Genomic DNA, 72089 nt, shown 5'->3' on the forward strand with positions numbered 1-72089 from the left:
AGAAAATATTTTTTAACAGCTCTTTTCTTTAATCACCCTATGGAATTCAATGGAGAATTATATCCCTCCTTTATAGAATCTATGGCCATTTTAAACCTAATTGACTCAAACCAAATGGTCAAGCTCATAACAAGGCAAAATTCAGGTTGACTTAGTCCTCCTCCAAAGCTGGGGAGAGCTATCAAGTTAGCTTGGACTCTGTCTCATGGAACTATTCCAGCTAACCATGTCTAGATATCACATATTAATATGCTTCCACCATTTTCTAATTTGCCTTTCTTCATGTGTTAATTTTTTTAGATCACGTATCGTTTCTCTAACTTTGTTAAATTATGAAATGTAATCATCTAATACTGGAAATAACTACAAAAACATGTATTAACATTTTGATTAAAAACTATAGTCTTAAGAAGATCCTTATTTAAGATGTGCTAATGGATATAACTATTAGTAAACATCAAGGGGAAATGTTAAAACACACCATTTGGTCAACAGTCTTTCATCCTTTGGTGTTAATTTCATCAGTACTGTGTGCCTTGTTTAGACAATTGTGCATTCCTTCTCATTATAGAAACCTAGTATTGTGAGAATATGTTGAGTGGAATGTCTACAATGGCTGTGCCATCATGAACACTGAATGTAGAATCAAATTTTCTCAGTATTGTATCCTTAAATGCGCCTTCAATAACTGCTGAATGCTAAAAGTAACTGTTCTCAAATTTTCATTGGTTGTTTTTCAGTTAAATGGATGATGAATAACAGTCTTCTCTTATCTGAGAAATTATACTGACAAATTACTGATGAGTTTTAGATTTGGTATGAATCTGTTAATTACAGTGACAAAATATTGTAACTTTTTTTGAATGCTATTGCAATAAACAACAGCACTGCATGCCATATATGAAATAATCTAACACTGATTTTATCTTTCAGTCACATCAAGTACTATTCCATGATTAATCCACTAGTGGTAATCCAAAATCCCCTTTCAAAAAGTTATCACAGTCACTTCATTTTAAAAGGTCTGATCCAAATTAGACTGAAGTCAATGGAATGACTCGTTAATTTCAGTGGGAGATGGAAGAACTCAAAGCATGCAAAGCAGAAACACATTTCCCCTTCCCAGTTCCATCCTACGCAGTCTTTGTCAATAGTATTAAAAATCTGCAATTTTATCCTTCCATCAGGTAAAATGCGTAGAAGTTCTTTTTCAGAATTGAAACTGTATTTGTAGTGCACATAAAAGGTGGACAATTCTGTCATCATAGGTGGGAAAGATTTTAGCATATATTAACTATGCCCTGCCCATTATCGTACGTTTATGTAGGTGAGTCAGATACATTCCATGTGATTTACATTCTTTTTCAAAGGCGTCTCTCCTTTTCATTGGTCATTGGTTCCTCCCTGTCTGAGCAGAAAACATTGTAATTAAAGACCTGAATTCTAAAGGCTAGTTTCAGTTTGTTTACAAAAATAAATAAATAAAAAATGGATTGACTCCAGCATTACACACACACACAGCATATATTTAAACAACCAGAGAAGGAAGTAACCCCACTGATAACTATAGTATGTGGCCTGCTGAGAAGTTCTTATAGTCTGGGACTTAAGTACTGGAATGTAAACCAATCTTTCATCTTAAAATAAATGTACAGCTGTTATACCATCAATCTTTTCTAAACACACATACAAATAAAAATGGCTATTTTCAGGTTGTTTGCATCATCACACTGGAGATGTGCACACACATCTGGCAAAAGCTATGTCCAATCTCTCTACAGATTAGTGCAAACAAGACTTTTTGTTTGCAGCTCTGTGTGAATTGGAATAGCATTTTTATATACAGCTATTTTTTTGTCTGCGTCCAGTCCTCGGTGGATAAAGTGTCCACACACCATAAGTATGCCCATTGCAGATGGTGTTAATTGGTAACCTTGTTTAAAAGTTGGTATCTGAAATTAGCTGCTCTCTGAACCAGTTCCAGACCAATTAGTTTTTCTGCACCTACCTATGCAATTGAAACTTCCCTCTATCCCAACAGGAGGCATAGCATAGGAGTTCAAGATAGATAATGGAGCAGATATGGGGAGAAGGTGACACATTAGACATAGGGAGCTGAAGTTAGAGACCTAATGTATAGCTTTGTTGGGACAGGTTGTGGGGGCAATTTGATCAAGCCAGCACTGAGTGGTGTTACATGAGAAACAAACAATCTTTAGCTGAAACTTCACGCTCCAAAACTTAGTAAAGGAAATGCCATATACATTGTAACTTTAGCCCCCATTTCCCTGGACCTGTTCATGACTTTTGCCACTACAGATTACAACCCTGAGCAATCTTTTTCAATTAGGGCTGACACGTTTTATGATATATGACATTCTAGCCAGTGAAGCAAAAATCATATCACAAGCTCGCTCTTTGGCTATGCCAGGCCTCAGCTGAAAAACTAGAGTTACGTGCATTCACTTCATTGACAATGACATGCCATGAAACAAATTCCCTTTTGCAGGTTTTATCACTGTCATATTGGGCAATGTAACCTAATCTATACCAGATCCAGAAATATTTTCCCTAGTGAGTAGCCCTATTAACTTCAGGAAGGGTTGTAGAATTTGGTTTATGACTCCAATGTCTTCAGTCACAAATCCCTGTGGTGCCCCTTGGCACTGGGTTCTTTATTTTAATCTCTGATTTAGCTGAAAATTAAAATTACAGCACCCTATTGGCTATGCACTAGGTGAAGCTTGTGACTGTTTATACCAGCAAGAGAATGGAATCTCTTCTGTTTACCTACTTCTGTAGGAAGCTAACTTTTGTAACTTCCACTTCTAGTTAGCCTGCTCCCATGATGATTCTTGGGTCATGATGGGTGAAATTCACCCATATGTGGAGTGCTCCCAAAAGACCCTTTGCACTGCTTAATCTAGCTATTGATTGTTTGAGAAGGGTAATTCAGGGGAACTAGCAATGAAAGGGAGTTACACAAGGAGCTCTGTGCTGGCCTCAAGTCAGCCAGGCTGTGAGGCAGGTTTGAGGGCAGTCCAGGAAATGGGGGATAGGAAACTGAAAATCCATTGTCCCTCATAATTTGCATATGAGATGTAGAGAAGCTATTCAAGCCTATTAGCTGGAGTTATGGTAAGCATCCACTGCCGCCCTGTCTGTAGCCTGTAAGTTGAGGAGTTTCTTTGCATCCCTTTTGAACCCTTGCTTAGTGATAGTCACAAAGGCTGATCACTCTGGCTTTGTGCAGAAGTTGAGGACTTCAGTAACTGAGCAAGAGGTAAGGGGGTCTATTACAGGAGTGTGTGGGTGAGGTTCTGTGGCCTGTGATGTGCAGGAGGTCAGACTAGATAATCACAATGGTCCCTTCTGACCTTAAAGTCTGTGAGTCTATGAGAGGTGTCTGTCACCCACTGTGCACTAGACATGAATGTCTGAACTAGTACACCAGATATTGGGATACTGAATGTTGGGGGATCTTAACTAATCCCTTAAAAGTAATTAGCAAAACCCAAGTTAAGACAGTCCAACTCAGGCACTTGTACCTTGGCTTTGGAAACACCTATAGGGCTAGATCTTCAAGTGTTCTGCACCTACAATCAGGTTCAGATTTTCAAAAGAGCTCATCTGCCCTCGGCCGCTGAACTTTCTCACCTCCTGCTGACCTCAATGGTTATGAAGGAGCTAGTACCTCTTTGCACGAGGCCCTAACAGCTTATGAATCTGCCCTTTTAAAAATTGCTTCATTTTTTAGTTAGTAGCTTGAAAACTATTCCCAAACCAGTAATATTTGGTGATATTTCACATCCCCGTAAAAAAATTGAAGCATCGGGAACATGTAACTTTTTCTAATGCTTTCCTAAGCTAAAATGCCTTAAACTGGATCTGAGCCACAACAGAGTCTTAACAGCAGGGTTATAAACACCTGAAAAACAGGTTTATAAAGGACAGGCTTCCAGACACAGGCTTACAAGAATGATAACAGGCGCCATTATGTTGAACAAGTTGCTGATGCAGATAAGAGACTGGTTAAGTATTTTCTAATCTGGATACATGGAGGTATTTTAAAACCAGCTTCTGTGTTTTTTGGTTGACAGTAAGTGAAATATCATATGGATTTGCTTCTATCTGGCCATATAAAAACCCCCATGTGAACATTTTCTCCCCTGATGCCTTTCCACTTATTCGCAGCCATTATTATCTACAAATACAGCTTGCATTTCCTAAAGCTTTAGGAAGTCCTAATAATGTCTCTACTGAAGAGAGCTCAAAAGCAAAGCCAGCTCCTTCCATCCACATGATTTCATAAATTGCATTCAGTTGCCATTTGCTCAATACCTACAGTTGACTGGTTGGTCAGTATAATAATACCTCTCCACAGTGGGTCTGCCAAGAAAACCACCCCTACTAAATTTTAGTAAAAGAACGTTTAATCTTTCAGTTAGTGTGTACAGAAGCACATGATGTTGCTACTGTTTAATTGGTAGGAATCTTGAATGGTGAACAGCTTGGCAATGAAAAATCGTATTTTTGTCATTTTCCCCCATAATGATCTTTAATACATGAGGCCTGGAAGTGAAGCTAATCATCAGTCTTACAAGAGTGATAGTCATCAGTCTTGTAGCAGACACTGAAAACTGCCTCCTCTCTTTTAATTTTTCAACTAGGGTCAGGCTGTTCTGTGGCTGCATTCCTGAAATTCAGAGCTTTCTTCTGTGGTCCCTGAATAACTTAAAATATTTTCTAGCACTTCATTTGTAGAGAAACAAACTTGCATCATAATAAGCACTTATCATTCCATGGAAATAATTGTGCATCACTCCTCCTATACTGTTAAAGACCCCGATCCTTCAGTCTAATTCACACAGCTGTAACCTTCTTGCCTGCACAGAGACCCATTGAATTCAGTAAAGATCTACCCGTGCAGATCTGATAGCAGGATCAGGGCCTTAGATTTCCAATTCTGCACCAATATTGGTCCAGACATAAGGGTCATAATGAAGAGCCCTGGTGGTGTGAAATGTGTCAGCATTAATTTATCTGCTGTCACTCTTTGCCCTGTGGAACTCCTCCTCATAAGGTTTGAAGGGCAGCAGGAGAGTTAATGATGGACTGGCTCCTGTAGCAACAGCACTGTTACGGGGCAGGGCAGTTAGTGTAGGTGCACAGGACAAGCACTTTTTGTCCTCTTGGTCTACATGGATCTCAGGACTTCTGAAGGTCCTGAGCGCTGCGTCTCCCTCCCCACCTCTGGGTGGAATAAAATGATGTAAGCTTGTAGGAGACATCTATGTACGGCATGATAAAGCCTTGGATTTTTTCATTGCTCATTATAACTCTTTTGCATCACTATTTCCTATTGCAAAACCCTAGTTGCTGCGTTGAACACTTTTAATTCCACATTATGGCCATCTCAGGCTCTGCCAGCCAGCATAGTGGTTTCTTGTGTTTGTTGATTTGGTTTTCTGTGGTTGTGACTTAGACGAAAATGTTTACAGATCTCAGTTTTTGAAACCTATTATTTGAAAATTATTTCTAGTGAATGCAGTACTCCTGGAAATGGGTGCAAAGATGGGCCTGGAGATAGAAATCTTCATTTCTCACCAGACAAGATACAGCTTAGCAGCAGCAGTGTAAGTTTTCTCACACAACCTCCATCTTATAATCTAGAGCAGGGGTAGGCAACCTATGGCACGCATGCCAAAGGCGGCACGCAAGCTGATTTTCAGTGGCACTCACACTGCCCGGGTCTTGGCCACCGGTCTCGGGGGGCTCTGCATTTTAATTTAATTTTAAATGAAGCTTCTTAAATGTTTTAAAAACCTTATTTACTTTACATACAACAATAGTTTAGTTATATATTATAGGCTTATAGAAAGAGACCTTCTAAAAACGTTAAAATGTATGACTGGCACGCGAAACCTTAAATTAGAGTGACTAAATGAAGACTCAGCACACCAATTCTGAAAGGTTGCCGACCCCTGATCTAGAATGACCTCCTATGAGGTGAGACAGGGTATCCCTATGTCTATTCAGTATAGCCTTCCTACTAAGGCTGACAAGGTTTTAACTGTAGTGGTGGCTTGTTTCCTTAAGCAGACCCCCATTTATATATTGTCTGTGTTCAGCAATTGCTTAAATGGAACTGAGGTAAATCCATCATCTCCTTTTGCATTGAGCGTATTCATCATGAGTTCTGGTGATTGTTGACCAGGGCTGGATTTGAGCAGGTGACTTGTGGTACGCCCACACCTTGAATACTGCATGCAGTTCTGGTACCCCTATGACAAAAAAGAAGCTGGAGCTGGAGGAGTTCTGCACCCCTGCTGATGATATGGAAAAAGCTGAAGTACTCAATGCTTTTTTTGCCTCGGTCTTCACAGACAAGGTCAGCTCCCAGACTGCTGCACTGGGCAGCACAGAACGGGGAGGAGATGAGCAGCCCTCAGTGGTGAAAGAACAGGTTAAGGACTATTTAGAAAAGCTGGACATGCACAAGTCCATGGGGCTGGATCTAATGCATCTGAGGGTGCTGAGGCAGTTGGCTGATGTGATTGCAGAGCCATTGGCCATTATCTTTGAAAATTCGTGACTACTGGGGAAGGTCCCAGACAACTGGGAAAAGGCAAATCTAGTGCCCATATTTTAAAAAGGGAAGAAGGAGAATCCAGTGAACTACAGACCGGTCAGCCTCACCTCAGTCCCTGGAAAACTCATGGCGCAAAACCCTAGTTTTATAAGAATCCATTCTGAAGCACTTGGAGGAGAGGAAGGTGATCAGGAACAGTCAACATGGATTCACCAAGGCCAAGTCATGCCTGACCAACCTGATTGCCTTCTATGATGAGATAACTGGCCCTGTGGATATGGGGAAAGTGGCGGATGTGATATACCTTGCCTTTATATAAAGCAGGCAGCTTTTGATATGGTCTCCCACAGTATTCTTGTCAGCAAGTTAAAGAAGTATGGATTGCATGAATGGATTATAAGGTGGATAGAAAGCTGGCTAGATCGTCAGGCTCAATGGGTAGATCAATGGCTCCATATCTAGTTGGCAGCCGGTATCAAGTGGAGTGCCCCAGGGGTTGTTCCTGGGGCCGGTTTTGTTCAATATATTCATTAATGATCTGGATGATGGGATGGATTGCACCCTCAGCAAGTTCGCAGCTGATACTAAGCTGGGGGGAGAGGTAGATACGCTGGAGGATAGGGATAGGGTCCAGAGTGACCTAGACGAATTGGAGGATTGGGCCAAAAGAAATCTGATGAGGTTCAACAAGGACAATTGCAAAGTCCTGCACTTAGGATGGAAGAATCCCATGCACTGCTACAGGCTGGGAACCAACTGGCTAAGCAGCAATTCTGCAGAAAAGGAACTGGGGATTACAGTGGATAAGAAGCTGGATATGAGCCAAATTTTCCCCCTGTTGCCAAGAAGGTTAACGGCATATTGGGCTGCATTAGTAGTAGCATTGCCAGCAGATGGAGGGAAGTGATTATTCCCCTCTATTCGGCACTGGAGAGGCCACATCTGGAGTATTGCGCACAGTTTTGGGCCCCCCTCTCGGAAAGGATGTGGACAAATTGGAGAGAGTCCAGCGGAGGGCAACAAAAATTATTAGGGGGCTGCGGCACATGACTTACGAGGAGAGGTTGAGGGAACTGGGCTTATTTAGTCTGCAAAAGAGAAGACTGAGGGGGGATTTGATAGCAGCCTTCAACTACCTGAAGGGGGGTTCCAATGAGGATGGAGCTAGGCTGTTCTCAGTGGTGGCAGATGACAGAACAAGGAGCAATGGTCTCAAGTTGAAGTGGAGGAGGTCTAGGTTGGATATTAGGAAAAACTCTTTCACTAGGAGGGTGGTGAAGCACTGGAATGGGTAACCTAGGGAGGTGGTGGAATCTCCATCCTTAGAGGTTTTTAAGGCCCAGCTTGACAAAGCCCTGGCTGGGATGCTTTAGTTGATGTTGGTCCTGCTATGAGCAGGGGGTTGGAGTAGATGACCTCCTGAGGTCCCTTCCAACCCTAATCTTCTATGATTCTATGATTACTGGGGGTGGGGGCGTATCCCTACTTGCCCCCTATTGTTCATGCCCCTCCCTTCACATAACTCAAAAACCAGGGGTCACCCAATGAAATTAATAGGCAACAGCTTTAAAACAAACATAAGTACTTCTTCACACAGCACACAGTCAGCCTATGTGACTCATTGCCAGGGGCTATCGTGAAGGCCAAAAGTATAAATGGTTCAAAAAAGAATTAGATAAATTCACGGAGGATAGGTCCATCAATGGCTATTAGCCAAAATGGTCAGGAACATAAACCCATGCTCTGGGTGTCCCTAAACCTCTGACTTCCAGAAGCTGGGATTGGACCACAGGGGATTTGGACCACTTGACAATTCAGTCCTTTTGAAGCATCAACCCAGCCACTGTCAGAAGACAGGATACTGGTTAAATGGACCATTTGTCTAACACAATATGGCCATTCCTATATTCTAATGACCTAACAGTGACTGGCTACATATCCAATTACTGATACCCTAAACCCCATCTCATCCCCCAGATTTTCTAATTTCTTTTCTCTTAAAATATGTTATTTATGTTCACCAAAAACAGTATAGTCATTGACTACAGCGATCTGTTTTAAAACTTTATAGGGTCACAAACTGATTTCCAGCATATTTCATCTTTCATGATAGCAGATTAATTTTCAGTGCTTTCATATTTATTTGATTGAAGATAGAACTGCTCTTGCAGATTTCCTTTGTGGTTTTAGCATACATTCATTATCTTTTAATTGGTTGTCTTAAATGCAAGTATCAGGTGAATGTTGTAATCCCAGTTGCTGGCCGCTCCTTAAATCAAGATACTCTTTCAAAGTACATAACTGTAGGCTTTATTGAATATGTCTGCTGCATTGCATGAGTATTCTCACAGCACCAACTAAACTGCTCAGGCATCTGCAGGGGATATCCCCAGGACACGACTGCATACATCCTACCTGTCATATTATCCTCTATTCCAGACAGCCCTTATATGAAGGTCTTTGAGTTCAGCCTATATTTAAACCTGAAATTGTAGACTAGCGGTTCTAAAACTGTGGGTCGGGACCCCAAAGTGGGTTGCAACTCCATTTTAATGGGGTCAGCAGGGCTGGCATTAGACTTGCTGGGGCCCACGGCCAAAGCCCGAGCTCCACCGCCCAACAGTTTCAGCCCCAGTCAGTGGGGTTCGGGCTTCAGCTTCAGCCCTGGGCAGTGGGACTCAGGTTACAGGCCCCCTGCCCAGGGCTGAATTCCTTGGGCTTCCGCTTTGGCCCCCCCTGGGGTGGTTGGGCTTGGGCGGGCTCAGGCTTCGGTTCCCCACCTTGGGGTCATGTAGTAATTTTTGTTGTTAGAAAGGGGTCGCGGTGCAATGAAGTTTGAGAACCGATTAATCGGTATCATATTCCAGTATAGACATATTAACAGCTTAAAACATTGCTATGGAATAGGGTTATTTCTTTGTTGAAGCTATTGTTTTTTACAGCTAATTTGCAGTTTTACCCTTTTCCATTTGCACAGATTGCCTTTGAAAGGTGAAGTCTTCTTGCTATGGAAAATGATTGTACCGAACTAGATCAAAGGCTGTAAAGATCATATGTCCCTACCTGTGCTGGATAACTAGTCTTCTTCACTCTCATATGTGTCAAGTATCAGAGGGGTAACCGTGTTAGTCTGAATCTGTAAAAAGCAACAGAGGGTCTTGTGGCACCTTTGAGACTAACAGTATTGGGAACATAAGCTTTCGTGGGTAAGAACCTGAAGAAGTGAGGTTCTTACCCACGAAAGCTTATGCTCCCAATACTTCTGTTAGTCTGAAAGGTGCCACAAGACCCTCTGTTGCTTTCTACTCTCATATGTGACTCTCACTAATGTTAATGGGTAAGGCATGCACTTTGAAGGGAAAATATACACATCATACTTCACATCTTAAAGCACTCACGGTGTATTTTGGACACATCACAGATAAGTAGCATGACACAAATACACATATTTAATGAGGTATCAATATATAAATTGCTTGTCCCACCCCACTAAACAGAAGCTATTAATAATTGTATATATTTCGGATTTCAGGATAATAGTTAGACTTGAGTCCAAATCTGAATATAACCTGGCTGTCAGCCTCTCCTTTCCCATTGTACTGAAAATAGAGCTGCTTGGAAAATGGTGGTGAGTTTTTGGTTTTGGTTTTTAATGGACTTTTTTTTTAGAATGTTTGAAATTTTGAAAATGTTTTTCCAAAATATTATGTGAAATTTTTTTTAACAAACTTAATCCCCCACACCTTTAAAATACTAACTTTGCAGTCATCTTATCTGTCCTGTTGCCTCCCCCTCCTTTCCAGTTTTAAAATGGGGTGGGGGAGATGGGAGAACAAAACAAATTTGTTTACTTTTTGACAAAAAATCTTAAATTGATCATTGGTGAGAATTACACATGCATACAGAAGGAGATTAATTATCCATTACACATGGAGCCATATAGTCTTATAGCTTTAGATCTATTATTCCTACTATGAACCACTGTTTAGAAAACGGCCATCTTTGGTAAAAATATGCCTGAATAAATAATCTTAGTAAGCTGTAGCTGAAAACTAAGCCCAGCTCTGATCAGTCTTGCGGGGGGGGGGAGGGGGGGTCATACATTTCTATTCATACTCAGACTATTAATTTAACCAACCAGTAATGTGGTTCTTCCTTTTATGGGCATGTGGAATAAAACAATCAATATTGACAAGTAAACTAATAATAATTGTACCCGTCTCTTATATAGCCCTTGTCATCAGTAGATCTCGAAGCACTTTACAAAGGTGGATAGTGTTGTTTTCCCCATACTACGGATGGAGAAACTGAGGCACAGATGATGAATGCATGGAAACTGGCAAAGTTTGCTGACTGAGTCCAGAAATGTCTTTCTCATAAAACTTTCCCTAATTTGCAATGTTCTCTTGCTATTCCAAAGAGGTGAAAATCTGACGTACCTTTCCTACCGGGTGTAGTGTTCTGTCTATGTTGTCAACTGACTCAAAGAAAGTCAGATGCAAAATACCAGGCTGCATCAAAAACCAGCATTGTTTGTCTGTCATACTCATATCAATATGGCAATTTCATTGAATGTGGAATAAAAGATCAGGCTCTTGGTTTACTTGAGCACGTAAAACTGCCATTGAAATAAACGAGTGATTGGGTACAATGAATGGCCCCATATCTAAGACATCTATAATGGACATGTGCCTAGATGCCCTGCTGATAAAGTTAAAGGTGTTTAATGCTTCATTCTACATGGGAAGATATCCCCACCCCTACTATACATGGAGGTTATGTCTACACAGCAGCTCGGAGGTGGAATTCAGTTCGGGTAGCCGCACACATAGTAGCTCTGCTTGAGCTAGCATGCTAAGTAAAACAGCAGTGTGGCGGTAGCGGCTCAGGCTAGCTGCTTGAGTATAATCCCATCTGATCCTAGATATGTGTGACGTTCCCTTTTGGTGTTGTCTGGACCGGTGATCTGCTAGGCCTCTCCAATCCTTGACTCTGGGAGCCAGCCTTACCCTGCACTGCTGTCCACACACAGCCTCTGGCATGTAAGCTGCTCCCAGCTACTTGTAAGCGGAGGACACTAGCCAATATCTCCAATCCCAGACACAACCCTAGGAACCTCCATCTTGCAGTGTCCCGTTATGCCCACTGGACACTGCAAGCTTATATGAGTTTGTCAATTTAACAAAGAAATTGATATGTACCAGACTTGTTCTCCCAAGGGGAGTCTCTGACACGCTGCAAATCAAACGCACTGCTTCAGGGAGAATAAACAAACAGATTTATTTAACTATAAAGGTAGATTTAAGTGATTATAAATCAAAGCATAACCAGTCAGATTTGGTCAAATGAAATAAAAGCAAAACGCATTTTAAGTTGATCTTAACACTTTCAGTGTCCTTACAAACTCAGATGCTTCTCATCACAGGCTGGCTCTTCAGCAAGGCTCTCCCCTTTGATCAGTGGTTCAGTCGCTTGGTGGTGGTGGTGTCTGTAGATGTAGGTGGAAGAGAGAGAACATGGCAAAATGTCTCTCCCTTTTATCATGTCCTTTCTTCCCTCCTGGCTTTGCCCCTCCCTTCAGAGTCAGGTGAGTATTACCTCATCGCAGTCTCAAACTGCCCAAAGGAAGGGGTCAAGTATCAGAGGGGTAGCCGTGTTAGTCTGAATCTGTAAAAAGCAACAGAGGGTCCTGTGGCACCTTTGAGACTAACAGAAGTACTGGGAGCATAAGCTTTCGTGGGTAAGAACCTCACTTTGGTTCTTACCCACGAAAGCTTATGCTCCCAGTACTTCTGTTAGTCTCAAAGGTGCCACAGGACCCTCTGTTGCTTTTTACAAAAGGAAGGGGGTGACTCCTTCCAGGGTCTAACAGATTCTTTTGTTGCTGCCTGAGCCAGTGTTCATTGTTCCTGTGAGGCTGGGCTGGGTTTGTCCCATCCATGCCCTGACGATGTGTGAACTGCCTCTCTGTTCTTGGAGAGTTTTTGCATGGGCTTGCTTTAGTTTAAGCCATGAGGATACATTTTCAGCCTCATAACTATATACATGAAATTATAACCTACAACATTACTGTAACAATTACTATAACATCACTATAACAACCATGCTCAGTGCATCATGAGCCTTCCGAAGACACCCAACATGACAAACTTTGCATTGGATACCACACAATCATTATATAAAGATGAACATGGGGGTGTAGGGTGTCCCCCTGAGGTACAGAGCATCACAATATGTACATGGGGGGCCAGGCCAGGCTGCTGTCCATGTGACCACTCTGCTATTTTTAGCATGCTAGCTCAGTGAGAGCTAGCACATGTATGTCAATGTGAACTGGGTATTACACCTCCCAGCTGTGGTCTTGACACACCCATAGGGAACCCCCAAGTTAAACTATGAGCCCAATATTGAGAGAACCGTGTTTCTGCAGATATCTTGTTTTCTGTTGTAGCTAAACCTGCACATAGTACGTTTGTGTGTGGCTAACACAGTGGAGCTATAGCACAGTGGTTTACCCCTTAGGGGTTGGAGGCCTGGGGCCAGCCAACCCTGATTACTGAAAGAACTGCTCCAGCCTATCTGTGCTATGTTAGCAGCCTGGATGGGGCCTGATGGAGGACAGAGGATTCCCTTATAAAGGGCAGCAGGAATGGGGAAGATCAGGCTGTGTCATGCATGTACCAACCTACATGCTACACATGTGTTAAAAACTGCCTGCAAATCCATGCCATCTCTTGGACCTATCCAGGTGTTTAGTATTAGTAGAAATGAGATCCATGTTCATTACTTTATTATTTGTTCTTTCACTAAGAAGGGAAATTTGGATCACTTCTGTATTGATATAGTTTTAAAACCTCACTCACTGGGTAAACATTTGTGTTACATCTCCAGTTTAGTATGTTTTTGTAGCCTGGAGAAATAAGGCATCTCAAGCAAATGTCAGGGAAAAATAAAATGAACAGGCTGTCTTTGCTTTAAATAACACAACTCTCATTACCATTACATTCCCATTTTGCACATGTAGTGTGATAATATTTTACTAAGTGATCTCATTTTCTGCAGATCCCCTCGGTCCTTCCATACACAAGATGAACAGTGCTCAGTGAGTGAGGCTGCTGTTAACTTTCTTTCTACTGTTATCCTCCAGTGTCACCTTATACCTTACTAATTACACACAAGTCCAGTTCTGCACTAAGAAACCTTTTTCTTTTTTGTTTTTTTCTCCCCCACTGCTGTTCATGGTAATACTATCAGAGCATGTCTCAGACAATGAACTAATCCTCAATACCCTTTTGAGGTAGTGAAGCATTATCTACATCTTTCATAGCCAAACTGAGAGATTAAGTAACTTGTCCAATGTCACATAGGAAGTCTGTGTCAAAGGGAGGAAAAGACCCCAGATCTCCTGAGTCACAGTCCAGTGCCATAATCACTAGAACGTTATATTTTTTCAATGCACCCCCACCTAATTCTACACCATACACCTACAGTGAAGGTAGAAGGGCTAGTACTACCAGGGAAAGGTGTTCTGGGCTCCAGACCAGTTCCCAGTACAACATTCTCTGTCCAGCAAGCAAGCTGAGTGAGGCAGGGAGCCTGTGGAAAGGATACTATGTGATCATGTAATAAGACACTAGTGACAGAGTTAAGGTTTTTCTGGCAGCCTTAATTGTTGGTTCTGGACTGAGTGCTTCACTTAGCAAACTTAACTGTTTAATATATTTTAATGCAATTTCTTATGTTTAAAAAAAATAAAAAATGAAGAAACAAAGTAATTCTACCATGTACAACTCTTTTCTAGGCAGTTATACATATAGTACCTTGCAGTCATAGAATCATATCATAGAATCATAGAAGATTAGGGTTGGAAGAGACCTCAGGAAGTCATCTAGTCCAACACCCTGCTCAAAGCAGGACCAACCCCAACAAAATCATCCCAACCAGGGTTTGTCAAGCCAGGCCTTAAAAACCTCTAAGGATGGAGATTCCACCACCTCCCTGGGTAAGCCATTCCATTTCTTTACCACCTTCCTAGTGAAATAGTGTTTCCTAATATCCAACCTAGACCTCCTCCGATGCAACTTGAGACCATTCTGTGAGCAACAAGTCAATGAGACAGACCTTTTGCTTCACTCTTTCTGCACACTTCTTTATCACATGAAGAAAGGCAGGTTTTCTTTAGAGACCCTGTCTCCTTCCACACACATGCAAAACCTATTGTAAGGCAAAAGGGAGGATTTCTTTGGAGTTGTGCTTGCTTCCTTCCTTTTGTAATTATTGGAGAAATGCACAAAAGTGCCTATGGTGTTTCCAAAGCTATGCATGTATGCATAAAACCAACAGAACACCATCAGACCTATAAAAATCACATTACAAAATCTAATGCACTTGCACAAAGTATATGATAAAAGCCCTTTATAATTGTGACAGTCACTTTACATAGATTCCAAAAAAAACCACCTTTGACTAAGGTATGATTTTCCTGACAGACTTTTCTATCAACCACCATTTGCGTCCCAGGGACATTTGAAATAAGGTAGCAAAAAATGTTTTAGTGCAAAATGTAATTTTTTGTCACTCTTGGTTCTTGAAAAGTGTTGAATCAATTCAGGCTTAAACTTTCTAGAAAAATTCATATCTCGCCTGAGAACAAACCTGCTAAGTTTCTGATGAAAAGGCAAGCAACTGAAAAGGACCTCATAGGCATTCGTCCAACTTTAACTTCAGGTGTTACTGTGCATTGTCTGCTGCATAGGGTTACTATATTTAAACAATCAAAAAGGATGGGAGGAGCTCTGCCCTAGCCCCGCCCCATCCTGCCCTAGCCCCTCCCCTGCCCCTTCCACTCCCTCCCACTTCCCGCTCCCCTCAGAACCCCCAACCCTGACCCCCCACTCCTTGTCCCCTGACTGCCCCTCCTGGGACCCCTGCCCCTAACTGCCCCCCCAGGACTCCATCCCCTACCTAAGCCTCCCTGCTCCTTGTCCCCTGACTGCCCCCTCCTGAGACCCTCCCCCCATCCTAACTGGCCCCCTAGGACCCTATCCCCTACCTGTCCCCTGACTGCCCCAACCCTTATCCACACTCCCACCCCCAGACAGACACCAGGGACTCCCACGCCCTATCCAACCACTCCCCACCCCCTGACAGCCCCTCCCCAGAACCCCCGACCCATCTAAACCTCTCTGCTCCCTGTCCCGTGACTACCCTCTCCTGGGACCCCTGCTCCTAACTGCCCTCCAGAACCCCACCCCCTACCTAAGCCTCCCTGTTCCTTGTCCCCTAACTGCCCCCTCCTGAGACCCCCTGCACCCTAACTGCCCCCCTAGGACTCTACCCCCTACCTGTATCCTGACTGCCCAAAACCTTACACCCCCAACCCCCAGATAGCCCCCCCCGAACTCCTGACCCATCCAACCCTCCCCCTGCTCCCTATCTCTTGACTGCCCCCTCCAGAACCTCCCTGCCCCTTCTCCGACCCCTTGGCCCCCTTACCGTGCCGCTCAGAACAGAGTGCTGCGGGGCAGCGCACTGGGCAGCAGGGGAGGGGGAGCAGGAGCAGGAGCAGGGGGAGGAGCTCCAGACTGCCAGAGGCCCGATGCGAACGGCTGGCCAGCAATCTGCGAATGCAGGGAGGGGGAGAGAGAGGAGAGGAGTGATCCCAAGTTGCAGGGGAGAGGAGGGGGAAGCGGAGGAGGGGCTCTGGCTGCCAGAGCCCCCTGCGAGTGGCACGATTTCACTGGCTGCCCTGTCAGCCGCGCGCGCTCTGCATGGGTGGGGAAATCCGGACATTTACAAATTCCTCCCGGACGCTATTTTTAACTCAAAAAAGCCGGACATGTCCGGCAGAATCCGGACGAATGGTAACCCTACTGCTGCAGTCAATATAACTTGATATATGCTTAATGAATTATTGATGTATATGCACTGAGACCATAGTCTTCATCAGAGACTGAATCTCATGAGTGAAATCCCGGTCCCATTGAAGTCAATGGCAAAGATCCCACTGACATCAATGTTGGCAGGATTTTCCCTTCATGCCTTCAGAATCCCAAATCCAATCCCATCCTAGGTAAAGGAATTAGCTGTTAAGGTGGTAGGTTGTTATAGTTGCTTGGGTCACTCTCTAGTGAATGATCTAATCACTTCAGTCAAGTGTAGGGTTTTAAATGTAAATAGGCTTGTGCTACCGAATCATCCTCCTCTGAACAGGGTTCAGACTTAGGACTTTGGATCTGAGCAAGGCCTGGAACAGAGATTGGAGCAAAAGCGTCAATTGTATCTGGGAACAGCATTGGTCTGTCAGGAGTAAAGCTAGTTGGGGAATTTTTGACTTTTTTTGTCAGAAAATGTTGAAACAAACTACTGGCAAAAATGTCTCTCTTTTGATTAAACTTTCCTCAGGAAGGTTTCTTGGGTCCATGATGTAATTTAGAGAGAAATTAAAACCAGAGTAGCACAGAAGGAGACCTGGGTTCAAGTCTGACTGGAAATCAGGCAGATGTCCTAACCACCAGGGCTATCGAGTCAGTCTCTGTGTCTCTAGCCAATGATGATTTATACAAAATGGAACAATTCCAACAGGAGAAATTGAGATTGACTTTCTGAATCAGAGCAGAGACTTGAACCAGGATCTCCAACATCCCTGTTGAGTTCCCTCATCACTAAGTATTTTTCTTTTTCACAAACATTTTTGAAAAATCTGTATTCGTTCTGCATCAGGACAAAAACAAACTCTGAAACCCCAATTTTGTTGCAAAACAGAATTCTTGTTTTCCAGCCAGCCATACTTCAGAGAATATTAGCATGGTTAGCACAGAATAGTGGCTGTTGCATCAGCAGTCAAGATCTGTTGTAGAGGGGAGAAAACAGGCTTAGAGACAAACCTCAGATTTAAAAGAGTTTTTAATTAAAAAGAAAATGTGTTAACTTCTGGAAGCAATAGCCAGAAGTTAAAACTCTGTTTGCTCATTTTCTGTCTCTATTCTGTTTCCTGTTAACTCATCTCACAGCAATTGCATATTTAAAAAAAAAGATGTATTTCTGCTTTCTTGTTGCCAAAGATGCTGTTTTGCAGCAAATATCTGCTCTCTCTTCCTGATACATAGGTCTAGCTCAGTAAAATTTATTTTCAAGGTGCCATTGCCTGACTAACAAGGCACTCATGTCTCTTGTCTAGTCTTCTCCAGCAACTTCTGTATTAGTGAAAGTATTTGTTTGAATGGAAGTGGAATATTATTTCATACCTTTTTGAACTGTTACCCTTTCAGATCTCACAAGGTAACCAGGGATGGTTTGGCTCATAGCTTGGAAGACCTCCAGCAACACATAGTTCCTACAGGAAATGTTTAGCAGTTGAGTGTTGCAGAAGGTTTTGCAGAGCCCTGGGCAAAACAGAAGTCGGAGTCCCAATATGGTCCTGTTCCCTGATCCTTAGATCCATTCACATCATCTCTGCATTTCGTACCCCTCAGTGACTTACTTCTCCTTGCTTCCTCTTCTCCTGTATCTGTAATCACCCCTTCTGCTTTCTGGCCCCATAGCAGCTCCCTATAGCATTAGTTCCATGCTGCATGAGAAGCCAGTACTGCAGCAGCATAAACTGTCTGACTGGTCACTGTCAGTCCTGCCCCTTCCCAACTCCCTGAAACTGGACATCGGCCAGTCTAGGAACCTCTGGTTCTACTCATGATTATCTGAGAGCTGACAATGTGCTCAGTCTTGTGCAACACTTTAAGAACATGCAATCCTTGCCCTAGTACATGCAGACTGAGCACATAATGTATCCCTGGGCCAGATAAGATCTTATGTCAATATACCCTTTTCCTTTGCTTACAGGCCCACACCCCACCTCTTCCCTCTGAATCAGTGCCACATAAATAGCATAGCAGGGTACTCAGGACCACTGTTCTTCTGGAGGTGCTCTCTTTCCCTGACAACCAAGGCCTGATTACAAGTGGTCATTAAAGACACTAGTGTCTTTCACTCGAGTGGGATTTGTGCCTATAGTGAGGTCGTGTGGCTCCCCGCTGCCTCGGAAGGGGAAGAGCCCATCCGGAGGCCGGAGTGGGCGGAGCCAGGGAGCCCTGAGCCCGCCCCTCAGAGGGTCAGGCAGCGACCCGGAAGTATAAAGGCTCGCCCTCAGAGCTCACTCAGGCCCCAGCCGCTGGAGAGACCAGACATCTCCAGCCTAGCTCGTGACTGGGAAGACCCCGCGGCCCAAGGCAGCCGCCTGGACTGGTCGGGCCTGCCCTGCGCCCGCTATCTAGAGGAGCTGCCGGGCCTGCCCTGCGCCCGCTATCCAGAGGAGCTGCCGGGCCTGCCCTGCGCCCGCTATCCAGAGGAGCTGCCGGGCCTGCCCTGCGCCCGGTACCCGGAGGAGCTGCCGGGCCTGCCCTGCGCCCGGTACCCGGAGGAGCTGCCGGGCCTGCCCTGCGCCCGGTACCCGGAGGAGCTGCCGGGCCTGCCCTGCGCCCGGTACCCGGAGGAGCTGCCGGGCCTGCCGCCTGCCCACTACCCAGAGGAACCCATGGTACTGGACTCCCCGGAGGACAACTCCCAGATCCAGGTACTACTGAGGGGGAGTCTGGAAGTAGCTGGGGGCAGCTGACCCTAGTCTGGCTGCAGCACTGCCAGAGCCCATGTCAGTGTGTTGCAGCTAGGATCCCCACTGACTAAGCAGCGGGTCTTCTGCCGCTGCTAGGGCCCCGGGCTGGGACGCAGTGGAGTGGGAGGGCCTGTGTCCCCCCTGCCACCCAAACCATGGGTGGCAGTCTCCCCCCTCCCAGGCCTTTGGAAGCTTGGAGCCTACTATTTGTTGCTCAGTCCTGACTGAGGGCCTGAGCTCCTGACTCAGTGTTTGCTGCCCCGCCCTGAGCCAGGGCCGGGCTTACCGTGTTTCTTCCAGTTACAACAAGAGCTGCCGAGGGAGACCCCACGGCCGGACGAATTCCCCCCAAGCTCAACGGGGTGTAGTGAGCCGGTGTGGCTCCCCCCTGGCCCCGGAGAGGGTCGAGCCCCGGCAAACTCTTGTACAGTGCCCCAATTCCAAATGAAACTTTATAGCCTGCCTATCTAAAAGGCAACCTAATTGTCTGAACTGGAATTTGACAGGATTCCTCAGGTCTACTTAATTCCCCCATATGCTTTACATCGCATAAGGTATTCTCCACTTCCTGTCCTAAACTGCTGTGCGATATTGCTGTGCAGCGATGGCTGCATTTTGGTAGTGCAGGAAATGATTCCTGGGTGAAAATGTTTAGGGTGAAAGGTTCTGTATGTTATAAGTCCAAGATAATATTCTACTGGGGGGTGAAAGTGTTATCATAGTGAGAATCCCAAATTCACGCACCCTGAACTCCCGGTAGTAGGATCCAAAATCTGGATCCGAACCTCCTTCTTCTTGCTGCCCAGACCCTCTCTAATCTTTCTAAACCATCTATTGATGTGTTTAGCCAGGGCATGATATTTGTTTCAAAATAACTGAAAAGAACAAAGCTGTTTGGTTCTTTCTTTCCCCAGAGCCTGAGGAAATGTACAGTATTCCGGTACATAAAGCAGCTCTTACAGAACTTCTCAGTGTAATAAGAATTGCTGTCTTCAGTTCAGTTTGCTTTGTATCTTGATTTCATCCACTGAGTATTTTTAGGATGACCAGAGGGCCAAGTACATTTGCAAAAACATATTTTATATAGTGGTGTTGGAAGCCTGGATAAAATGGCTGTTTCCTTAGCAAAGTTATCCATAGCTGGTCGGACTTCTGCTTTAATAAAATCCCAACTTGCTTCCATTGTTGATCACCCAGCCCTCTGGGTGCTACTCAGGCAGTGAGTCTAAGCCATTACCTGGGTTGCCTCGGCCATCCCGCTATTTTTAGGGTGCTACCTTGAGCAGAGCTAGTGCATGTATGCATGGGAATGACACCTCCCATCTTCTTCGTAGACATAATCACAGAGAGGTGAAGTGACCTGCTTTAGGTCACTAAGGGTCTGCGTACACAGCAACGAGACACCCACGGCTGGACCGTGCCAGACAGCTTGGGTTTGCAGGGCTTGGGCTCCCGGGCTGTTTTATTGCTGCGTGGACTTCCGGGCTCTGGCTGGAGCCCGAGCTCTAGGACCCTGAAAGGTGGGATGGTCACAGAGCTCGGCCTCCAGCCCAAGCCCAAATGTCTGCACAGCAATTTTTACAACTCCACAGCCTGAGTCATGAAAGCCCAAGTCAGTTGACTTGGGCCAGTCCAGGTGTTTAATTGCTGTGTAGATGTACCCTAAATCAGACAAAAATAAGAACCCACACTTACTAACTATAGGCCCTATGCCCTATCAGCTATATCACATTACCTCCCAGGAGCTTTGCTGTAATAGAGACATGTTTCATACAGACTACAAGAAGGGCTTGCTGCACCCAGGAGAAAAATCCTGGCCCCATTGAAATAAATAGAAGTTTTGCCACTGATTTCAGAAGGGTCAGGACTTCTGGTTAGAAAAACACATGCCTCCACCTCTTGAGCAAAGGGAAAATCTCTGTTAACAGTCATTAGCAGTAGGGCAGTTATCTTCGGTAGTCCAACAATTGCAGAGTAACATGAGGTAACTGGTCTGCTCTACTCGGCACTGGCGAGTTGTCAGTTGGAGTATTGTTTCTATTTTGGGGCACCACACTCCAAGAAGCTGTGGACAAATTGGATAGAGTCCAGAGGAGAGCAACAAAAATCAGATTAGAAAACATGACAGATGAGGAAATCTTGAAAAAATTGGACATGTGTAGTCTAGAGCAGAGACGACTGAGAAGGGACATGATTGCAATCTTCAAATATGTAACAGGTTGTCATAGAGTACAGTGATTAACTGTTCTCCATGTCCACTGAGTATAGCACAAGTAATCTTATTTTGCAGCAAGGGAGGTGTAGTTTCGATATTAAGGACATTTGCTAACTAAGGATAGGTAAGCACTGGAACAGGTTACATGGAGCATGGGCGCCAGGTTTGTAAAATTTTTGGTGGTGCCCAGAACGGGTCCAAGCAAAGCTGTCCTGTCCATAGGATGGACCGGGGCAACCACCCTGGGCCCTGTGCTTTGGGGGGCCCGTGCTTCAGGGGGACGTGGGGGGGTTGCAGGGGGCCTGGTGCTGGCAGCAGCGAATGACTTGGCCCCAGCAGCAGTGAGTGACCCAGCCCCAGCCCGCCCTGTCCCCCCCACCCCACTGACTTGGGGGAGGGGACGGAAGCCGGAAAGAGGCAGGGCCGGGGCTTGGGGGAAGGGGTGGAATGGGCGTGGAGAGGGGGTGGAGCAGGGGTGGGAAGAGGCGGGGCAGGGCGGGGGCTTAGGGGCCGGGTCACTCACTGCTGCCAGCAGCAGGCCACCCTGGACCCCCCGTCCCCCTGAAGCGCAGGGCCCTCCAAAGCACGTGGCCTGGGGCAGTTGCCCCGGTCCGTCCTATGGACGGGACAGCTCTCAAAATATAAGCCCAAACATTGATGGAGCCAGGCCCACCTTCCTTAATATTGGTGGAGCACAGGCCCATATAACTCGCTGCCTATGACCTGGAGAGGTTGTATAATCCCTGTCTTGGGCGGCGGGGGGTTAAGAACGGGGTGGACAAACACATGTTGGTGATGGTCTAGGTATACTTAATCTTCCCTCAGTATGAGGGGATGCACTAGATGATCTGAGGTCCTTTCCAGACCTACATTTCTGATTCTCTGATCATGAAAATGTAGTCAGTGCGTCACAGTACGCTGTCAGGTTGATTGTTTATAAAATACTCTGAGTAGTTTGAATGAAAGTACTGAAGTACAAGCCTAATCCAAATATTCTCTAATAATCCTTGCTTCATCTGTTTCTCCAGTGTTCTTTTTTACATGTTTATTTCCAGGGTGCTGTGGTCCTAAAAGGGGTTCTTTCTCTCTCTCTCTCCTTTTTAGCCCTCAGGATATACTCAAACCCCTCCTTTTGGAGCACACATTTTGGCTAGGTGAATCAAACAACTCTGCTAAAGCAAAATCAGCTGACATCCCTGAAGGGAAGCTGGTATCATAAATATCACTATAAATTGGCATAGTTGTCATCTTTGGCTCCAAAAAAGTTCTAATTAATCATGTTTACTGAACTATCCCTGGGGACACCTTTAAGATTTCTCTCTGCGGAGCGACAGAGCTAAATACAGAGATTTTGACTATGAGTGTTTGTATCTCCTGTGTGTTTTTGTTTCCACATTCCAAGTTTTCCAAGTATTCAACAACTTAGTCACTGCCAGTAAAACTGGGCACTCTTAATACTGCAAAGTAAAAAGCCAATACATTGTGTTTTTAACTATGTCTCAGGGTAAATACGTTATTGCCAAAGTTTATCAGGTATTACATCTCCAGTCATTCCAGATACCATCAATTTGCCCCAGAGTTACAACAAGAAGGAACATGTATTCCTCCCCATAAGCAAATAAACCCTTAACTTATACTGTTGGCAGGATCATCAGATAAAGTATTCTACTGTGACCCACTTAAGGATAGAGGCTCAGTTGGTAAATGAACTGAGGTAGGGTGACCAGATGTCCCAATATTATCGGAACCATCCTGATATTAGGGATTTTGTCTTATATAAGAAACTATACCTCCCCACCCCCAGAAAATAGTATCCCAATTTTTTCACACTTGTTATCTGGTGACCCTAAGCTGGGGTCCCCCTAATGTGAAGGGCCAGTGTGGGTTCAGGATGAAGGGTGGGCTAAAGCAGCAGCCAAAATGAAAGGGGTAGGGGATGTGGAGCAGTGGCAGGAAAAGGTGGACATAGTGGTGGAATGGGGTAAGGGAGAGCTGGAGCAGCCCCTGAGTGGCTCGAGAGGAGGGTTTCAGTTCAGACAGTTGCAGGAGGTAAGGACTGAGACACCAGTGACAGCTGCTTCTAGAAAAAGAAGAGAGAAGCAGAGATAAGACTCAGTCTCTCAAAGGTAAGCAAAGGCTTCGGATGGGCCAGCATAGAGCCTACTCTGTATATGCTGATATCACTGCTAAATTTGCCCCCTGGACTAACTTCCTCATGAGCCTTCTCCCCTACCAATCTTGCCAGGTGGCACGGGCCGTAGGGCTGATCTATTTGCAAGAGCTCACAGCTAGGTTTTCCAAGGGATGGGGTCTATAACCCTAGTTTATTTGACACAAGAATTCTGGGTCCAGTGCTCAGCTGGTGTCAATAGGCATAGCTACCTTGACGTCAGTGGCGCTATGTGACTTCTCATCAGCTGCGAGTCTGCTCCAGAGTTTTTACATGCAGTTAGAATAGAAATGTTCCCATTCTCTTCAGGGCTTGCACTGGGCTCACTGTTGTTTTATCCCTTCAGAATCTAATTCTCTCCCATCCCTCCCCATTGCTGACTTAGCCACAGGAATTTTCTCAGTCTGCCTTTATGACGGTTCTAATTGTATTGCTTTTGATCAAAAGGCAAGAACAATTGTTTTCTGGTAAGACGGTAATGAGTAAAAGAAACCAATGACTTGAGTTTATATACAAGGCATGGCAAGCCCAGTCAGACTTGTGTCTCAGCTATTAATTGTGGGAATGTTACTGTTGCATTGGCAAGAATCTTTACTTGTTTGGTGCCTGGAACTGACATTGATTTGTAAGTTTGTATTATAGTACCTCCCTTCTTATACATGCTAGGTGCCAGCTTCCTGTGAGCTGAATGAGTCACATGTTCATAAGGCCTACAAGGACTGGACCCTAAGTTTTGTTCATGGTGATATTCAAAGGGAAGACATATAGGATGAAACTCAGCCCTATGCAGAAGGCCAGAACATTTTTTTTGTAGGCTTAAGTGGTGCGGGTGGCATACCAGGATATAGTCCAGACCAGTGTGTGTGGGGGGGTGGAGGGCAGCTGTCACCCCTGCCCTGCAACCTTGGGTGCCTTACTGGCTTTTTCTCACCTGTTGGAGCTTTCTTTGTTTCCCTTCCTGCTTGATTACTCTGTTTACTGCTTAAATGCAAATGAAGCAGAGCGCACATTCTCTGGAGGACAGACCTGTTTGCCAACCTCAGATTGGGCAGGGGTTTTGGGATTTGGAACATGTGTTAATAACATCATACAGAGAAATATTATAACTTCACATACAATGTTGCCACACATATTTTATGAGGACAATACTGACCAGCATATTATGAGTTTTCAGATGATATGATACTTTACAAGTCATGCCTTGTACACAAATTATTACAATAGTGTTTAAACACAGTGTATCACCCGTAAGATCTAGAATTAGCATGTTTCATGGGCAGCCTATAAAACTCTGGCCTCTTATGCTTAGAAGGGGACACCTGTCTGATTTAAGATTATTTTACTCTTTCTGTAGGACACTGTAGGGGCAGCCCATAAAAACAGACCTGTCTGATGAGCAGAAGCCATCCCCTTTGATCTTGTGTTACTCTGCTCTTGCTATAGGGTTGCAGGAGGAACACACACAAAAATCTAGGCCTTTGCCAGGAGGACATACCTGCCTGAACTGAAGATACCAGGAAATCTAGTAAAATCCAGATCTTTGTCTTGTCTCATCATTGCTTTGCCCTTGCCGCTCAGCGGATAGTAAAGGAAACTGCTGTGTCCCACTCCAAATCCAGGAGTCCTGAAGATCTTGCCTTAGGGCTTGTCTAAATGGTGGGGCAATGCGCCCTGCAGGGGCATGATTTCTAAAACTCAATAACATGCTGCACATCAGTTGGTCCATGTAGACCTGACTAAAGGTTCCTTAGTGCAGTTTAATGTGGTGGAGCACTATGCTAAAGTGCATTAAGGAACCTTTACTGTGCACCAGCAGCATTATACAGACCAATTCACGTGCAGTGTGTTAGCATGCTTTTAAAATCTCATCCCTGTAATGTGCATTGCTTCTCGGTGTAGACATGCCCTTAATCTACCCCTAGACACCCCTTGTCAAAAGTTAGCACAAATTTTGGGGTGCCTCAGTTCTTGGGGGACCAATTTGAAGTACTTCAAGGTATGCTACAGAGTTAGGTCGACGTATGGCAATTTATGTTAGCTTAACTATGGAAATGTCTACACTTAAATTTCACTCCTGCCCACGTAACTGCCCTGTTATGCCAACTTACTTACTTTACCTCCACGAATGGCATTGAGTCAACGTTGATGTAGTTAGGTCGATGCAGTGTCAGTGTAGACACTGCGTTGCTTACGTCAACTGTTACTGGCTTTCAGGAGCGGTCCCACAATGCTCCACGCTAACAATACAATCCATACAAGCGCTCCTGGTGAAGACGCACACCGCCAACGCAAGGAGCAAAGTGTAGACAAGCAATGTAATAATTGCAGATGCTGTATGCCAACCTAAATTAGGTCCGCTTAATTTTGTAGTGTAGACATAGCCTTAGATATGCTGAACATGCTCAGTTCCCATTGACTTCATCTGAAGATGTGGATGTTTTTATACCTCTGAAAGTCGGGCTTTCCGTGTATCAATTTTAGCACCCAAAATTAGTGGCTCATGAAAATTTTTAGCTTAAGTCAGCCCATTTCCGGTGACACTTGATTACGTTTATAAAAAAACTAGCCCATAATTCTTTTTCAAATGCAGACACAATACATTTGCTTACCATGGTGAGGATGTTGTAATAGTTTCTCTCACTTGATGCAAGCTTAAAGCTCTGTAATATTTGACAAAGTTATGGTCATTCATCAAAAGTAGAGTAGACATTGTGGAGAGTTGATGTTTGTTTCTTTATTATTAATTATTTTTATTTATTTATTGTTTTGATCTTCTGAAATGAATGTAATAACTAGTGAGTTCTGTGGCTCAATTATTCCAGGACAGTTGGACACAACTTAAAAGCTTCAAATACATATTTGGGTCTCATTACTAATGTTAGAATTCAGTCCCTAAAAGGTCAACAAAACACCAAAGTTGAAAATCTAAATGCACAAATTTGACAATTTTAAATATAACTTGTCTGTGTAGCTAAGTGTATAAAGCACTTTGGGAGTCTTAGTCTTTGTTCTCTGCAGAAAACTGACACTGATTCAGACATTTAAGGACTCTCCATTTATGTATGTTGTATCTTTGCGAAATGTTTATAGTTTCAAATAAATCTTGGATTGCCTCTGCTGGCAAAGACTTTTCTTATCATTCCAGCTTCTTCAGCTAATGCTTTATCTGTATGATTTCAAGCTGTGGTTTTCACAATCTGCTCTGCTCCAGGCAGACTGATAAAGGGAGGGAATCCATCTGTCAGGTGAGGCCTGAGCAATGGAGCAAAGCTCAGTGGATTACAATACCAGTTTTGAAGATCAGATCTGAGCTCCACAGAACAGCTCTGAGTGTAACCACTAGTAAAAAGTAGTTTACAATTTATCTCTATACTAGGTTTTTATTGCTTCCTTATTTTGCTTTTTAAATAAGGTAATGGGCTGCTATATAATCCCTGGCTTACTTCAGAATTGTTCTTGGTTCTTAAATCACTGCTGGACACTCAAGATGGCCTTATGAGCGTTTTCTATATTCAGTCGGAGCAAAAGTTAGAATAGTATACCAAAAACCTGCTGATTAATTCAGCTGGAGATCATCAAGCAGTAAAAGATTTTGACTTGTTCTGCAGCCATCAATAGTGGATACTAAGAAGAGAACATCTTAACTTGGGGGTTATCTTTGGACTGAATCTTTATCTTCTAATCAGGATTTTAGATCCCCTTCTAAAGCTCCATTGCATCCTCTCCTACTCCATTCCCATGACCTTTAGAACTCTGATATAATTCTTTGTCCTTTGGTCCTGTCCTGCTTTCCTCAGTGCATCCTTAGAGCGACTGATATCCAAAAATCCCAGAAGAGAAACTCAGATTTAGGCTTCTAAAAATGTGTGTTAAAAACAAAAATTACTTCAAGGCTACGCTTAAATGAAATAGCACTATTAGGCTATGGTTACCTAATCTGTTTAGATACCTTGTCCAGGAAGTTTTGTGTCAGACAGAACATACACCTGATGAACTATCTAGAGCTAGCTGAAAAATGGACTTTTCATGGAAACAAAAGTGGAACAAAAGAACTTTCCTGAAAATGTTTTCATGGAAACAGATTTTTTTTCAAGGTTTGAATTTTCTCACTAAAAAAAATCTGAAAGTTTACTTTCAATCAAAATGTTTTGCAAAAGCTGTTTGGAATTTGACAACAGCATTTTTAGAACTCAAAAGTAAATTTTGGTTGAAAATTGTTCAGCAGCTCTAGAGCTGACATCTTGGTTATCTATACTTGCACCCACACTCTGCCCCCTGGCTTCTTTAATTTACACTGTGAACTAGGCAAGTATCAGGCAGGGCCAAGAATCTGGTAAATGAAAGAGTGACTTAAAGCTACCTTTGTTCCCTCCACCCACTTGACTCTGCCATGGAACGGAATATCAGCCTGACAAGCAGGTTCATTGTCACTACACCATTTCATTAGAGGTCCTCACCCAATGCTTTCCTGACAGAGGGCACATGAGATACTCCTGCCCAGTTGATTTGGACTATGGGATAAAATGTTGTTGGCTTCCTGAATGAATTTTGATAAGATGGAGGATACACTTGACCTTTGTGCAGCCCAGGATATTGGCTTAACCACCAGCAAACATACAAAAAGTTCATTCATATTTCTTTTAGTTGCAGAAGCGGACATTGTCTCTTTAGAAACTTAATAAAGCCTCAGCTTCAAAGCCCAGCTTGTAAATGTTAGGGTTTTGGCTCCAAGAACCATGCTTCTTACCACAAGGCGTGGCTGTAGAATCCTTCAGGGGGTGGAGTCCTCTTCTGTCCTACTATGAACAAACGAAAAGGATAATATTAGAACTGAGACAATCATCTATTCATCCTACAGGCTTAGCTTTGTTGTGCACTTTGAATACCGTTCACCCAATGCAGGGGCCCTGTACAAAGCCGCATTTAAACCCAGGCTAAGGAGAATAAGGATTGGGCAGGCTATCTGTAATGGGATGACTCTGACATTGAAGTATGGGTAAAGTCTGTCTATGCCAGGGATTGGCAACCTTTGGCATGCGGCCCGTCAGGGAAATCTGCTGGCGGGCCAGGACAGTTTGTTTACCTGCAGCGTCCGCGGGTTCGGCCGATCGCAGCTCCCACTGGCCGCGGTTCACCGTTCCAGGCCAATGGGATCTGTGGGAAGCGGCGGCCAGCACATCCCTCAGCCCATGCCGCTTCCCACTGCCCCCATTGGCCTGGAATGGCTAACTGCGGCCAGTGGGAGCTGCGATCGGCCGAACCTGCGGACGCTGCAAGTAAACAAACCGTCCCAGCCTGCCAGCGGATTTCCCTAACAGGCTATGTGACAAAGGTGACCAATCTCTGGTCTATGCCATCCACATTATAGAGCTACTAATGTTCCTCATTAAGAGTGAAATGCACCCCAATGAGTGCACTGGTTCAAGGTGCCCCTGCACTATTTTAGCTCCACAGAAAGGATATGTGTGGGGGATGTGCTTATGCAGTGTGGGAAGGGTCTCTGTCCTTGAATAGGCTGGAACGGCAGAGCTGTGGCAGCAATTTCAGCATCTTGTCCTGGCCCTGGGCTGAAGGGGATAATTTCGCCTCCCCAACCACCCTGCACTCCACTGCCTTGAAACCAATCATTTAGCCTTTATGCAAGTGGAATGATTTTAATGCTAAGTGAAATCCTGTTGCTCATTCAATTAAGACAGAAGAATTCCGCATAGAAATTGCCATGCTTGGTCAGACCAATGGTCCACTTAGTCCAGTATCCTGTTGCGGACAGTGACCAGCACAAGATGCTTGAAGAAGGGGCAAGACATGATATAGTAAGCAACCTGCCCCCTAAGCAGGACTCCCAAATTCTTTGCATTTAGTGGGGTTTTAAGCTGGAGGGTCGCACACTGTGTTGCTTGTATAGGCTGATCTTTGCACCCAATGAGAGAGACATTTAGCTGTTGCCCACAATATGTGTAGATAATAGCAGTGGGTGCCAGGCAGTGGGACTGATTTCCCTGTAACTCTGGTTTTCTAGTTTTCCAATTTTCACCAGAATCAATAAGGTTGTGTCCTTCAGTCGTGTCTAGAACAACCTCTAAAATTTTGGTATTGATCAATGAAATGTTCCCAAGTTATCTCATTGCTTACAGATGGAAAAATGCCATCAAGTTGAATGAAGGCTTCTTTGCTTAGCCAGTATAAAAAACAAAAAGAAATGCATTCCTGCTTAAAATCACACACATGCAAAACATATTGTTATTCTGGGATACATTCAACTTCACGAGCTACCAATTTCTCATTGATGCTAAGACAAAAAACATCCCTCAAAGTACGATAAACTGATCATGATATAAACTTTTTGTCAAACAATCACATTTTCTTGGATGGGTATATAATCAGTGTGGTGTATTTATATAAACATTGCACACGGTTGCACTGGACAGTCAGCTAACAAACAATGACTCTAAAGAATAACTTTGATTCTCTTGCTCCTCTAATAGGCTTTCAAGATTGACTTTACAGATGTTGTGAAGAAAGTCTGGAGCTGTTTAAAAGACATGACAAACTGCTAAAAAGCAGATGCAGCTTTTGTTTATAAAACTTCTAGCCTTTTCCAGAAATTAAGACTTGAGTGGGTTTAGTGTGAAAATGAAAATCATTCCAATTATATAAAAAAAGACAATTTCTCTAAAATGAAACCATCACTTAAACTGGCCTTTTATTTTTAAGGGAATTACATACTGGCAGAGCACAATGGAATGTCTGGCTTTAGATGGAAATGTTATAAAAGGTGTAAAACACAGGAGTTTTCAAAAACTCCTTACTGCAGAGTTTATTTTTACTCTGTCTTGACAGACCCATACTAAAAGCAAGAAAAATGATAGTTAAACTTGGCACATACTAAGAACTCCACCTATGGCTCTTACAAAGCCAGTAAAGTCACTTTCTTAAATGAATACTCTTTTTTTTTATACCTTATTCTGTCCCACCTAATATACAGGACTTAAACAATTCTGTCAACAATTAATCAAAAATGCAAATCACTGTAGTAGCTGATTAAATATAATCAGGATGTATAAGAAACTGAATGGTAGTAAGCAGGAAAAGCTATCAGACTTGGGAGGCAAATAAGTATTATTGAAAAGATTAAGGGGAAAAAACATTATCTCTCACTAATGTAGGTTTTGATGGAGTTCCCATCATCTCACTGCAAGTAAAGCAGTCTTCTCACACCGTAGATGGATCAGTAATGGAACATCTAAAACTGGGCTCATATAACATTCAAAACTAGATTTCAGCTTGTGTTGGATAGAATAGCTAGCCAGTTAACCTTCATTTGGGGAGGGATTGCTGATCATTCTTACACAGAGACGAAAAATCCCCTGGCATTAACCAGCTGTCAACAGTTATCCACCCTGGGCTCGGTGCTTGATATGGAATTACTGATTCCAGATGCCCCAGTTTTGAGTAAAAGATTCTTACTCAATTCAGAAACCGAGAGGGGTTAGGGTAAATGATTTCCCTTTTAGTGGGGATAGGGGTGGAATTAGCTCGGTCAAAACTTTAAATCTGCCTGCCTAAAGTTAGGCACCTAGCTCCATATTCGGACTCCCAAATAACGTGCTGATCACCTGCAGCTCCTATTGATTGGGAACCTTGCCACCTTCCATACCCAACCTTATTGAAACCTGTTCAACGTGAACCTTGCAATGAATGGGAAATTCCACTCAATTTAAATATGCCTGCATCCACAGTATCAACAGAACAAAGATAATTAGTACTGACGTTCTAACAAAGACTGGTACCAGTGTCCCAGAAGGGCTTGTTAAGTCCCTGCTGCCACCCAGGCTGTTGAAGTTTCACTGCTTTTGTTATTCAAGCTAGTTAGACCAAACCTCAGGTTTGTCAGCTTGTCTCTCTCGCCAACAGAAGTTGGTCCAATAAAAGATATTACGTCACCCACCTTGTCTCTCAGGTATGTCTACACACTTCTGATTGCATCATAGCCCAATTCTACCAACACTTCTGAATGTAATTAAATACTGGTTTACATTAGCAGAGTTGCATTGATTTAAGTAGATTTTAAAACTGATCTAATTATACCAATGCAACGGTTTAAGGTAAATGCATAAGCCAGTTTAGTTGAAATCTGTTCTTTACTAATGTAAGCTAAACCGAAGAGTTAAACTGGTTTAAGGAAGTCTACATTAGGTATTTTCACTGTTTTAACCAGATAGGTTTAAAAAACTATTTAGTTAAAGCAATGCAACTCTTCTAGTAGAGACAAGTTTAATTTTACTCATGTGAGTCAACAAGTTGAAATTCACGGGACTATTCACAGCAATAAGCATAGTGCTTGGTAGTGAATATATGCAGGAATGGGCACTTGAACAAATATTGTGGGTGGAGCATGTACTTACACTCAGTTAAAGTTGGCCAAAGGATTCCATTCTAAAGAGCTTTTTTAAAAGCCATTTATAGCTTTCTCAAATCTTCATCTTTCATGCTGAAATTTACCACATATGAGATCTGTTCCTTGGTGGGGATTCTTGGGGAAGGGCGTGGGGTGAGGGAGAAAGTTTAATCAGAAATGTTTCAGCTGTTTTAGTACAAAGAAAATGTAAAATAAATTTCTTATCTTCAAGGTTTTTTTTTTTTTATTTAACTGTTTTTTGAATGGCACAAATGCTACAACAGTTTGTGGTAGAAATTTGAGAGGTTCTCTCTATATTACATGTAACTTCAGCGCCCTCATGGCCAAGATGGAGTCTGCTTTGCAGGCAGCTCTGGCCAAGAGATGGCATGCGCAGGAATGCAGCAGGAGAAATCCCTTCCACCCCAGGGGCACCTGTTCCAACCCCCCCAGAGTGAACACACACACACACACACACAGGAAACGTACAATGGATATAAGAAAGGGAAATATTTATTTACAGAGGAATGAGAGGAGAAAAACAACAAGGGGAAATATAGGGGGAGAGTTAAAAACAGGGTTACATCCAAACCAAGGCCCCACAGGCCCAGTGGTAGCACAGTCTGAATGGGTAGACACCGAGCAATGTGTCTGCACACAGAGTTCAGGAGTCCTGGGCAAAGTTCCAGTTCAGTGGAGAGTCTTGGGTGCTCCTGATCGTCTTCAGCCCCAGTGAACTTTTCCCAACAAACCCCTCCGGTGCCCTCTTCTGCTGCTCTCTGCAAAGTCACACAGAGCGACCACCTTCCCACTTAACTAGCTAGCAACCTCCCTCCTTGTCCCCAATGCAGAGGCACAAGCTCCAGTACTCACAGCCCCATGCAGCTCTGGGCAGCCATGATACTGGGTCCAGCTCCGGCCTGTCCTTCTGGGGCGATTCCTCCCTGGCATAGTGCTCCTCCTGCCTCCTGTCCTGGGATGTCCCCAATCAGCTGCCCTGTCCTTCCCAGGCTTCAGGCAGGTTCTCCGCTGCTTCCAGTGCTCCTGAGCCACCCACCTGGAGTTTCCCTCCTTTGTCTCACTGCTCCCCCTCCCCACTTAGGAAAAAGATTTAAAGGGGCCATGCTCTCTAAACCCCAAAGGAGTAACATATACATGTGCCTTTCAATCGTCTGTTGAAAACCCATTTAGATTTGACCAATTGTCAAGGGTTTAAATATCTCTGGACTCAAGCAGATAGTCCACGCTACCATGGTTTTACTGCTGTTCAAGCTGGCTAGATCTAAGCTAGCTTGGGCACATCTATGCATACTGCAATCACATCTTTGATTGCACTATAGACATACCCTAAGGCAGTGATACTCAGACCTCACTGCTTCAGGGGCCAAATTAACAATCAACATTATGCAAAAGAGCCACAGTCGTTTCATTTATTAATTATTTTTAATAATAATTATTGATATTTTAACAGTATGACAGGAGAAATATTTAGTGTGTGTGTGTATGTATGTGTATGTATATACTAGGTTAATAACATAATAAAAGCATCCTGACTGGTTAATAACTTTATTCTGGTTAAAAATTAAATCACAACCTTGTTTCAATATCAGGTGCTGCAAAGAGCCCCAGGAGACGCATTAAAGAGCCACTTGCATCTCAACAGCCGCAGTCTAAGTATCACTGCCTAAGGGTATGTCTGCACTGCAATTAAAAACCCGCAGTTTGCCTGTGCCAGCTGACTTGGGCGCTCAGGGCTGGTTAATTATGGTGTAGATGTGTGGGCTCCGGCTGGAGCTCAGGCTCTAGGACCCTGCTAGGCGGGAGGGTCCTAGAGCCTGGTTTTCAGCCTGAGCCAGAATGTCTACACCGCAATTAAACAGCTCCTTCGCCTGAGCCCCCGCCAGGCCAAATCAGCTGGCACCAGCCAGCCGCAGGTTTTTAACTGCAGTGTAGACATACCCTGTGTCTCTAAAGAACATGCCCCATAGACAAGCTAAAGGCTTTGCTGGAGGAAATGGACCACTTAAACTCACTTTCATTCAATCAAAAAGACAAATGTGTCTGGAAAGAACATGACTATTCTGGAAGTCTAATTAATCATGAGACACTTGCCAACAGATTTTTGACAAAGTGAGAATTTGCTGGCTCTTTAAGTGTTTTGACCCTAGGTTAATGAGCCATGATATTCATTAGAGCCCATCTAGCGCTTTGGGGTTTATTTTAAATGAAGCTGTACAAATATAACCTTTTTTTAAACTTAGTAAAATAAATAAAGTGATACATTTTGCCTGGCTGGAGGTAAACAGTCCTGAAATAATGTAAACTGTTGTGAAAATGTTCATTAAAATATGTGCAATCAGAAAGGAAAAAAAATCAAATAAAGCAGCTCTTCTTCTGCAGTCATCCATTTTGTATTACTGCTTCAACTCTGGGAAACAGGCATTAAACATCACTCTGCTTTCCATATAATCTCACACACTATCTCTGGTTTGATTTCTCAAACCAAATAGACGGTGTTTGTGTGTACCCAGTCTTCTAGCTCTATAAACATTTGTTCCAGGGATTACAAATCCACTTGCTCACAGACAGCAGGGAACTTTCCCTGGCAAGGGAGAATGGGGAGTATTTAGTTAACCCATCAATTTTTGCAGTCATTAAAATAATATACAACATCCTAGCCAATATAGTTTGGAAGAAAACCTTCCACGTGGGAATGGAGAATGTGATGGGGAAAGAAAATGTTTCTCTCTTCAAACAGGTGCAAGGAGACTCCAGTTTCATCAGAAGTTAACTGGAGAATGGTGCAATGGACCATCTGAACAAGATCCAGGGACAGCACCCATGTACAGGGCCGGCTCTGGCTTTTTGGCCGCCCCAAGCAAAAAAAAAAAAAAAAAACGGGGCGGCCAGAACGGCAAAGCAAAAAACAAATAAATAAACAAACCTGCGGCGTGGCCGGAGCGCGGGTGCAGGGGGACCGGCTGGGGAGGGGGAAGGGGGAGAGTAGGGGGCGGCCAGGGCTACAGCAACGCGCAGCCGCTGCGCCGCCGCCTGCCGCGAGGGCTCCGCTCCGGTCGGCGGGGAGGGAAGGAAGAGGACTGCCCTGCAGGGCACTCTGGTTCTCCGCGCCACCGCCCCCTACAGGGCAGCTGGAGCGGGAGAAAAAAAAAAAAAGCGGCCGTGCCGCCCTAGGATTGAGCGGAATGCCGCCTCCAACAATCTGCCGCCCCAAGCACCAGCTTGCTCAGCTGATGCCTGGAGCTGGCCCTGCTCATGTAGAAAACTCAGAATCCTTCCCCAGAGCTAGGGGTGACAGTCTGAGATGCTTAGTCCAAACTAAGGACCCTGGACCCTGGACTTAGCTGGTGGCTCTGTCTTCATTTTACTTACTCTTTATTATTTGTACATATTTGCATCCAGTAAATTTTTTATGCCTTGACCTGTTTGCCCTTAAACTTAACTGTCCTAGAAGACTAACATGAACTAGAAACATTAGCAGTGCTGCATCTAATTTGCAAGGTGCTGCGTCTGTATGCAATGTGCATATGTCTTTAAACATAGTGAATTTGAAATTGCCTGGGTACTGATAACAAGTGTGTTATAATTTCACTACCAAGTGTGATTGGCTATTTGAACTTGGAGCTAGCATGATCCAAGGAGCATCCCTGAGGTCTCTACCCTAGAATCTGTCCAGCTAATGGTGATGGGGTTCATAGTTTTATTTATTTCATATCTGGAGATGTAAAAGAACTGACTCTGGTCCAGACTGATATCCTTACTCACAATTAATAAGGACTCCTTGTGGAGTAAAGTATGAGTAAGAATATCATACTCTAACCCTGTGTTAGAAAAGAAGGATGTTACCTAAGGGTTATATACTTGATCCTCACAAAGAACTTTGAATGGTGAGAGTTCTGTGTGCAGACGGCAGGTAGATTATGACTCTAATCTCCCTAGGGCCATCGAAATACAAGAAAATATATTACTTATTTATATTGTGGTAGCACCACATGATAGCCTAAGACTTCACTGTGCTAGAGTCAATATATAGTCCATCCTTGTCCCAAGGAGTTTACAGGCTAAACATGAGACAGTCAATAATAGATGGATATAACAAACAGGACTGCAAAGAAACAGTGCATTTAGCACATCAGCTGGCCTAAACATTGTAGAGATTTTGCAGGTACCATTGCAAAGGAGACTTTTAAGGAGGGCAATGAGGTGGCTCTGCAGATGTTTACGACAGGCTCCTCCCATGGAGCTAGTGAACAGGGGATCACAAACAGGGGAGTTTTGAGAGGGGGAGAAGGAAATCCCCCTGCTTCGAGTACTAACTTTGAGGTGAGTGGGTTTGTTTGACTGTTTGTGTTTTGCTTCCTCTTTCAGGTTAATTCAGTTATTTCAGTTACTGGGTCAGTTGGGATTGTGTGTCTGGGGACTGTTTGAGCCTTTGTTCCCTGGATCATCCTTGATCAGCTTCAATCAGCCTTGTGATCACCCTACCCTGTGTGATTAATGAGGGGTTAGAGCTGACCTTGGAGAAAAGGCCTTAAAAGCCAGAAGCTAAGAGACAAAGGGGAGCTAGTGAACAGGGGACCGCAAATAGGGGACTGGAGTTTGAGAGGGAGTTGAGTTGTAATATAGTCGCTATGGTTAGGAAGGGACACATCGCCAGTGTGAACGCTGCTCCTGTCTCCTCCACCTGCACCCAGACAGACAACCCGACCATGGATGCCTCTACCCAGTTCCTGGTGTGGATTCGCAGAGACTGTGGCCTGCATTTCCCACTCTCAGAAAGCCAGGCTGGCGAAAGGTGCCTGCTGGTGAAATGTCTCAGGAAGCAGGTGGGATAGCTACAGGAAAGTGGCTAGGCTGAGGAGCATCCGTGCCCATGAGGAATTCCTGGAGAGGATTCACATGGAGACATCCAAGGCTGAGGAAGCTATCCAGCTACAGAGGACTGCTGTCACACCACCAAGGGAGGAGGATATGGCTCTGTCACAGGGAGGATACTGGCAGCTGGAAGTGCTCACCCCCACTACCAACCCACCCACCATGGTGATGGAAAACCAATATGCTGCTCTGGCAATGAGCAATGAGGAATTACTCCCAGAGAAGGAGGAGAAGCCATGTACCCCCAAGGCTGGGAGGATCATAGCCACCACTCCCAGGAGGAAATGTAGGGTATTGTGGTTGGTGACTCTCTTCTGAGGGGGACGGAGGCACCCATCTGCCGCCCTGACATGGCATCCCGGGAGATATGCTGCCTGCCAGGGGCTCATATCTGAAACATTACGGAGGGATTGTCGAGGATCATCCCCATGCTCCCCTACTACCCATGCTACTCATCCAAGTGGGCACTAATGATACTGCGAGATATGGCCCTCCGCAGCTCAGAAGTGACTACAGGGCTCTGGGAGTAAGGGTGAAGGAGTTCGGAGCTCAGGTGTTGTTCTCTTCGATCCTTCCAGTCAAGGGTAGGGGCCCAGGCAGAGACAGATGCATCTTGGAGGTCAATGCCTGGCTGCAAAGATGGTGTCACCAGGAGGATTCCTTGACCATGGGATGCTGTTCCAGGAAGAAGGACTGCTAAGCAGAGATGGGGTCCACCTATCAAGGAAGGGGAAGAGCATTTTTGGATACAGACTGGCTAACCTAGCAAGGAGGGCTTTAAACCAGGTTTGAAGGAGGCAAGTGACCAAAGCCCACAGGCAAGTCAAGAACATGGAGACCTGGGAGAAGGTTTGGAATGTGGTGGGAGCATGGGATGTTATAGCAGAGATAAAGGAGAGACAAGACAGAACTGGGGGAGGGGGAAATCAAATCAGTATCTTAGATATCTGTATACTAATGTGAGAAGAACTTGAAATGCTAGTAAATAAAGACAACTATGACATAGTTGGCATCACAGAGACTTGGTGGGATAATACGCATGACTAGAATATTGGTATAGAAGGGTACAGCTTGCTCAGGAAGGACACAGGGAAAAAAGGAAGGAGGTGTTGCTTTATATATTAAAAATGTACACACTTGGACTGAGATTGAGATGGAAATAGGAGAAAGATTTGTTGAAAGTCTCTGGGTAAGGATAAAAGGGGTAAAAACAAGGGTGATGTTTTTGTAGGCATTTACTACAGACCACATATCCAGAAAGAAGAGGTGGATGAGGCTTTTTTTAAACAACTAACAAAATCATCCAAAGCACAGGACTTGGTGGTGATGGGGGACAAAGAGCTGGACATGATACTCGGTGGCGAGCCCACTTCCACTGTGAAGGCCCCTGTGTATACTTCATTGGCTCCCATGCCAGTCGAGCGTGGACCAAGCCAGGAGGAGGAAACCTTGGGCGAGAATGTGGAGGGGGAGGGGGACCCAGAGGCAGAGGATGACTCAGAGGCCAGAGATGCATGCATCCAGGAGCTCTTTTCTATCTCAGAGGAGCCTAGACAGTTACAGCAGTTGGATCTTGGCAAAGTGCAAACAGGAGAGGAGGCCCCTGGTAAGTGGATTTGATTTTGGGAATTACTGAAGCGAGTTGTTGGGGGCAGGAGGGTGCAGAAAGCAGGCTTGTCTCCCACTGCATGCCTAGTCTGAGCTGTGGAACAGGCTGTTGATAGACTCCCTCACTTCACGAGAATCTCCCTCAGAGATCTCCAGGAAACTCTCCTGGAGATACTGGGCAATCCGCTGCTGCAGGTTCTTCAGCAGAGCTGCTTTGTTTCTTGCCCCATTAATGGTAACTTTTCCATGGCACTGAGCCATCACAGGTGACGGGAGGACCATTGCTGCACACAGGCTAGCTGCATAGGGACGAGGGCGGAAGCCGCAGGCTTGGAGAAGACCCTTCCTTGATTCCCTGCTCACCCTCAGCAGTGAGATATCTTCCATAATGATCATGTCTTGTTGAAAGTGTGGGGACAGGAATGATTATCAGCCCCCTTTCCCCCCCCTACAGTTCTGGCTCTCCCCCAGAGCACGTGCCCAGAGCACAGCAGGGTCCGAAAAGAGTGATTTACCCTACCTCTGCGGCTACTCACCATTTTGGGGGTCTTGTAGCTCATGTGTGCTTGCTTGGGGGTCAGCCAGTTAGTGACAGGTGTGTGAGTATTGGCTGTGTATTAAAGCACTGAAACAGTGTTATCTGTGTTGCAAACAATACTGCTTCTGTAAAATGTTGCATTTAAACTTCACAGAGATGACTTTGGGTGCCCAGTCTCCCTCTTTATCGGTGGCAGAACAGCTGCGCAGAATTAGAAAGCAGCCAAGAAGAACTAAGGAGGACTTTCTCTGTAAGGTTATGATGGACTTCGCCACCAGAAACAGGAATTGAAGGAGTGGCGGGACAGCGAGAAGAGGGTCCGAAAGGAGAATGTGGCACATCAGAAAGAAGCCATGGAGCGGCTCTTAAACGTTATGGAGCACCAAGTGGACATGCTCCAGGCGATACTAGCTCTTCAAACCAAGCAGCTCCGTGCCTGCCCTCCCCTGCATCCACTGTCACAAAACGCTTTCCCATGCGCCCCCCCAGACACCACGAAAACACTGTTATCAACCTCCTGGTTCCACTCTCTACCTGCAGCATTCCACTTCTCCCGCCTCACAGTCCAGCACTATGGACTTCCACTACCCACTGCATTCAACACCCATCCCTCTGAAGTTTGGCCCTACTGAAGTACAGCACCCGCTGCCTTGTTCTCCAAAGGAGAAGATTGGGTATGATCCCTGGACATACACAAATCTGTAGCCTTCCCGGGACCCCTCCTCCTCTTGAGACCTTCCCTTCCCCCATCCCCCTCTCTGCTGATGATTTTTTTCGTTTGACTGTCTCCTCTGGTTCTTTCAATAAAAGAATTGTGTTTGTTTGAAAGCAATCTTTATTCTATTAAGTGAAAGCAAAAAGAGCACTGCAAAGCAACATACAATTATGTTAAGGCCCCTTCTTGCATCATGTGCACCAATCACCTCCTAGCATTACAAGCACTGCAATCCTGGGCATAGCAACAAATATTAGTGGCTTTTAGCTTAAAATTGCTGCCTCAAGGCATCCCTGATCCTATGGCCACATGCTGTGCCCCTCAAATAGCCCTGGTCTCTGGCTGTTCAAACTCAGCCTCCAGTCACTGAGCCTCTGCAGTCCAGACCTGAGTGAAGCTTTCACCCTTCCCTTCACAAATATTATAGAGTGTACAGCAAGCGGCTATAAGCATAGGAATATTGTTATCAGCCACGTCCAGCTTCCCATACAGGCATCGCCAGTGGGCTTTTAAACGGCCAACTGTATACTCAACAGTCATTCTGCACTTGCTCAGCCTGTTGTTGAACCACTCCTTGCTGCTATCAAGTTGCCCCGTGTATGGCTTCAGAAGCCACGGCATTAAGGGGTAGGCGGGGTCTCCCAGGATCACAATGGGCATTTCAACTTCCTCTATGGTGAACTTCTGGTCCGGGAAGAAAGTCACTGCTTGCAGCTTGTTGAACATGCCAGTGTTATGAAAGATGTATGTGTCATGCACCTTTCCGTACCAGCCTGCATTAATGTCTGTGAAATGCCCATGGTGATCCACAGGTCCTGGAGAATCATTGAGAAAAATGCTTGCAACTAATTCACTCTGTGGCTAGATGGTCTGGTGCCAGAATTGGAATGTGCATGCCATCTATCGCCCCTCCACAGTTAGGGAAGCCCATTTGTGTAAAGCCATCCACAATGTCATGCACGTTGCCCAGAGTCATAGACTTTTGGAGCAGGTTGTGATTAATGACCCTGCACACTTCCATCAACACAACTTCAATGGTCGAATTTCCCACTCCGAACTGGTTAGCGACCGATTGGTAGCAGTCTGGAGTAGCCAGCTTCCACAGGGCAATCGCCATGAGCTTCTCCAACGACAGGGCAGCTCTCATTCCTGTGTCCTTGTGCCGCAGGGCTGGGGCGAGCTCATCACACAGTCAAATGAATGTGGCTTTCCTCATGCGAAAGTTCTGCAGCCACTGCTCATCATCCCAGACATGCATTACTATGTGATCCCACCACTCAGTGCTTGTTTCCCGAGCCCAAAAGCGACGTTCCACTGTTGTCAGCACCTCCATGAATGCCACAAGCAATCTCGTGTAGTAGCTACTATGCATTGCAAGATCAATGTCGCACTGCTCTTGCCTTTGTAGTTTAAGGAATAACTCCACTGCCACTCGTGATGTGTTGGTCAGATCAAGCATCATACTGGTCAGCAGTTTGGGATCCATTCCTGCAGCCCGAAAGAGGCAGGGCGCGCAGGGCCGGTGCTACAATTAAGGCGAACTAGGCGGTTGCCTAGGGCGCCAAGATTTGGGGGCGCCAAAAAGTGGTGCCCCCAATTTCCCCCCCGCGTCAGCTCCCCACTCCCCCAGCCCGGGGAGCCATGCGGCAGCTCCCCACCCCAGCTCACCTTTGCTCCGCCTCCTCCCCAGCACGCCGCCCCCGCTCTAATTCTCCTCCCCTCCCAGGCTTGCGGCACCAAACAGCTGATTGGTGCCGCAAGCCTGGGAGGCGGGAGAAGTGGAGCAGCAACGGTGTGCTCGTGAAGGGGGCGGAGCAGAGGTGAGCTGGGGTGGGGAGCTGCCGCAGGGCTGGTGGGGGGAAAGGGCGCAAGATGGAAGTTTAGCCTCGGACGCGAAACTTCCTTGCACCGGCCCTGAGGGCGCGCAGTACACAAACCATTGAAAGATGGCGCCAAATGCAGACGGAAGCACAGGGATTGCTGGTATGCGAAGCAATGCATCATGGGCATTGGGACAGGACCCAGGATGCTCCTCGACCTCCCCGCCTGCCTTCCCACAAGTCTCAGCAGCAAAAGAAAAAGAGGTGCTTGGTGGGACAACTGCCCAGAGTGCCCCACTCTGAATAGCACTGCAGGTGCCGCGTGTGTGAACACACTATTGCGCAGGCAGCTGTCAGTGTGAACGCACAACAGCGGTTTTCTTTCTGCGCTCTCTGAGCGGCGCTGTAACTGCTGGCGCTGTAACTTTGCCAGTGTAGACGTGCCCTTAGAGTTGTGCACTTTTAGACGGGCACAAGGATAGGTGAGGAATAAAGTTAGTGAAGCATAAACACGCCCACCTGATGCCCATCCTATGCCCAAAGCAATAGTTTAAGAGCAAACTGGATTTGGAACTGGGTTTTCAAAAAAGCTTGGCTGTAGATGGAAAATTGTAGTCAACTTTTTTCCAACAAAATGTCTTTAGAATGGAAAAAATGTTTAGATTGTTTTTATATCCAAAAACTAACATTAAAAATGTTTTGGTTCTTGAGACCCAAAGGCTGTACAATATTTCCACTTGGGGGGTGATCAGACCTGAAAAAGGCCAGAAAACGTTAACAAATGAAAATGTTGTGAGTTGTTGGGTTTTTTTCTTTCAGAAGGGATAAAGTCCATATCTGAACTCACATGATTAGAGGCATATAAATGATAGCTGAAGTCTTGGGTAGTCTTTTTTCCCACAAAGACTGAAGCTTTACATTAAAAATTCAGAAATGTGGCAGGGATTTAACAATTGAATCAAACTGTGCACTAGGTACAGATTAGTACACTTTATTAGACTGACTGTAGGAATTCTTTGTATCTTTTAACTTTTTAACAGTGTTCAGTAAAATGTTTGGACAACAACAGCTTTCAAAAGAACTTTATTTTTAAAAAGCAGATGCAAAACTTGATAACCGTAATTATAGTGCACATAGTGATATGATATTTCATGCAAAGTGCTTGTCAACACTAGAAAACCAGAGTCATATGCCCAAAAACTGACAAAGTATTCCTCTCAAAAAATGCAATTTAATGGAGGTCAGAATCACACTTATCGCTCAGTGTCTGGCACTTTCAAACATGAATCAAAGGGCTGTCCCACTAAATCAACTCTATTTATGGGTGATATAGGTGGGTTCACCCCTATAGAGTTCTGTCATGATTTTTTGCTTCTGGCACTTGTCTAAGACTTACGTCAAGATATGGCCCTGAATGTCTTGGGAAGCCATTAAGTATCCCAGCCAAATTAGTACTCCAACCCTAGGAGATACTCCTCCCTGCGTTTTGAGAGCCCTACAAGGCATTTTTGAAATTCCAGTATAATCACCACTCTGTTATACCAGAAACTGCATGAAACAGAGCTGACTGGAATGTGTCTGCTGAAGAAAGCTGTATGCACTCTGCAGCTTTGCCTAGTGGGGTTGACACACAACCTTGACCTTAGCCATACTGAAGCATTCTTCCTTACTCAACCTGTCATAGTGTCAGGATCCTCAAATCAAGTTCCAGAGGTGTGTTCCGGTCACCTATTGCATTTAGATTTCCAAAGTTCCTATCTCAGTTTTTTCTCCTTTCTTCCAGTTGTCCAACCTTAACTCAAATTCCCCTCAGTTCTTTAGGCATCTTCAGGTCTCAGCTACCTGGAACACCACTAGAGTTAGAGACCCCATTAATCCCATTGCTTTCATATGGATTTGCTTTAGCCATCGCTACAACTTCAAGGACCTCTGCAAGATACTCATGAAAGACGTAATGAAGGAAAAACAGCAGTGTCTCAGATCCCCATTGGCTAAGTGGGGATAATAGCACATCCTTATCCCCGGGGGTGCTATGAGGAGTACAGACTTTGAGGTTCTCCGATACTATTGTGTAACCCCTTTAGGGTTTACAGAGTATGGCCCTTAAATCTTTTTCCTAAGGCGAAGGGGGAGAGTAAAAAAAAAGGAGGGAAAATCCAGGGGGCAGCGTTGAAGCTCCAAGGAGAGGGAGAGGCAGCCTGCAGGCCCTGGAAAAGTGAAGCAGCAGAGAGAACCTGCCAGAGGCCTGAGACGGAGAGGGCTGATCGGTGACACCCCAGGACAGGAGGCAGGAGAAGCACTGTGCCAGGGAGGAATCGCCGAGAAGGACAGGCTGGAGCTGTACCCAGTATCACTGCTGCCCAGAGCTGCATGGGGCTGTGAGTACTGGGGCTTGTGACTCTGCACTGGGGACAAGGAGGGAGGCATATCGGATAGCGACACAAGCATCTGGTCACCAGAATCAAAAGAATAAAACCCGATATGATCAGCAAGTGAGGCAACAGAAGATTCGGGTTGGGGACTGAGTTTTGGCCCGAAATCTTGGAATACAGGGAAAACACAAAATTGCAGATCGTTGTGAGTCACACCCATACATTATAGAGAAGAAACTTGGGGATCTACGAGTGTATCGAATATGTCCTGAGGGCAGTCACGGCCCCACCAAAACTCTCCACCGGAATCATCTGTTACCTGTAGGACAAGTATTGTTTCCCCATGAGGATGTTTCCACAGATTCTGAGACTCCCGGCCCTGCAAGTCGGACACGGACCCAACGATGGAAATATACCTGTCTTCTGCAAACACCCAGCTCCTCGGCACAGGTCTTCTAATAATCCTTTCTCCATTTTTTTTTTTTAAACTGAGATGAAAGTCCCTCAGGAGTTTTTTGCTCTGTGAAGCAGCCCAGGGTGCACAATGTAGGGGTGTGTGTGTGTGTGTGTGTGTGTGTGTGTACTGCAAAGTCCCCGTACGGGCCACCAAGTGTAACTTTAGCGCCCTCGTGGCCAAGATGGAGTCTGCTCTGCAGGCAGCTCTGGCCAAGAGACGGCGTGCGCAGGAATGCAGCAGGAGAAATCCCTTCCACCCCGGGCACATTTTCCAAACCCCCCAGAGTGGACACACCCACCCACAGGAAAAGTACAGTGGATATAACAAGGGAAATATTTATTTACAGAGGGATGAAAGGAGAAAAACAACAAGGGGAAATATAGGGGAGTAATAAGACAGGGCTGCATCCAAGCCAAGGCCCCATGGGCCCAGTGGTAGCACAGTCTGGAAGGGCAGACACTGAGCTAGGGTTACCATATTTTAATTTTTAAAAAGGAGGACACTCCATGGGGACCTGGCCCCGCCCCAACTCCGCCCCTTCCCTGCCCTCAGCCCTGCCCCAACTCTGCCCCCTCCCCTGAACGCTCCGCCCCCTGCTCCTCCCCCTCCCCTGCTTCCTGCGAATCAAATGTTCGCGGGAAGCCTGAAACAGGGAGGCAGCAGGTAGGCTGGGGCTGGGTGCGGCGTGGCCCAATCTGACCCCCCTGGCCGAGTGGCTCCCTCTGGCGGCCGGCCGGCCCAGGCCAAGAAGCTCTGACCCCGGCGTCTCCCGCCCGGCTCGGCTCGGGCCCTGAGGTGCCGGCCACCGACCGAACACCCCCGGCCCTGTCCTGGCCCCGTCCGAGCACCGCGCCCCCGGCCAAGTGCCCGCGCCCTCGGCCCCCGGCGGAACACCGCGCCACACCCGGCCCCTGCCGAGCACCGCCGGCCCCAGCCTAGGCCCGCACCGCCGGCCCCAGCCCCAGCGGCCCCGGCCGAGCACCGTCGGGCCCTCCGTCCCTATTTTCCCGGACATGTCCGGCTTTTTGGGATTTCCCCCCGGACGGGGATTTGAGGCCCAAAAAGCCGGACATGTCCGCGAAAAACCGGATGTATGGTAAGCCTAACTGAGCAATGTGTCTGCACACATAGTTCAGGAGTCCTGAGCAAAGTTCCAGTCCAGTGGTGAGTCTTGGGTGCTCCTGCTTGTCTTCAGCCCCAGTGAACCTTCCCCCAACAAACCCCTCCGGTGCCCTCTTCTGCCACTCTCTGCAAAGTCACACAGAGCGACCACCTCCCCACTTAACTAGCTAGCAACCTCCCTCCTTGTCCCCAATGCAGAGGCACAAGCCCCAGTACTCACAGCCCCACGCAGCTCTGGGCAGCCGTGATACTGGGTCCAGCTCCGGCCTGTCCTTCTCAGCAATTCCTCCCTGGCACAGTGCTCCTCCTGCCTCCCATCCTGGGCTGTTCCCGATCGGCCCTGTCCGTCTCAGGCTTCAGGCAGGTTCTCTGCTGCTTCACTTTTCCAGGGCCTGCAGGCTGCCTCTCTCTCAACTTGGAGCTTCAGCGCTGCCCCCTGGAGTTTCCCTCCTTTTTTTTTACTCTCCCCCTCCCCCTTAGGAAAAAAATTTAAAGGGCCATACTCTCTAAACCCCAAAGGGGTTTTTATTGTAATGGCAGCCATTAAAAGGGACCGACGGATTGATAGATTTAGGGTTACCATATTTAGCAAATAAAAAAAGAGGACCCTCCCCGGGTCCTGGCCCCGCCCATTTCCCCAGCCCCAGCCCCAGCCGCGCCCCAACTCCGCCCCTTTCCCGCCCCAACCCAGCCCTAACTCCGCCCCCTCCTCCCTCCCGCTCCCAGACACGCGAGAAGGGCTGCCCGAGCGCTACCGGCTTCACGGTTTGCCAGGCAGCCCCCAGACCCTGCACCCCCGGCCGGCGCTTCCCCAGCGCAGCTGGAGCCCGGGAGAGGAAGCGCCCAGCCGGGGGCGCAGGGTCTGGAGGCTGCCCAGCAAACCGTGAAGCCGGTAGCGCTTGGGCTTCGGGCAGCCCCTATGCCTCCAGACCCTGTGTTCCCCCGGCCGGGCACTTCCCCTCCCGGGCTCCGGCGGCTCAGGGTCCGGAGGCATGGGGGTTGCCCGAAGCCCATAGCGCTCGGCTCTTAACAGAGCCGAAGAGTCAGGGGAGGAGCAGAGCCTCTGGCCGCGGCGGCTCTGCTCCTCCCCTGACTCTTCGGCTCTGTTTAAGAGCCGAGCTGCCCGAGCGCTACCGGCTTCGGGCAGCCCCCATGCCTCCAGACCCTGTGCCGCCGGAACCCGGGAGGGGAAGTGCCCGGCCGGCGGCTGGGGTCCGGAGGCAAGGGGGCTGCATGAAGCCCATAGCGCTCGGGCAGCTCGGCTCTTAAACAGAGCCGAAGAGTCAGGGGAGGAGCAGAGCCGCTGCGGGAGGGGAAGTGCCCGGCCGGCATTTTCCCGGACATGTTCGGCTTTTTGGCAATTCCCCCCAGACGGGGGTTTGATTGCCGAAAAGCCGGACATATCTGGGAAAAACCGGACATATGGTAACCCTAATAGATTAAAAGGGACATTGTTTGATATCTTGCTGTTGAACTGTGTAATTTGTTACTGTAAACTATACCTCTACAAATGCTTGCTTGCTATCTGAGTTGCGATCATTCAGACAACCAGGTCTCTTGTATGCCTGCAGTTTGGTGGTACAAATATATATGCAGGTTTTGCACTGTTATTTCTACCTGCAGTTTACATCACTTGGATGTCTACCTGGACTCTGGATATAATCAGGTACTTAGAGTAGGTTCCCAAATTACGTACTTTGTGGAGTCTCTCCTGATAAATCTGGCTGTAAGCCACCACTGAGCATTTCCATTAATCTGAAAGATTCTGTCCATCCCACCTACTTCTAAATGAATTTGGACCAGGATCTGCTAGTATTAACAAGCAGGCTAGCTGCAATTGCACCTGTTGTACATTCCCATTGCCTTTGCCTATGGACACAATCTTTTGTGGTGCTGAGCTCCTCTTGTTCCCGTTGACTTCACTGAAGTTTGAGGGATCTCTGCAGCATGCAGGATCTAGCCACTTCTCTGCTACAGAACACACAAGTTTATAGTTTCCTCCTGTAGGTTTCTGAATGTCCTCAAAATCCATCAGCTTTAGTGTCAGCTGGGAAGCTCAGCACCTGGCAAGAGCTAGAACGCAGAGCTGCAGAAATGCAGCTTCTATTTCAGGGCACATAATACAGAGGATGTTCTCTCTATTTTCTCTGAATATCCTCCTATTTGAACTATTCTTTTGGGTATGTGACAGTAACTGTGAAGGCAAACACTTTCTGAGAGAGAATGAAATTATATTAATTTATTTTGAACTAACCAGTGGTTAAACTTGTGCTGGTTTAATAATTGCCGTATTAAAACAGAAATGTAGTTTAAATTGAGTTGAGACAATGTTTGTGTTCCAAGGCTCTGCAAGTCAATAATTTCCAGTGCTGGAAAATATGAAGATATTTGGAACATGCTGTCTATTTTTTCCAAGAGCATTAGAAAAGTACAAACTCCATCTGAAACTAGACCCAAGCTCCCATTTAGCCTGGAAATGAAGTAAGAACCACCTATGTCTCTGACATTTATTTCAGAATAATTTTGGCTTCTCCTTAGACATGTGACTAATTGCCCTTTCATTTCTAAGTTCCTGAAAGATTGCCTGATAAAACTGTAAGAACTGTCTAAATGAGGGATGCTGTACATTAGTGACAGGGAAAATATTAATAGCCTGCAGCCATACAAGATCAAACTGTAATCCTATCAGTTTTCACCAGCTAAACTGGATTACTAATTGGAAAGGAGACTGTCAACGGAATACCTAGGTGCTGCAGGAAGTGTTATTGGTGGTTCAGTCTGTATACTGAGACAATGTTCAGTCTGTCTAAGTACCTAATGTGGCTGCATACTGTTAAGCTAGCCACATTGCAGGATGTGCTGACTTTAAGTCACAGGCTTAATAAAAAAGAAGTAAGGTTCTGGGTCTTGTCACCCGTGATTATTAAAGATCTCATGCCATTTCCCCCAAGTGTTAGGGGTGTTCGAATTTGTCAGGCCATGTTCTGGGCTAACAACATAATCCAGCAGTTTCACCTGGATATACAGTAGCATTTCTTCACTCCCTGCCATAAATTGCTTAGTGCTGCTGTGTGCAGTTAAACAGCTGTGTTCCACCCCAGAGGTAGTCCAATGATAGCTGAACTGATTCCACCTGACATATCTCGCTACCCTCACAGGCCTGATGTGAGGTTTAATATTGGTAAAGTGTTTTGAGATCCTCAGATACAACACTTACATACTAATATAATAAGTGAAGTTATATATATATATATATATATATATATATATATATATATATATATATAATCATATGATTTCATCCATTGTACATTCCCACTGCCTTTGCCTAAGGACTCAATCTTTTGTAGTGCTGAGCTCCTCTTGTTCCTATTGACTTTACTGGAGGCTGAGGGATCTCTGCAGTGTGTGTGTGTGTGTGTATATATATGTGTATATCTGTGACAGACCCAGACCAGTGGCGTACAGGAGTCTGGTAGAGGGCAAATATACTGGTCACTGGATGAGTAGTTTTCTGTTCCCTGAGTGACCAGAGAAGGGGCTGCACTAAAGTAATCAGGAACCTGCTAGAACCAGTTAAGGCAGGCAGGCTAATTAGGACAATTGGAGCCAATTAAGAAGAAGCTGCTAGACTCAATTAAGGCAGGCTAATCAGGGCACCTGGGTTTTAAAAGGAGCTCACTTCAGTTTGTGGTGCGAGTGTGAGGAGCTGGGAGCAAGAGGCGTAAGGAGCTGAGAGTGAGGGTGTGCTGCTGGAGGACTGAGGAGCAAAAGTGTTATCAGACACCAGGAGGAAGGTCCTGCGGTGAGAATAAGGAAGGTGTTTGGAAGAGGTCGTGGGGAAGTAGCCCAGGGAGTTGTAGCTGTCATGCAGCTGTTACAGGAGGCACTATAGACAGCTGCAGTCCACAGGGCCCTGGGCTGGAACCCGGAGTAGAGGGCGGGCCCAGGTTCCCCCCAAACCTCCCAATTGACCTGGACTGTGGGTTCTTCCAGAGGGGAAGGTCTCTGGGCTGTTCCCCCCCAATCCACATGGTGAATCTCTGAGGCAAGAAAATCCACCAATAAGCGCAGGACCCACCAAGGTAGAGTGTCACCACACACACACACACACAATCTGAAACATTTGATTACAAAGGGCTTTATAATTTTGATGTTGTACTGAGTTCAGTTAACACTATCTCCCAGGAAACTAACCAGCTTACCAAATAGTTCATTTTAGTTCATTAAGTTCATTTTAATAGAATTGGTGTTTACCACATCTGGGATGAAGGCGTGATTCTGTTTCAGGATGTGGTTGTATCTCCATTCTGGACAACATTAAGGCATTTGCTTAATTCCCATTGACATCAATAGGACTTAAGCATGTGCTTAAATCATATGCTTATATGCTTTCCGGAATTGGGCCCAAGTCCGGGACCGATAACCTATGAGGTAGGAGCACTCATTCTTCAATAGAGTTGAGGGTCAAGAAAGGAGCTGATTATGGCAGAGGGGTAGAAAAATGAGCACAACTCACTTTAATGTACATGTGCAGGAAACAGAACTCTAGAATGTAAAGTCCTATGTCCGTGTGCTGGAACAGACTGAGAAAAATGGTTGCTAAACCTAACTAGATGTAGAGGGAAGGTGAAGAAGCTCTGCCTAGAGGCAGAAAATGAGCAGGTGGAGTCACTCTAAGGTCAACATAGGAATAAAAATGTATTTGGTGCAGGGGTTAGGGTGGAAATTAACCGACTTGGGAGTGCTATGGAGGAGCCAACAGCTATCAACTGAGATGTCTGGCTGCTGTGAAATCATAAAGGGGTCAAGCACCATTGCTATAGACTCTGATTGCAGCTGTGCAGAAGGGAGAGTAGAAGTGGTTTGCTCTCAAAATTAGTGTTTGTGAGTGCAACAAGAAGGGCCTTAATTCTGGAGAACAGACTGGAGATGTCAAGTAGATTCAGGAAGATTCAGATTTTCTAAATGTGACTAAATTGTTATCTCCTATCAACACAGATACACCAACATACTGCAAACCCAGTGTGTACAAGCAGTGAGACTGACTCTTGAACTGCATAAGTAAGCTGTGGGCTAGATTCCCCAGAAAGAGCAAGGTCCTGGAGAATGTCACTCCTCCATCACTGAATGTGCTCTAGGGGGACCAGAAGAAATTTAATGAGGAACTTCTGAAGCGGAGAAACACTAATGGATGATGCAATAACCAGGATCACCTTTGAAACTGTGGGAAAGCTCAGTGCAGAGCAAAAGAATCTCAGATTCTAAAAGAGTCAATTGATTTCTGAATGGGGCTTGGTGAATTACAGCCGGGGAAATCCCAGACAAGAAACTTAAACCAGGAATGGGATAAACTATCAGAAAGCAACAAACTAATAGGCAGCAAATTGCAGCATTAAAATCTTACTTGATTTACTTACATCTCCGAGAGGGCTGTGTCCTGACTGCTAAGTACACTATTTTGCTCTTAAGGATCTTTGGAATTCAAAAAAGTGGTCATTTTATTGCTATGGTATCTCATACACAAGGAAACCATAGACTGTACAATAGAAAAATAATCAGTTTTCTAAAACTATAAAATAGTGCTGAATGCATTTAAGACTTTTGATTAAAAATATTTGCATAGATCATGAATTAATGTCACAAGAGTTGAATTTTACTAGACTTCCTGAAGTCATCTGGCTCTGGGAACAGTTATAGGATCGCTTCCCATATCTCAGCCATGAATAATCAATCAATACTCTGAATGCATGACGTATTACTTTTATCTAAGAGGCTTCGGCATACATTAATTTGATTTTTAAAAACAGATGATTCATATTATGTGTTTTAGTGGAAATTACCTCTGTCATTGATCAAATAAATATGGATCTAGACGCTCAGCTGTGTAAATTAGTCTAACTCCATTGGCTTTAATGGAACTACCCTTAGCTACACTAGCTGAGAATCTCTCCCACATTCCTTTTACTTTCTCCTGCCCAGCTTCATGGCTATGCTGGGTTTTCCATAGAGGGTATACACAGGGGATGACTATCACAAATTCCAGGGTTGGTACAGATTTCAGATCACCATCCACCCTTTTTATTTATTACCCACAAACGGAAACACAGAATTCCACACATTCATTTTAATAAATATCAAGGTATTAAAATCTTTCCCACAAATGACATCTGGACTAGGGCCTGATCAAACTTGTCCAGATCCATGGTTATATTTTCTGTTTCATCACAAGAGCCCTATAAGAGAATATTAAATCATAATATAATGATCCTTTTAAAAGTAAAGTTTTTTTTATATGAAACAATAAAATAAACTACATTTTACAAGCTCTTACATCTAACTACAGAATCTTTTGGGCCTAAAGTGACAACTCTGCCTTATATAAATTCGGTGGAAATATCATATATTTACATTGGTGTGGTGGAGAGCAGAATTTGGAGTAGTACACCTAATAACTTTGTTGCAGAAATACTTATTATACTGCAGATGCTTACAATGCCTGGTACTTAATGAACATTTGTAAATATAACCTAGAGCACCAATGGTCAGGATAGGCCTTACATAAATGCAAATATAAATCATACTAATTAGCTCAGGGTGATTTCTTGTGACTCTGGACCAATCCTGTTCCTGTTGAAGTCAATAGGCATTTTGCATTTGATTCATTGGGATGTGGTTTATTTCTCCTAGTGGACCAGGATAAGACCCTAATTTGTATATTATCTAGTAAGCAACTACATGAGAGTCATCTAAATGTATCTGTAGCCTCCTTCCACACAAAATATTATTGTAAGATGAACTGCATCAGCTGCAAAGGAGAAAAAGCATACTTTGATGTGGTAAATACCTGAATTGTGAAATATACAGACAGAGTAGGATGCTTCAAAATTCTTACCAAATATTTTTGTCCTTTCTAAACCATGGAAATATTCACATTTCCGGAATATCTGCTAGAAACAAAGCTACTTCAGAATATACTACCTGGCAGGCAGTGTCTTTGTGGTTAGAACAAGGACTTTAACTTGGGAAACAGAGGTTCTGCCCAGATACCAACTGTCATGCTCTGTAGTTTAACTTGGCATCAAACAGAGATTTTTGGTTCAAACGAATGCCATCACTTCCAGCTTCTCATGTGCAAAAATTCCTGAATACCAAAAGCCATTGATATGTTTTAAAAAGCTATGAAAACCTGGAAATCTATTATTCCTGTGACAGCAGGGGTAGCAATGGGACATGGAGCTTTTCATTATCGATTTGTCGGTTTGGATCCAGCTTTGGTCAGTAGGGCTGAAAGTTAACATCTAATGATGGCTTTTTGGTGACCTATAGTATATGAAAGTAGTCCCAGTTCCTCGTGCCCAGGTGTCCAAATCACAAGGCAACCCTACCCCATGGACACTTTATTGGCAGCATGAGAAGACAGACCAAGGTTTGAGTGAGTGTGTGATCACAATTTCTTCCTTGTAGAGGTAGTCTCTCCGGGTCGGAACTGAGGTATACTGGTAGGGAAGTTTGATGTGCTATGTGTTCTGCTATGCCCCTTGCATTTGGGAGGAGCTCCCCGTAATCATCCACAAACCCACCTCATTGTCCTCCTTCAAATCCAACTTTAAAACTATCCTTTGTCGTGATGCCTAAAAAAATTTGCCAACTATTAGGCTGCTGGTATGTTGAGACCACAGCCTACCATGCTGATCAGTTTTGTCTCAAAATTCCCCTGTACTCCTTTGTGTGTCTGTACCCATCTGTTGTCTTATTTTAGGGCTTGTCTACACTTAAAATTCTACAGCAGCACAGATGCACCGCTGTAGAATTTCCATGTAGACACTACCTACACTGATGAGAGAGATTCTCCTGCTGGCATAGAGGCTCCATTGCTCTGAGAGGTGGTAGCTAGGTCACCAGAAGAATTCTTCTGTCGACCTATCACTGTCTGCACAGGGGCTCGGGTCAACTTAACAATGCTCAGAGTGGTGGATTTTTGCATCCCTGTAGTTAAACCGACCTAATGTTCTAGTATAAATCAGGTCTTAGATTGTAAGCTCTCGGGACAGGGGCAGCCTGTCTTTTGTTTGAACAGCACCTAGCATAATGGGGGGGCTTGGTCCATGATTAGGGCTCCTAGGCACTAGTTTAACACAAATTATTAATAAAGAGAGGATTTCAGTCTCTTGGAATGTCAAGCTGGCACTCCTTCAAGAATGCAAAATTCAGACTTTATGGAAAAACTCAGTGTTCTGAAACAGTGAAAGACTAAACGAAAAAGTAGCTGCCCCCATCCACTGAAAAACATTAGAACAATAATTTTAAAAAACCTTGGTTTATATATTGCTTTTCATCCATTGATCTTGGTGCTTTACAAAGAGGTCTGTATTATTCTTCCCATTTTTCAGTTGGAGATACTGAGGAATGGAGGGGAAATGACTTGCCCAACATCACCCAGTAGCTGGGAATAGAACTTGGATCTCAGTCTAGTACACCAGACTGCCTCTAAAACCTCAGCCTTAAAATTATTATAACCATATTCTAATAGAACTATTTTAAATATGGCCAAACCTCTTTTTTCTTTTAAATAATGTGTTAACATACAGTTACCAGGGGCAGTTTGGGAAATACATGTCTTTGACATTGCTATGTAGAAATGTGGTGATGAACACACGAGCCCAATAAAAGCTTGGCAAACAGATTCATGCTCATTATAACTGGAGCATGGAGTAGGTTGATATCTGAGTGGTGAGCTAAGAAGTGACCCATTGCAGAGGTTACTTAAATGTTTGGAATAAAAATGGTACTGCCTTTTTACATTCCGGTGAGTGGTAGCTCAGTAACTTGAATGCTATGTTGCAAGAAGAAAACATTACCTTGATTAGTGAGGATAGTATACCTACTATAGAACTCCTGCTGTGGCTAAGACATAGGGATCCATCAATTAAAATCCATGTGTAAGCCATTTAATAGGATTATTTTTTCCTTACTACAGTTAGAATACATCATACTGTAAAGCCTTTACACAATAGGCATATTGTGATTTTATTTTTAAGAGCAAGACATGAGAACCATTTGCTGCACATCCTGACAATGAACCTCTATTGAGAAGCTTCTAAAGTCTGATATCTTACGCTAATCAATTCTAAACAACACCTACAAGGTAAAGCAAACATGGTCCAGCTAGGCCACACTCTGCTTAAGTAACTGACACAGGTCTGCATATTAAAGTATTCATCCAAAAGTGAACAACAGCATAGGTTCTGTTCCTGCAATTTGGTGTGTGTGATTGGATCCCTGCATCCATGTAGTCCCATGGGTACACAGGTATAGCTAGGAGGATCAGACTGCGGGGTTGGGGCCTTGATGTTCCAGAAGACAAACAAACCAGATGTTTGTCAATATTGATTTTTTTTCCCTCCTCGACTATATTTTAGAGAGGGTGAATTGGGGACAATGTCACAGAGGTTACATTATTTTTCTATTGGTTTCATTAGATTTGATAGTGCTGGCATGGTCGGAAAAATATTTGTGTATACTTTGAAAAAAACACATCATGTAGATGCTTTCCAAATACAGTGCTTGCCCAGAGGAGCATCCAGTAGAAATTGCTCAGAAAAACCTTCAATTAATTGTTTCAGAGTATTTTCAACTCCCAGTGAAACCAATGGGCACAGGAAGTTGTGAGCACCTCCAAGGACTGGATCCTTACCCAAATACAGTGGGAATGTACAATGGTTAAAATAACAACAGTGCTTATTATTACTAGGATACCTTCTAGATCCCAGGCCAGCAGGGGCCCTTCACTGCTGAATACTGTGATATTGGCAACAGTACATTTTAAGTGGCTTAGCTTCTCAGACAGGAAGTTTGGGGGAAAGGCTCTGCAGAAGCCTGTTCTGTAGAGGCACTTGAGAACTGCATTGCTGAATAAAGAGGATCTAACCACTCAGCTGTTGGCAGGGGAGGTGCCTCTGCCTCATTTTTATGAATCTAGCTCTTCATTTTCTTTTCTAGCCTCTTTTTAAATAGAAGCAATGCCCCAAATTGAAATGAAACATATTTCATTTGACCTAATTCACTGGACAAATTCAGGTTTGGTTCGACCCAACTTTAATCTTTTAAAATGTTTTGGAATTGCCAGCACATCAAAGAATCAGTTATGGGCCCGGCTCCGTTCCTCACTATTTATCTGGCAGTGGTGTCTGAGGCCCCAGCTTACATCCCCTTTGTGCTGGGCCCTGCACAGACACATAACAATATGTGTTCCTGTCCCCAAGAGCTTAGAATCTAAGCATAAGATGAGAGACAACAAGCAAATGCAAAAAAACAAAAAGGGGAAGGACGTGGTAGCACTACTACTAACATCACAATAGGCAGTGGTCACAGCAAATCAGCTGCCTAACCATCATTACTATTGGAGGGAGGGATAGCTTAGTGGTTTGCACATTAGCTTGCTAAACCCAGGGTTGTGAGTTCAATGCTTGAGGGGGCCACTTAGGGGTCTGGGGAAATATCAGTACTTAGTCCTGTTAGTAAAGGCAGGGGGCTGGACTTGATGACCTTTCAGGGTCCCTTCCAGTTCTAGGAGAGAGGATATCTCCATTAATTTATTTATGTTTTGTAGCATCACAGCAGATGAGAGTTCTAAGGTGAGACTTAAAGGAGGACGAGATGGCTTTCTGCAAGTTCTTCCTGTGCATAGGAGATGGCGTGGGAGAAACAGCAAAGATATTTGCTTGTAAATGTAGCAAGTAGGCAATCAAATCTGGCATAACACATTTAAAACTAGAGTGAGCAAAAACACTAACAGACCTACTATAGGACCATTCCTGTGTTGTGTAAATGGATAGAAGTGATGACTTAATAGGTCTTTACTATTCACCTTTACTTGTGCTGATCCCTTGATGACTATAAATGGCCCTACAGAGGAAGAAGCTTTCCAAATGACTCTGCTCATGTACATCACATCATGAAAATGGAGCTGAAAACGAGCTACAAAAATCAACCCTTACAGGATATTGGCACAGGCTAGCTAGGAGTTGGCACCAGAGTGGATTGCTCTGTAGCCTATAATGTTCCGTACTAGCAGCAAGAGACCAGCTGACTCTTGTACTTGGCTCCCTGCTCCACAGCCCAAAACACGGAGCGTGCTCAATCCCAAAGAGGGTGTTATATGGCCGCATAATGACTCTGCTGCTTGATCAGGCAGCCGTGTTGATGAGTTCCAAATGGAGATCTGTCCAGGCCACCTGATGTGTGAAGCAGGTCTTGGTCTCTGTGGAACTAGTAGCAGATGTGAGAGAGCCCTCATGGCAACAAACTGGTCAGTGAGCAGTTGTCCTAACAGAACATCTGGTGCTCTCAGCACTTTTATTTGTCTGACGCCTTTTTCATTCATGTTGGTATGTCTCTTCAGCTGAAGAACTGGTAATGTTATACTCCCACACCCAGTGGAGTCTTTAGAGGTAACTGCTTGCCTCTCGGCCAAATTCTGCTCTCAGTTATACCAGTACAAACCGCCCAGTGAAGCCAATGAGGTTTGCAAAGCGGTAACAGAACAGGATTTGCCCATCAGCATCTGATTTGACAGCTGCACTAGATGCTTATTAAGGGCAGGATTCTTTTTTTTTCCCCTCTCCAGAAAAGCTCAGCTTTCACACCACAAGGCCGTACAAGCCCTGGAAAAACTGACTGAATTTGGCCAAGAGTTTGGTCTCACTGCTCAGTTTGTTGTACCTATGTAGCCAGGCTGGTATTTGAGCAGCACAGATGTGGTGTGTTTCCTTTCTGCCTCGCACTTGGTTTTGTGGCAATCTCTTGCTTTGTTCGATCTGAATAGGTGGAGTAGATCTTTCTCTCTGCATTTTCACAGTGGTGAGCCCTGTTGTTCTTTACATGCATGCTCTTAATATTCTCTATCTCACAATATGTCTAGATCGCCTTCTGAGCATTTTAACCCCTCCCCTCATGACCTTTAAATATACGGATTCTGGGAGAATGCAAAGAAATAGCTAGATGTGAAATTTTAGAACTCAACAAGGGCCAGAGCCTTAGCTGGTGCATAGATTAACTCAGATTAACACCAATTTATACCAACTGAGGATCTGGCTAAGTGTCTTAGCTTCCATAAATACAATATTTATTTGGGTATCTATTATACTGCATTGTCCATTTTGGAGTGCAAAGCAAGATACATAGGTAGGGCTGCCATTTCTGTTTGGAGCCACACGTTCATGTCTCCAATTGCTGTTTGTATTCTGCATTCTTTACAGTCAATGGTTAATGACTTACCTAACCTGTCAAGATAAAAATAGGGAGGAGGGAAAATAAAACCCTCCCAGCTGGAAAAATCACTGTTCACTGTCACTGGATATATTTTAAAATGTCCCAACCAAGTCATAAAAACTTCCTTTTATTAAGTGTTCGGCTGCTACATAGTAGCATAAGACCAGAAACAGGCCAATATGTCCTATATATTTGTAATATTCCGCCATCTCTATCCTATTATTGCAGTAATACTAGAGTATTAAACTCTTTCAGTGTTTATAATATTAGTTATAACATTAAAAAAAGAAGCTAAACTGAGGCCAACCCCAGAAATGGAAGCTGCCTCCTTCCCCCTATTAATGATTCTACCCCATCCAAAATACTAGGTAATGGACTGTAGAGAATAATTCTGTCCTGGCAAAAAGAGGCACTAGACCAAATAGACCTCTTCCATCCCCAGTATCTGTGATTCGTTGAGCATAAGCTTGGTCTTACGGGTGTTCTGAAATGTAGGTGAAATTAATGTATTTCAGTTGTGCTCTAGTAAGCTTTTTAACTTTTAAACACAAAGTTTTGCCAACCTTTAATTAAAAAAAGAAATTGTGCTAGAGGAGAGGTCCATTGGTAAAGAGTCAAACCTGGAAGCGTCCATGCTCTCTTGGTACAGTGTGTGCCATTTTCTATTTCTGTCTGGATTCCTTTTACATGTGAACGCAATTCTTTTGTAAGCGTGGGGAAACATTTCTTGGTTTATTAAATACAGATTTTAGTGGCATACTCTATTAACGGCATCTCCCTTTCAGGCAAATACTGCTTGTGCTTCGGGATACATTGAGGTGTACCAGAAGCTAGCACATATTAATGCATTCATTTAGGCACTTTAAAGTATCTTCAAAGTACCAGTGCATGCATTCAGACAGTAACCAGGAAAATGGTCTTTGAGTTACAAACATCAGACAGAGCCTAACTGTAGTGATGTAGACAGTACATCTGTGCCGCTGCAATGTATCTGAGAAACTGGAGAAGTAAACAAAACACAAACAGATTTTTACAAAATTGCCTCCATTGAGCTGTATTGGAACCCTGTATTCAAGCCTGGCAAAGGGCAGCACATAGGGTGACCAGATGTCCCGATTTTATAGGGACGGTCCTGATTTTGGGGTCTCTTTCTTATATAGGCTCCTATTACCCCCCCCCATCTCCTGTGCCGATTTCTCACATTTGCTGTCTGGTCACCCTAGCAGCACATAGCTGTGTTGTTCCAGAAGGAGGGCAGGAATCAGATTGATTCTCCCTGGCTCCAGGGATGGGAAAGTACTTAGCACTAGCCCTTGAGCTGGCATCAATTTATTTCTGCCTCTGTGCTGGCTCCAATGCATCATGGGGCACAAACCTTTGCCCACATGTTCCCCACCCATCTGTTCAGGAGAGGGAGTGATGACCCAGTGGCAGGTGCAATCCCCCACCGAAAAGGGTGCTGCAATGCACATACCCCACACAGAGGCATAAAGGACTCTCACAACCTCTTACTTCCCTGCATGAGTATGCAGAAGAGATCATGCTCTCTATCTCTCTGTCTGTGTCTAAGGCCTTGATCCTGTAAAGACAATCACATGAATAGTCCCACTGGGGATGCTCACATGTCTGTTACTGCATGAGTAAGTCTCTGGAGGAGCAGAGCCCATATTTGCATGAAAAGCTACAGCCTAGACTGAAACTCAAGAATCTGTGGTTCTTGTCCCAGCTCTGCCAGTGGCCTGCTGGCAGGGCCCACTCCAGGCACCAGCAAAGGAAGCAGGTGCTTGGAGTGGCCAATGGAAAGGGGTGGCACGTCCGGTTCTTCGGTGGCACTTCAGCGGCAGGTCCTTCAGTCCCTCTCTTCCTCTTTGAGCTGCTGCCGAAGTGCCGCCGAAGAGGAAGAGAGGGAGCGAAGGGTCCGCCGCCGAATTGCCGCCGAAGAATGAAGCGGCACAATTGAGCTGCCGCCAAAGTGCCACCGATCGGCTTTATCTTTGTTCTGCTTCGCCACTTGGGGCGGCAAAAAAGCTGGAGCAGGCCCTGCCTGCTGGGTGATCTTAAGCAATCCATTTTAGCCATAATGTGCCTCAGTTTCCTAATCTGTAAAATAAGAACAATAATTCTTACTGCCTAAGTAAAATGTTTTGAGATCTACAGATGAAAAATGCTATATAAGTGATGTATGATTTTTATTTTATTTTATTTCTAACCTATCTCCAACTCTTGGAGATACTGATTTTCTGAAATTCTTGCCAGCCTGAGCTCTTGGTTAATACATCGGGTCTGTCACGAATTACTGAGGGGGTTAGTTTGAATGTGGCTCTTGACACAATGAGAAGACATTGACCTCTGGGGCACATTAGTAATACAACAAAAGCTCAAACAAATCCCAGAAACTTAGTTCTACCCGGGACAGCTGTGCTGTCTGTGACTATTTATTTTAGTGGTCTACTACAATATTTGTCTAATTAAAGAACATTACATTATGTTTATAATGTGCATGTGCCAAGATTAAACCTACAGAACCCACATCATAACCTATAATTACTTTCTGGAAGGGATTTGCAAAATTTTAAAATAATGTGATGAACTTAATTCATCCCTCCAATGAATTCAAAGACATGGTGCCTCAGGAAATATTTTCAGTAATATTTTCTGCTGTCTTTCTGTATCAAAGCAGATTGTTTCTCAGCCCTACCAAATTATAAATGAATTAGGGCATAACTTCAACCAGCTTCCAATTGCCAGTGCTGGATCCAAACCCATTTCAGACATTCAGATTTTTGCCCAGTGGGAAAAATAATATCTTCACACACACTAAATCCCACAACCAGAAACTAAAGATCAAAGAGAAAAAACAGTAGCCGTCATTTTTATGGGACCACCCAAAAACCTATGCATAAACACTTTTATGCTTTATTTACATGTAGCATTGTCCTACAAAGAAACCCCTCAGAGTTGTGTTGACATCCATTCTGTCCTGAATCTGATGTCTTCCTTTTCATAAGAGCCCAGGAGAATGCTGCTAAAGTACCATTTCAGGACCTAGCCCTAAGAACCTTTACTCGCCTGAGTAGCCCCAGTGAAGCCAATGGACTACATAGGAGGGTAATCTGGAGCTTGTATTGTGTGGTATTACAAAGTGTGTCCCAAAGTGCTTGTCCAAGTCACATAATAGAAATGAAGATAAAGAGCAAAGAAATATTAGAGATACTGTCTACTTACTATTTACCTTAAAGAGATTAACAAATGTGTTTGGAAGTTTCTTACAAAAGACCTTTCATTTAGGTTCCTACCCTTGGCATTGTTAGCAGGGGTTTTCCACTGAATCCTCTCCAGTATGTGCATTCGCTGAGAGGAGCCACTTGATTCTTCTTTTATGTGCCCTATTGTTCCCTTTGGAACTGCTGTCACTTCATCTGGTGTAAAGCAGGAATAACTCAATTGAAGTCAATGGAGCTTTTTATTTATTTAGATTTAAGTAATGAAGAAGACTTCTACACCAGGCTCTAGATGCCCTAACACATGATTATTTTAATGCTTCTAGGATTTTATTGTATTACAGATCATTGAAACAGAAACTCAGCTACCTGCACAAAGCCTCTTCCACCCAGTCATTGTTCTGGGAATCATACAATCAGCCCTCTTTAGAAACACAACTGAACCGAGTTATCTGGTGTAACACTGATGTGAGTATGAGGCGAGTCAGACCCTCAACTTTCTCTTTCAAGCTCCGTTAACCCTTCTTTGAGCAATATGCTTTTCACTATTAACATTTAAAAATAAATGTATTGGTATTTGGCTTTTTGCTCTCCATTTAGACGATGAAAATAGACTGGTCACAATCACTGGGTTTCTAATCAATATGTTAATTTGGCCTTCAGTTTACATAGGACCAGAAGGGAACCCTGGCTATCTACTCCAGTCCCTCGCTATCAGAGGCAATCCTGTCATATAAGCCTTTTCATAAATTTATCAAGCTCCATCTTAAAACTAGTTACATTATTTGCCCCCTACTGCTCCTGTTGGAAGGCTGTTCCAGAACTTCTCCCCTCTAGCGATTAGAAACGTAATTTGCAGCATAAATTTATTCATGACAACTTTAGACCAATTATTTCATGTCCCAATATTGTCCATCTGCTTAAATAGCATTTCTCCCTCCCTGCTGTTTACCTCCCTGATGTATTTATAGAAAGCAGTCGTATCCCCTCTTAGCCTTTGTCCTGGAGGCTCAGTAAGCCAAGCTCTTTTAGTTTCCTCTCGTAAACCAGGCTTTCCATTTCCCTGATCATCCTAGTAGCCTCTCTCTACACCTGTTCCAGTTTGGACTCCTTTTTCTTCAACATGCATAACCAGTTTCTCATTCACAAACACAATGTTACAATACCTGGCTTGTAAGCGTTGCAGGGGAATATTGGCTTTTTAAAAAACCATTTCCAGTGGAACTTCTAAACAACCATGGAAACATTTGTTTGGCGTAAGAAAAAGATTTATTTGGCACTCTTAGGCTCCAGGGCAGGAAAACTCTTAAGCAATCCCTTCTGACTTTGATGAGACCTGGGGCTTGTCTACACTGGCAATTTACAGCGCTGCAACTTTCTCGTTCAGGGGTGTGAAAAAACACACCCCTGAGTGCAGCAAGTTTCAGCGCTGGGAGCTACGCCCCTCGTGGAGGTGGGTATTTTAGAGCGCTCTCTCCCAGCTCTCTGCCGTGACCACACAAGCCATGTTAAAGCACTGCCGCGGCAGTGCTGCCAGTGTAGACTAGCCCTGAAATACATGCTTAAGAATTACCTGAATCAGGGCCTTAAATGTTAGGCCATATTTAACCTGGTGATCGCTCTCTAGATACCATTCTCAGGAGCCGTTTTTTTCTTACTGCAGCTCATGTACTGATTTCACTCTGTGCAGGAGTAAAGAGGATGTTTAGCTTCATTGTGTTAAACTTCAATTCTGTTAACTTGGGGGCTAAAAGTGACCCCAGTTCTCCTCATGCTACTTTCTCCAATACTCTCTCTTTATCCAAACCTACAAATAGATATTTTTATGTAACTAGTCTCACTGACTTCAAAGGACCTATTTCTGTGAGTAAGCATTACTGAATGTAAGGACTGATATCTGATATTCACGAAGGATGTTGATAAATTGGAGAGGGTTCAGAGAAGAGCTACAAGTATGATTGAAGGTTTAGAAAACATGCCTTATACTGATAGCCTCAAGGAGCTCCATCTATTTAGCTTTAAAAAAAAACATTATGGGGTGACTTTATTACAGCTTCAAGTATCTGCATCGGAACAAATATTTGATGATGGGCTCTTCAATCTACCAGATAAAGGTGTAACACAATCCAATATCTGGAGGCTGAAGCTAGACAAATTCTGACTGAAAATAAGGCCTACATTTTTAACCGTGAAAGTAATTCACTATTAGAACAATTTAACAACAGTCATAGTGGAGTCTCCATCACTGACAATTTGAAATCAAGATTGGATATTTTTCTAAAATACACACTAGGAATTATTTTGGGGAAGTTTTCTGGCTTGTGTTATACAGAAGGTCAGACTAGATGATCACAATGGTCCCTTCTGCCTTTGTAATCTATAATTGCAGGATCTGTCATTAAATCATAATGTCGACATTTCAGATATCAGCCTGATGTGGAACATGCACTTGTTTTTAATTTAAAGTCCCTTTGTTCCAATTTAAAAAGACAATCCCTTTGTGCTTTCAGCAGCACATTAACAATGCCATTTTCTTTCAGGGAAAAACATTAATTCTATTAAAATATTAAAAACAACTACATCTATAGTGCATCATCAAAAGTGAAACTATGCTAATTACAAATCTATTAGGTTCGGTCAGTGTCAAGATGTACAGTTACTAGGTTTTATCTAGTTTCTTGAAATCCTCTCCTGCGGAAAAGAACCTTGTTCTGATTTACTAAGTGCAAACACATTTGAATAATCTGTAAAATTGGTAGGATTCTTCAATTTGTTTGCATAGCAGCAGAGAATCCTAAATCTAGGGAAGAAATTGTGATAATGGTGTTGCAGGCAAATGTGACTCTTATTACACAAAAAGAAACACACCAATCTGTGTGTACTGGTACTATAGAAATCTCTGAAGATACCAAGAGAGGGAATTGAGGCAGAATATATCTCTTATGGGATCTTTAACTTCCACTTGAACAAGCACTAAAGGAAGAGAGATGGAAACTTGGATTAACTTCTTATCCAAGTGACACCTCTTGCAATGTGTTTGACCCTGCTTTAAAGCTATCACTGACTACCTCAATTTATTGAAACACAATCCTTTTAAATCTGCCTCTCTCTTATCTCTGTGGACAGTTTCCTGGTTTGCTTTGTTTTCTTTTAGAGCATACATCGTATTCTTTGACAGAGGCTGGGTGGACAGCCACACTTTTGATTGTGTTCAGAAAGAAAAAAGTTGTTCTGTTATAATGCAGGAGATAGTGCAGATGTTTTGTGTGGATTTGCACCCCTAAATCTCTCTCTCTTTAAGAATAAAATCCTGAACAAAATTCACTAAAAACTGAGTTCTGTGTGGTTTTGATGCCAAATTATAAATCAACCCAGATTTGCTTAAAAGATTAGAAGCATCCAGTTATATTATTATTGTATTACCATAGCCCAGGGGAGCCCCAGTCATGGAGCAGGCCCCCAATGGACTAAGTGTTCTATAAGCACAGAACAAAAAGATGGTCCCTGCCCCAAAGAGCTTACCAACTAAGAACTGCTGATTCCAGACTGACTGACAGTATGACAGGAATGGTCTTGGTATACCAGCAGCCTAGCCATTGACAATTTTGTTTGTAGGCATCATGACAGTTTTTAATGGAGGGATCTGAAGGAGGATAATGGGGTGGCTGTGTGGATGTTTGTAGGGAGCTCCTCCCAAGTGTGAGAAGCAGTGTGGACAAAAGCACATAGGTGCTGGTTTGAACATTTAGATGAGCAATGGAGTGTGGAATCATGGGCTTATTCTCAGCTCTAAGTGCTTTTACCTGGAAATCAAAATGGACACATGAACACAATCCCAATGTACAGTATAAATTAGTGACTTGTGTCCCAAACATGCGGCAATTCACACACCTTTTGAGAAATCCAGACTGAGTTTCATTTTTAAAAAGTCACTATTTGAAATAGAAAATCATTTGAAAGTGCCAGTGTCTAGATCTGGAAATACCATTTATTCACTCTCTAAAAGATAAGTGTAACAAGGCCTGGACCCCCTGCTGGTTCCTCCCAAATGAACATTTACCTCAACTTTGCTAACATTGCAGGCTAAGGGCATGAGTCCCCAAGGTGCTGTGTCCTCAACTGCCAGGGCCGGCTCCAGGGTTTTTGCCACCCCAAGCAGAGAAAAAAAAATAATCCGCGATCGCGATCTGCGGCATTTTGGCAGCTGTTCTACCGCCACCGCTTCAGTCTTCGGCAGCAATTCGGTGGCTGGTCCTTCGCTCCGACAGGTAGTGAGGGACCCGCCGCTGAATTGCTGCCGAAGAGCTGGACCTGCCGCCCCCTTCTTCATTGGCTGCCCCAAGCACCTGCTTGCTGGGCTGGTGCCTGGAGCCAGCCCTGTCAACTGCTACAGCCCTTGAATTGGGCTCGAAGTTCACACCAGTTGGGCTCCTGTGACATTCCATTTACACTGCTTTACTGTCAGAACAGTCACTCCTGGCCTGTTCATGCAACCTTCAGCATGCAAATTCACTCTCAGCTAAATACCTGAGCACTCTGACCAGTCACTTATGAATAACATACAGGGCAACACCTGCAAATTCCTAGTCCCAGACATTCCCCCAGAAATGTGTATCTTGTACTGTCCAGCACACTACTGAACAATGCAAGCTCATAAAAAGTCCATCATTTCATCAAAGGGAAATGATATATGTATCAGCCTTGTTATCCCAAATAGAGTTCACCACACTATTATCCAAACACACTGGTTAATATAAAACAATAAGATAAGTTTTTAACTACAGAAAGATAGATTTAGTGATTACAAGTGATGATGCATAAGAGTCAGGATTGGTTACAAAAGAAAATAAAAGAGTAATACACACACTAATACTAAAACTTAAGCTAGATGAACTTAAAAGCAAAGATTTTGTCTCACCATATGCTGTTGTAAATTTCACAGGCTGGGTCTCTTTTCAGCCTGAGACCACTCCCCCTTAGTTCAGTCCTTTGAGAGTCATTTGATGTCATGAGCAGAAAGATGGGAGGAGGAGAGGTGAAATCAAGTTTTTCCTCCCCCTCTATAATTCAGTTTCTTGTCTAGAAACATCTTTGTTGAGTCAGAGTGACACGCAGTCCATTGTGGACATGAGGTTTGAATCATCCCTGTGATGAAACATAAATTTCTTGTTTATACGTGCTTCCCATTGCTGGGGGATGGCCACTTAAGCCAGTGATAGCTCTTTAACACCTGACTGGGGTGCTAATGTATCTTTTTGTCTCTGAAAAACTGTGTTGGGTCTGCTTGTCTTAATCTTGGAGCATGTTTTAAGAATGATACATAGTAGAATCTTATGACTTCACATACATTGTTGATACACACATTTTACCAGGACAATAATACTCAGCAGATTATGACTTTTGAAATGCTACCTCACAAGGTATACTTGCACAAAATGTATCATAGTCTTGTAAAAATAGTGAGCATAATAATATAGACCATCATAACTCTCCTACACAATCCTTCCAAGAAGGAAAAGAATGATATAATGGACATTGTTAGCTCCGTCCAATAACTTTTGTGGTGCAGGACAAAAAAGTTTTATTCTCCATCGCTGATGTATATGTAAAGTGAGTGCTGATTCTTTAGATGTAAATGTGTAAACATAATTTTCAGATTCTACAAAGATATACTATATGCCCTGCACTGCTATTTACACTGTAGGTTTTAAGAATGTACCAGGGTTGCTGTTATAACAAGCAGCTTTACTCGATATATTATCTCCTGTTTTTTAAATGATTTAAAATATGTAGTGTTGAATTCTTTCCCCCAAAGTCAATTATCACTTTGTTCTGGGAGAAAAGCAATTATTTTCATAATGTAACCCAAATCCTTAGACTTTGATCATGTAGTTGGGCATGGAGAATCTGCAATGCTTTTAACCATCCCCTAGGGTGGGTTTAGACCATTGTGACTTACTAAGAGTGGATTAGCAGCAGCCACAATCTTCCCAGTATATTCCTAAAGAAAATAACCACCGCACCATTGGGATTAGGTACTGGATTACTTCAGGCAGAGTCAGTGGTTTAACTGGATGCCTTTGTCCTAATGTCTTATCCAGGTTCTTATAGGCCACGAAGCTCACTAGGTTTTCTCCAGCCAGACCTCTGCAACAGCCTGTGAAAGTTAAGAAAAATCTGCCCTATATCAAGATTCCTTATTATCCTGGAATCTCTTAGCTCTGCCACTGCAGCCACTTTACAGGTCAGAGGCCTGATTGTGGGAAGTACTGCAGCAAAAAAAAAAAACCAACCCCAAACAAACAGTGTATTAACATCACACAAGTCATTGTCATTTTAGCACCTTGTGATCATCATGATGATCTAGCTCTAATCTGTATTTGTCATTGGTGTGGATAAAGTGTGCCACTTCCTATGGAAAGACCATGTTTAAACAGATCTTTCATAGGCATTTTGGCTGTGTTCATTACAGAATTCCTATGACTATAGCTAGTATAATGACACTCTTTATTATTAGTGAAATTTTGGCCAACTTTCTAATACAAATATTCTGTTGTTTGGAGAGGGGGAAAATGCCACTGTAATATTAAAATGAGCAGGGGAGTTGACAGGTTTCAGAGTGGTAGCCGTGTTAGTCTGTATCCGCAAAAAGAACAGGAGTACTCGTGGCACCTTAGAGACTAACAAATGTATTGAGCATAAGCTTTCGTGGGCTACAACCGAAGAAGTGGGCTGTAGCCCACGAAAGCTTATGCTCAAATAAATTTGTTAGCCTCTAAGGTGCCACGAGTACTCCTGTTCTTTTTAAGGAGATTTGAGTTATAGGAGTACATGAAAGCATCACAAACTATAAACATTTTGTATATCATACTTGCACAGTGCAGCCCTGGAGTCATCTGGATACATCTCTGAAGCACATTTTTTCCAGCTGTAATAAACAAGGGAACTGTGCCTCCTTATCAGAAAAACAGTGTGGTGGCCAGCATTCCTTTGGCACCTCTGAGTTAGCCGCCTACCTAGGACTACTTTCTCTGTTCCTAAAATCTCTTATGTGCTTTTTTCTCCTGTGTCACTCTTCATGCATGGGAGATCTATAAAAATCAGCACAGCCTCTACAGTAACACTGTCCTGAAAATCTCCTCTTGAATCACCTTCACTGCAATGCTTACAAAACACTTGATAACAGCTAGCCAGCTGGCATATTGTGACCCCCTGTTTATGACCTGAACTGTAACTGTTTCACTTCTACCTTGTGTCTCCACACAGCCGAGATCTCTTTGTATCCATCTGTTGTGTCTTGTCGTATACCTCAATTGCAAGCTCTCTGGGGTGGGCATCACTTTTTGATATTGCCTACAGTCCTAGTGTAATCCATACACATTTCTGGGGGTGGTGTTCTGTCCCATCTAGTAGCACTGAGACCACTTAAAGAGAGAGAGATTGAGTCTGCTTTACAGCCTTAGCTAACAGCCAGTTGGGTTTTAGCTCATGCGGTAGAGGCTCATGCACTAAACTCCAGAGGTCCCAGGTTTGATCCGGTGACTGGGGTCTGTCAGCATTACACTAGCACAATAGAGCCTTGATACCTATGTGAAGCCCTCTAGTTACTACAGCAGCCTAAATAATAGGGTTTACCAGGAAAGCAAGAAGTGGGTCGTACCCTGGAGAGGGCCAGTCACAGATGGACAAAAAGGGCCCCATTGACTTAGGCAGGGCATTATGGTTTATTCCCCTATTCTTACATGACTTATGGTCGCCTATTATCACTGCCAGGACCCTCCTCTTCTATATCTCCTCTGAAAGAAAGCAACAACCCTAGTACAGTGCTCCCTAGCACCATTCTTGGACAGACATCCAGAACTCAGAGGGAAGATTAGCACCTACTCTATCAGAACTAAATCTTGGCAACTGCTAGGTGCTCAAAGCCAAAGTACTAGCACTGCTAACTTGGGAGAGATGATGGCAACACATCCCTAAGCAGTATAACTGCAGGTCAAGTCACCAAAAAGAATAATTTTCCCTGGTGGGGCCCATACATGGCCCAGAGATTACAAAGTGCAGTGTGCATTTTTCAGGCTAGTGTTGCAAGTTAGATCATTCTCGGAGATAAAAACCTCCGGGTCTCCAATGAGAGCTGGCAAAGTGATGTCTCTTTGAAGAGCCTTTAGGGGCAAAGAACCTGAAGAAAGTCTGTAACACTTTTTTCCAATTCCTTCTTTATGAAGAAAGAAGGCCCTAGGCATTGCAGAGCTAGCAAAGTGCTTGTGGGGATATGAAGCTAAATTATGACTGTGAATAATTTCTGCTGTCGTGCTGAGGTTTTATTGTGTTTGGACTGAATGGCTGAGTTGCCATGGGAATTTCTGCTCATGCCATAGACAAAGGGAAAAAACCAAATCATTGTTTAATTTTTTAAAGGACACAAATGTACAGAAGCCTCAGCAAAGAGAAGGACCTCTTTCAGTCAAACCTGCTTTAACCCTGGGCAGTAGCGAGATCTTATTGCCAGTTACATTGGTCAAAATTCTGCTCTGGCTCACTGAGGCAGCGCCATTAAAAACAGTGGGTTTATATTGTGTGATTGAGGAAGAAATTGGGTGGCTATGCTTAAACTGAGCTACCTCAGCAATCAAAATAATTAACAATCTTGTTTCACAGAAGCTGCTGGTAGAATCACCTGAAAAAATTAATTGATCTTTGCCAGGAAACATCCCTGAGAAAGACAAGTTGGAGAGCATATGAGTGTGGGGCTTAGATACACAGGCTTGGAAAATTATTCAAGTGGAACCAGTGTCTGTGGAGCCCACCCCCGGCTGCTGTTGCTGCTGTGAATATTTGCTTCTTTCCAGTCTCGTCTCAGAGGAGGACCTTACCCAGCATCCAGGCATTTTCCCCTAAGTTTCTAGGATACTTTTAACATTGAGTGACAGAAAACTTGCATTAATAAGAACTGAAATTACTTTGGGGTTGGTTTGGTTTAGTGTGTCTATTCTCTCTCTCAGATGCCTGTATGCCCATGGCAACTTCCTCTTCAGGATGTCCACTGTGTCATGTTGTTCTTGGATGGCTGGAATGGAGAATGCTTTTATAGCTATTTGCTTCACTTGAGTGAAGATGAAATGGTTCCAGTTGTGTAAATAGCTCCGGGTGCTCTTCCAGCTTGTCTACTCCCTATCCCATGGAGATGCATTTGCTTAAGCAGGGCACATTGTGGGAAGGCACACTATGGGATTCACAGCCCTTCCATCACATCTCATTCTGAACTGCCATGTTCCCTGTCATTCCAGCCCTTGACCTTTTCTTCAGAAGAGAGCTAGTGCTGGGTCATGGTCTTGTGTTATTGACAATCCGGGCCTAAGTGGAGTCACTAAAATCTCACGTGATTCAAACCAGGACTTCATCTCCTAAGACAAATGATTAATGCACTAGCCAATCTCATACTTGCCTGTTCTTATAAGAGCCCCTGGAGGTAACAATGGCACAGCAAGTAATAATATCCAATTAACACATGGGGTTGGATTTTGCTCTAGCCTGGAATGTCTGGACTAAAACAGAACTTTCCTCTTGGCAGGATTTATGAGGATTACATGAAGTGCTTTTTCCCAGACCCATATAGAGTATGAGTTTCACCCATAAATGTGCTTGCTTAAGCCTTGTGAAAGAAGGGTTATGCACACTCATGAAACCTTAATTCCAGTAAAAAGCACAATAGAAAGGTGTACAGAAATTAATATATAGAGTGTGTGGTGTCCTTATACATAATTGCATTCCATAGTTTTTAGAAGTTACAGTGAGGCTAAGAAATAGCCGTTATTTTGTATAAAGTAATGCCCTTGTGTGTTTGATAACTGGAAACCATGGAGATTATGAACAATACTCTGATTCTACTACAAGTCTGAGTAATAGTACTTGACACTTTTTGTTGATCTCAGAAGCTTTCCCCACCTCAAAATGCACAGAGGTAATCAGAGCCAGGATTAGTACTTGGGAGTTCCTGTTTCCCAGTCCTGTGTTCAGATGATTAGATGCTGACTCTTGAATAACTGAAAAGTAATGCTGTGGGCTAGGTTCTGAGCGGCTGTGAGCTGGTGTGGTTCCATTGTCAACAGAGTGCTGCTGATTCACACCCACTGAGGAGCTGGCATTCTTTCTGATTTAGTAAGGAAAGGGGTCTATAGCTCGGTGTTTCTGTGCAGTGGATGAATCATAATCTCAGTGACCCTTCCAGTATGTGCATATACAACTCTGTAGAGTGGTGAACATGAGAACCCAGTAGATATGGGGAATGAGAGTGTTGAAGGGGGGAGAAAGAAGACTCTCCGGGGTTCAGAGCAGATGGGGAATAGACATTCCCCATGGTATCATCCCCCTAACTGTCAACATTAACTTCCCCTTGTCCTCCTATGTACTGTGAAATCTTCCTTTCTCCTATGAGAGAATATTACAGAGGATGTAGAATTCACAGCAGGGAAGGGCCTGGCCGAGTGGCTTTTTCAGAAACTAAATTCTCAAGGAGTCATATTCTCAAGAGTAATCTGTAGACTCCATGCAGAGGTCCCTGACCGCTATGTCTCTTGGAATCTGTGCAGATCTGAAGGGATCTGTTAGCTTTGGTGGCCGAGTCACTTGCATCTTCCATGGAGGAGCAAACCATGCTGCCCCATGAACTCCTGACAAAAGAATACAAAGGAAATGCAAGGAGCTTCCTGACCCCTCCATGAGAATACTCTCATGGCGAAGTGGGAGGAAGATAGGCTCCAAAGAGAGGGACCTAGATTGGAAAGTGACTAGTGACTTTGAGTGCCCATCTTGAGACACCTTAAACAAGGTGTGAGAGAGCGCTCAGCACCCACCCTCTGAAAATTGGGTCCCTCTGAGGTTTCTCAGATTGGACACAAAATTCATTAATCACCTTTGGAAAACTTAGTTTAGGGAGTGATAATTCTGTGACTGACATGCTGCTAGGGAGGGTCCTGAGGGATTCACTATGGTCCAGCAAATGCTGGAATACACACTGGCAAGGATGTTTTTCTTCTGTCCTGGCTGGTAAACAAAGCGCGATAAACAGAGTTTATTTCGTGCTGAAAA

General features: G+C 44.3%; 1 long non-coding RNA gene across 1 annotated transcript; it reads right to left on the minus strand.

The window, feature by feature from the left end:
• Positions 1–26298: 26298 nt before the first annotated feature.
• Positions 26299–45930, minus strand: LOC135972908 (uncharacterized). Its single transcript, XR_010589523.1, has 2 exons — positions 45728–45930; positions 26299–28383 (listed from the first exon to the last, which is right to left on the minus strand). It is a non-coding gene; the product is annotated as an uncharacterized LOC135972908 (long non-coding RNA).
• Positions 45931–72089: the final 26159 nt, after the last annotated feature.

The sequence above is a fragment of the Chrysemys picta genome, chromosome 1, assembly GCF_011386835.1.
Source record: "Chrysemys picta bellii isolate R12L10 chromosome 1, ASM1138683v2, whole genome shotgun sequence".
NCBI classification, from domain to species: domain Eukaryota; kingdom Metazoa; phylum Chordata; order Testudines; family Emydidae; genus Chrysemys; species Chrysemys picta.